We start from the raw sequence: 72,089 nt of genomic DNA on the forward strand, positions 1-72,089 counted from the left end.
CCAGGGTCCAGATTTTCATGCAGCTTGGGGACTCAGGTCAGGGTTGCACGTCTGACAGCATGCAGGGCACTTTTCTGTCCCAACACATTAAATCATCCAAGCCTGAGTGGCTCAAGCAGGATGCTCATGACTGCAACTGAAAACACTGATAGCCCAAATGCAGAACGTAAATTCACCCTTTCCCCACAAACACAATGTCAAAAAGACACTGCTTAGTATGGCCCGTGTGTGGGGAAGCAGTACTTTGAAGTCTCTTGTGCTAAGTCCTTTCAGCAAAGTAAATGTTGGGCATCCTTCACCCAGAGTGATGTGACTGTATCCAAGCTGCATGCATATGGAGGACGTGCTGAGCGGCAGTGTGCAGGCAAGTAAGCATGAGCTCAAACAGGCAATGACTCTTGCTTGCCTACAGGGGCAGCAGCTACCTAGGAACTTCTACTACAACTGTCCCCATGATTTATGGCGTCCGTGCTAGACAATCATGTTACCATGTGGTTAAATGAACCCTGAGGATCGATCAACTCTCATTAAAAAAAATTGCGTATGTAAAACAATTGACATTTTATTTCAAGAACTTGTGAGAAAATATTAGCCACATTTTTTTCTTTTCTACAGTGTATATTGTCTCTCGAAACGTTCCTCAACGAAGACTTGAGGAGTGTCTAGATCCAAGTATCCCCCAATGATCTAAAGAAAATCAAATAGGACACAAATGAAGCAGCACCAAGGAAATATCCGTTTACCAAGACAGCTTCATTTAAATGGCTCTACCCTTGTGCCAGGGGTGTAGTTTGCAGCTGCTCTTAAAATCAATCAATCAATCAATCAAGGACATTTATAGAGCGCACTACCTACCCATAGGGTCTCGGGGCGCTTGAACAGCCAGGTCTTGAGCTTCTTCCTGAAGGAGAGGTGGTCTTGGGTCAGGCGCAGGTCGGCCGGGAGGGAGTTCCAGGTCTTGGCGGCCAGGTAGGAGAAGGACCTTCCTCCTGAGGTGGCTCTGCGGATGCGTGGGACGGCGGCGAGGGCGTGGCTGGCGGATCGGAGGTGGCGTTTGGGAGCGTAGAAGTTGATGCGGTTGTTGAGGTAGCTCGGGCCTTGGTCGTGGAGAGCTTTGTGTGCGTGGGTAAGGAGGCGGAAGGTGATTCTCTTGTTGACCGGGAGCCAGTGCAGGTCTCTTAGGTGTCCGGAGATGTGGCTGTGTCGTGGGATGTCGAGGATGAGTCTGGCTGAGGCGTTCTGGATGCGTTGGAGTCTCTTCTGGATCTTGGCGGTGGTTCCGGCGTAGAGTGCGTTGCCGTAGTCCAGTCGGCTGGTGACGAGGGCCTGGGTGACGGTCTTCCTGGTCTCTGTGGGGATCCACCAGAAGATCTTCCGAAGCATGCGCAGGATGTTGAAGCACGACGAGGAGACGGCGTTGACTTGCCTGGTCATGGAGAGGGAGGAGTCCAGGATGAAGCCCAGGATGCGTGCGTGGTCCGTCGGTTTGGGTGCGGTGCCCAGGGCGGGGGGCCACCAGGAGTCGTCCCAGGCGGAGGGCGAGGAGCCCAGGATGAGGACTTCCGTCTTGTCTGAGTTCAGCTTCAGGCGGCTCGTCGTCATCCACTCGGCTACCTCTCTCATCCCTTCGTGCAGGTTGGCTCTGGCGGCGGCGGGGTCGTTGGTCAGGGAAAGGATCAGCTGGGTGTCGTCGGCGTAGGAGATTATGTTGAGGTTGTGTTGGCGTGCGATGGCCGCGAGGGGGCTCATGTAGATGTTGAAGAGAGTCGGGCTCAGTGAGGATCCTTGAGGGACGCCGCAGCTGATTTTGGTGGCATCTGACTTGTACGGTGGTAGGCGGACTCTTTGAGTTCTTCCGTCGAGAAAGGAGACGATCCATTCCAGCGCCTTCTCCTGGATTCCGACGTTGCTGAGGCGTTGCACAAGGGTGCGGTGGCAGACCGTGTCGAAAGCCGCGGAGAGGTCTAGGAGGATGAGGGCCGCTGTTTCCCCGTTGTCCATCAGGGCTCGGATGTCGTCGGTGGCGGCGATGAGGGTGGTCTCGGTGCTGTGGTTGGCACGGAATCCGGACTGCGATGGGTCGAGGGATCCGTTCGTCTTGAGGAAGGCGGCCAGCTGTTTGTTGACGGTCTTCTCGATGACTTTGGCTGGAAACGGGAGTAGAGAGATGGGGCGGTAATTCTTGAGTTCGGTGGGGTCTGCTGTAGGTTTCTTCAGTAGAGCGCTGAGTTCGGCGTGCTTCCAGCTCTCGGGGAAGGTGGCGGTGTCGAATGAGGTGTTGATGATGTCCCGCAGATGGGGTGCGATGACAGCGTCGGCTTTGTTGAAGACGTGGTGGGGGCAGGGGTCGGTCGGAGATCCGGAGTGGACGGAGTTCATCGTGTGGACGGTGTCTTCGGTGTTGACCGGGGTCCAGGCGCGGAGGGTGGTGGTGGGTGGTGTTGCTGCGGTCGTGGCGTGCGTCGGTTGAGTGCTGAAGCTGTTGTGTATGTCCGCGATCTTGTTGTGGAAGTAGGAGGCGAGGGAGTTGCAGAGGTCTTGCGAAGGGGTGATGTTGTTGTTTCCGGCGTTGGGGTTGGAGAGCTCTTTCACGATGTTGAAGAGTTCCTTGCAATTGTGTGCGTTGTTGTCCAGTCAGTTCTTGAAGGCCGATTTCTTGGCGATGCGGATCAGTTGGTGGTGTTTCCGGGTGGCGAGCTTGAGGGTGGTCCTGTTGTCCGGCGTGGGTTCCTTTCTCCAGGCTTTCTCGAGGGCACGGCAATTCTTCTTGGAGCTCTTGAGTTCGTCGGTGAACCATGGGGCTCTCTTATTTCCGGGTCTGCTGGGCGGGGTCTTCAGTGGGGCGAGTTCGTCCGCGCATTTGCTGATCCACTTCGTGAGGTTGTCGGCGGCCTGGCTTGGTTTCGCTGAGCTGGCCGGAGGGTGCTGGCTCAGGGATGCGGTGAGCTGGTCGGCTGTGATCTTGTTCCAGCTTCTTCGGGCAACCTGTTGCTGGTGGTGGTGGGTCGTCGTTCTTTGGAAGGTGAAGTGGATGCATCTGTGATCCGTCCAGTGGAGTTCTGTGGCGTGGCTGAAGGCGATGTCTTTGCTGGATGAGAAGATGGCGTCGAGTGTGTGTCCGGCGAGGTGGGTGGGGGTGGACACCAGCTGCTTGAGTCCAAGATTGGCGAGGTTGTCGAGCAGGGTGCCGGTGTTGCAGTCGTTGTTGTTCTCCAGGTGGAAGTTGAAGTCCCCCAGGAGGATGTAGTCAGCGGAGGGGAGGGCGTGCGGGCTGACGAAGTCGGCGATGTCCTCGCTGAATTGAGTGCGTGGTCCCGGAGGTCGGTAGATCAGGGTGCCTCTGAGGGTGGTCTTCGGGTCGGTGTGGATCTGGAAGTGCAGATGTTCGGCGGAGGGTGGGGTGTTGTCGGTGCTGGTCGTGATGCGGATGGTGTTCTTGTGGATGATGGCGATGCCTCCTCCCACCTGGTTGGCGTTGCGGTCCCTCCGGGTGATCTTGTAGCCCTCTGGGATGGCGATGGCGATGTCAGGAGCTGAAGAGGCGTTCATCCAGGTCTCCGTGAGGAAGGCAACGTCAGGGGCTGTGGTGTCGAGGAGGTTCCAGAGTTCGATGGCGTGTCTGTGGACGGAGCGGGTGTTGAGCAGGATGCACTTGAGGTGGTTGCTGCTGGTGTTCGGCTTGGCGGGTGCTGGTGCGAGGCAGGTCCGGATGCAGGTGAACTTGCAGGTGTTGCAGCTGAAGGGTCCGTGAGAGCGTCGAGGTGTGGCTTGGTAGCATCCTGGGAGTCGACCGGTGTTGAGTGCGATGAGGATGGCGGCGGTGTACGTCAGGCGGGTCGGTCGGGGTCTTCGAAGGCCAGGGGTCCTGGCACTGGGCGCGGTCCAGGCGCGGACGGGCGTAGACGGGCTTACCTTTGGCGCGCCTTCGGCGCACAATTGGCGCGCCCGCTGCGCGTGACCGCTGCGCGTTCGCACGGTCGCCATATAAGGCCAAGTGCGCGGGTGGGCGGGGCAGCTGGGAGGCGGGAGCGGGGAGGGATACAGAAGGCAAAAGGGGCGGGGCTTAGTGACGGTGGCGGGAAGCGGGCAGGGGGAGCGGAGGTCGGCGAGGTAGGCGGGCAGACAGGAAGGAGAACGCAAAAACACGGGCACAAAATACAAAAGAGAGACAGGCAAGGATATAATCACAATATCAGGAAAAAACTAATAAACAAACAATTAGAGCAACCGGCAGGCAAGCACGGACCACGCCGCTCGGAGGAGGGGGCGTGGTCAGTGGCAGCGCGACAGGCAGCGAGGCAGCTAGGCAGGGCAGAGGGGCACACGCAGCAGCTGGTGGCTGTGCGGCGCAGGGGTGTCCCACAAGTGGGTCACACTCACCTGCGTCGCACGGTCGCCATATAAGGCCAAGTGCGCGGGTGGGCGGGGCAGCTGGGAGGCGGGAGCGGGGAGGGATACAGAAGGCAAAAGGGGCGGGGCTTAGCGACGGTGGTGGGAAGCGGGGAGGGGGAGCGGAGGTCGGCGAGGTAGGCGGGCAGACAGGAAGGAGAACGCAAAAACACGGGCACAAAATACAAAAGAGAGACAGGCAAGGATATAATCACAATATCAGGAAAAAACTAATAAACAAACAATTAGAGCAACCGGCAGGCAAGCACGGACCACGCCGCTCGGAGGAGGGGGCGTGGTCAGCGGCAGCGCGACAGGCAGCGAGGCAGCTAGGCAGGGCAGAGGGGCACACGCAGCAGCTGGTGGCCGTGCGGCGCGGGGGTGTTCCACAAGTTTCACAAGGTATCATGCCTGGGATAAGGGTCCAGGAAAGGTTTGTACGGCAGACTATTCATCACTAAAATATTGTACTACTAAAATATTACAGCTAAAATGCTGACTAATATGGCGATGGTGTGTATATATAGGTAAGTAGAGATTTGCTATTCTTAATTCAATATGTAGCTATACCTGTATTTTAAAGATACATTTATGTTGAAGTTAAGTATATTAGATCTATACTTACCTATAAATATTTCCTTCCCGATATTTTTGTAGCTGGTATCCTGGCTACGAAGGTTTTGTAGCACACTGTTTAGGACTCAGTATTCTGGTGGCACACCCAGGGAAACGCCGTCATTCCTTCTTACAACATAAGTAATGAACTCCCAAACTATGTATACCCATGTGAACTTTCATCCTGTCATTCGGAAATAGAATTGCACTTTATCTGTAAAAAGCCCCAAAGTCTAGCAGCGATTTCATTGCCATGGTGTAGAATCATAGAAAAGGGTAATGAGATCAGCTGTTCATCTATTTATTCACATTTGCTAATATTTGGAATGATGGATTAGTATATGGGCAGCAGATTGACCCGGTTACTTTTAATTCACAAATGAAATGCAGTAGAGCGTAAAAGAGAACACATTGCAGTAGGCTCAACAATATTCTCTCTATCCCTTCTCTTTAATAGGTGATGATGCAAATTAAGCGCAAGACATACTAATGTGTTTTTTCGACATAAAATTCAGTGAGGTTAACTCAGCCGGGTTCAGGCGATTGTGCCATGTATCAAAGCTGTTCTGAAAAAAATGAATCCTAATGCATATCCCTTCTGCTTGTTAAAACACGGTGGCAAGGGAAAGAAAATGGAGCATTTCATGCACCAAGCAGTGCCCAGAGGACTTTGGGACCCACTTAATGATCAGAATAAAAATGAGGCAAGAGTTGTGACTTCCACAGCTTAAATCTGCTTCAGGTCCCTTCCATATGAATTGGCATTTATAAAGAGGAAAATGAGCCAGGAAGTAACGGAGTGCTGTACAAGACAATTGTATAAATCAAGAAAAAGTTACATAAAGTAATTTCACACATATAGACACACAGGTAGACCAAGGGCCCGATTACAAGTTTGGCGGTGTGGGAGCTGCCCACCATGCCACCGTCCACTCCCACACCACCAAACAAGCCCGCCGCCCACCCACCAGATTATGAGTAATTTTGTGGTTTGGCAGGCGGGCTGCGTGGCGATCCCGCGGCAGTGCAGTACAAAGGTCCATATATGAGCCTTAGAACTGCACCGCCGTGGAACTGTCAATGCACGTTCCTGCATGGCATGGACTGTGCAGTCCATGCTGTGCAGGACTAGGGGATCATGCACACAGAGGGGGCACAACATGTACACCCATGCATGCACCCCCATGCCCAGGGGCAAGAGGGGGCCCTGTAGGGCCTCGTTGGTTTCCTCACCACCAGCAGATTCATGGTGTGAGCACCGCCATGAGACCACTGGCGGTGAGGAAATGCATACTATGTTTGGCAGTGCTGCAGCGACACCACCAAGCATATTGCACCCTGAAGACTGCAGCACCACTCCAGGGATCATGGATCCCTGGCGCTTGCGGTGATTCTCTGGAGGTCTGACCGCTGCACTCATAATATGCCATTCAGACCGTGGGTGCGGCAGTCACCGACTGCCACCGCACCCCCATTGTGAGTTTGGCGGTCCAAACTCATGATTAGGCCCTTACCGATTTTTCCCGAATGACACAATGTTAAAACAAGGGCAGAGGCAGGGATTTGAAATTTGGTTCCTTCTGTTTCAAATTTGGTATCTGTAGGCGCTAGGCCACATCTCCTCTCCTCCCTCCTACTGGAAAAGGTCACTGCTCAGCAGTGTCTGTTTGCATATTAGCACACTTTTGTTTTCATTCAAAGCTATAGAGAGCCAATGTATGGTGAGGCTATCTCAAGGGACAGTCACAGGAGCATCTTATTTCAATCTCTGTTTATAGTACCAAATGGAACAAGTTGGACTTGGCCCTTTCTGTTGGGTCATCCCCAACCTTTATGTCTTCACCTTCTTGTTTTCTGAACACCTTTTTATCGGCTTTTAAGACTCTGTGCACTTTACCACTGCTAATTAGTGCTTAGGTGCTTGTGCTGTCTCCTTAAAACATGGTAGAATAGCCTTACACCTACATGGCATATATATATATATATATATATATATATATATATATATATATATATATATATATATATATATATATATATATATATATATATATATATATATATTATATATATATATATATATTAAGAAAAATCCTCTGACCTCCACACCAACGGCGCGGCGAAAGAAGGAGACAGACCCCACGGCTTCAGGTGAGATGTTGCTTTATTTAATACCTTCCTATATATATATATATTGACCCGTGACCAAGGCGAGTGCCTCGGCAAAACGCGTTGGGGTTGTTCCTTTGCCCGGTTTTCACATGCAGCAAATGAATTAATAAATATCTTTGAACCGCGCTAATGGAGACTGGAGTGGTCTGTTACCTGTCAGAGGAGACTGCATCTGCGTAGCGGTGGCTACGCGCTGTGAAACTGAATATATATATATATATTACCCAAGACGTCTCCTCCAGCAGAAAGAAACTTAGACAGCACACGGGGCTCATGGAACATCCACCTTTATTTTCTATTTAGACCATGGGCATGACGCGTTTCGGGGGTTTTTCCTTTATCAAATGCCCCCCTGGTCGAGTTGTGTCTCTGTTGCTTGCAGTTCCACAAAGTTTTTCAAATGTCCGTCCCACCTCCTGAATTGGTGTGGTTTGCCTGACATACACGGCATGGAGTCGCCTCTGCCTTTGATAGTAACTGCATTTCCCAGCATGCAGCAGTGTATGCATGCCGGCGGTGATACCAATTCCCGGCTCAATTTTTCTTACTAGGTAAGCAGTCGGTGTGCCATGTCGTCTGGCGGGAGCTGTGGCAATTGTTCTGGGCTCAGGTGATGACTTCCACATGCCTCTCCCCCTTCCTCGCACTTCAGACTGTCCTGGAAAAGGAAACGCCAATAAAGTAGGGGCGTAGCTCCATACAGGTATGGACTGTATTTACAGCATTGTCCATTACAGGCTTGGTACGGGGTAGTCAGAGGGTCTTCCATTTCGCGACCCCCATAGAACACTTGCGGGGGGTGGCACGCCTTGCGTGCGGTTGAGCACGAATGCTGAACACTGGCAACACGCTGAATATTACCCAAGACGTCTCCTCCAGCAGAAAGAAACTTAGGCAGCACATGGGGCTCATGGAACATCCACCTTTATTTTCTATTCAGACCATGGGCATGACGCGTTTCGGGGTTTTTTTCTTTATCAAATGCCCCCCTGGTCGAGTTGTGTCTCTGTTGCTTGCAGTTCCACAAAGTTTTTCAAATGTCCGTCCCACCTCCTGAAGTAGTGTGGGTTGCCTGACAAACACGGCATGGAGTCACCTCTGCCTTTGATAGTAACTGCATTTCCCAGCATGCAGCATATATATATATATATATGTGTTTTTTATTGTCTTTATTGAGTTTCAAAATTAAACAATAAAACAATTAACATTCACAGCCATTCACAGTATTAAACCTCATATAGACGAATAGGTAGCTATTGTAGACTACATTTGCCATCCCTATCAGCCATACAATTAACCCGGTAAGTACTTTGCCACACAAGCCTGCAAATTGTCTATGAAGAGTCACCCAGGGGGGCCTCTCTGATGTGGTGTTTCAGGGAAGAGGATTGTGGGAGGTGCTCAGTGTTGGAGTCTGGAGATATGTGCTGAAGGGTGCCCAAATGCCCATAGGGTGAAATGTATGGGGCTGCTGGCTAGCGTAGTCCTCCCCCATGCTCTCACAGCAGCTCATGCTCTCCATCCAGTCTGATGCAGTGGGTGATCTGACACTGCCTCAGTGCAGGACTATCTCTCTTTTGCCCAGCAGCAGTGCCATAGAGACTAAGCGCTGTATAGCCTGCAGTATGTTTTGGGTGTATCCCAGGAGAGCAGTTAGGGGGTATGGTTTTATAGTATGGGCTGTCATCTCTGAAATGTGGGAGCATATAGCAGTACAGTAGATGGCTATCACTGGGCATATCCAAGTGAGGTGTGCGAAGTCTGCACCAGGGGAGTTGCATTTCTGACATTGGTCAGACCTGAAGGGGGTTAATTTTACCATGTCGACTGGGGAGAGATAGTACCTATGCAAATACTTAAAGTGGAGCAACTTATGTCTCTGATATGTAGATATTTTCTTGATTTGTTGGCAGCAATTGCCCCATATTTGGTCTGTGAGTTGCAGGCCTATTTCCTCCTTCCACCTATCTCATTCTTGTGTAGTGGTGTCTGGTCTCAAGGCCATGCAAGAATGCTATAATTTGGAAGTCATATGGTTGCCGTCTGCGGCTGTGATTAATATATGTAGGGGTGGAAAGTCCTCCGGTGATAGTGGGTATGTTGGCAGCAATTGCCCCATATTTGGTCTGTGAGTTGCAGGCCTATTTCCTCCTTCCACCTATCTCATTTTCGTGTAGTGGTGTCTGGTCTCAAGGCCATGCAAGAATGCTATAATTTGGAAGTCATATGGTTGCCGTCTGCGGCTGTGATTAATATATGTAGGGGTGGAAAGTCCTCCGGTGATAGTGGGTATGTTGGTATAAAAGGAAGCCTAGATTGGTGCGCAGTCTCCTAAAGATAAACAGGTCCATATTGGGAATATCATCTGCTGGCATGGTGTCTGCTCAGCTAATTGGCATATTTAATTTAATTGTAAGTCCCTATTATGGTGGCACTACCTGTGCCTAACGCCTGTAAATTACATGCTACTGGTGGGTATGCAGCACGGGGTGTACCACCCACTTAAGTAACAATGTAAACATGTCTCAGGCCTGCAATTTCAGCCTGCATATGCAGGTTTAATCTGCTATTTCAAAAAACCTTTTATACAAATACACTCATTGGGATGGTGCACTCTCCAAGGCTGCACACCAAAACATTGCCTTCGAGCACAAAAAAATATTTTCCATTGTTCTTCTGCTCACTACGCCAGCCCAGTTTGGATCCAGCCATATACAAATCAGTTTTGATCCTGTTCCTCATGGGAACAGTCAAGCCCGAACTGCAAAGCTGGGTCCTACCTGGACAGGAAACAAGCATCCTGGGACCGGTTTAGGGGTAACACTCCTCTTCAACAAGTATAGTTTGAATCCAGTGGCACAGTGAGAAAGAGACCCTCATCTGAGCATACCCATCTGCTGCCCTGCTGAGCTGACCTGCTGCTCTCCCGTCTGGGTGAAAAGGGCTGGACCTGCAAATGTTAAACCCAGGACCATCAGAGTGACCCCAAGGGCTTGGGCTAACCTCCTGACTTGAGCCTTAGGGACAGAAGGCTCCAACAACCTTGAGCCCAGCACCTGCCCTTGGTCATCTGATAGTCTTCCATGCCATGTGGTGCCATCCCAGTCCTGGATCCATAGTCTACTCTGCCAAGTGGTGCCACCCCAGTGTTGGATCCTTGGGAATCTGGAAGGTGCTCTGCCAGCTTTTGTAAGTCCAATGGAATCGATTCATCTCCTCTGCTGTGTGGACCCAAAGCAAAGACACGCATCACCTCCGCAGCCTGTGGCCACTTCGGAACCACCCTTGTGTGATGCATTCTCGGTGCCTGCCCACACATCTCTTGTTGCCGGCAGCTTTGACGATGAGGGTAGACTTTATTGCAGCCTCACAGCTCCTCAGAAGCGATGCATTGCTCTGCCTGCACGATGCATCTTCAATGCCGAACTTGGCATCGCAAGCCCTCGTCTACGGCATCCTCTGCGACAACGCTGGACCTCGCATCACAACCTCACTGCACGTAGGAACTGACATATCGCTTCGACTGTGTGACACATTTTTTACTCGGATCCTCGCAACACCCCAAAAACCAGGATTTAAGGTACTTTGTTCAGTGGTCCTAACTGGGTCCCTGTAGTTAACCCATGCTCTATCATAGTTGGCTTGAACTTGTGACTTTGTCCAAATCCGGAAAGACCAGATATCCACAGTTGGCGCTTTGTGCTTTTTGGGTGCTATTTTCACAAAACTCTTTAAAATTACATATCTCCCATTCTACTGATTGGATTTTTGTTGTTTTGGTCTTATTTTATTTATTTAAGACATCTCTATATTTTTAACTTGGTTTGGGATCATTTTTGTGTGGCGTTTTTCACTTTATTACTGTTTGAAGTGTTGCACAAATACTTTACACATTGCCTCTAAATTAAGCCTGACTACTCTGTTCCAAGCTACCAGAGGGTTGAGCACAGGTTAATTTAGGGTTGGCTTGTTCCTCACCCTGAAAAAAATTGTGGTTGATGCTTGATCAGGGCTCACACCCCAGTCAACCAACAATCCAACTTCTTACAGAACAATATGATGGGTGAGTGCAGCAAAAAAGAGAAACAGTGCCAACATAAAAGGATCAAGTTGAGAAGCTGATTTCAAGAAAGTGAATATGATTTGACCTGGTAGGCGAACATACTCAAAATGTGGTTGGTTAAAGAAGGTTATGTTTAAATACAGACTGCTAAAAAAGCAGGACCACATGCCCCAATACCAAAGAAAAGGACCAGAATACTCACTTAGGGAATATGAATTTCAGGTAAAGAATTAGAAGCAGTGTTTCATCCCTGGAACTCTAGGAAATGTACTCCTATGACTCTAATAGCTGCTTAATTTTAGATCTAGATGAATCCTGAAGGCCTGTTGCTGCTCTGTCCCTTCGAGGGATAGACCTGTGTGAAGCTGAATAAATAACTGAAGGCAGGGTCTCGCTTCTCACTTGAGGGCCCAGGATGCCTCTGAGGGCACCACCGCCGTGCTTTTGATTATCGAGTGTGGCACACAGATTGTTATCCATGGATTAGACTGCCATGGAGGCCATGCATGTTTCCACTACTAACGATAAGACTCTGTTTTAACCCCGATTGAGTTGCTCGTGCTCTGGTTTTAGTGGCCCCTTACCATCTAGAGACGGGCTGACATGGTTAAACATATAGGGCGTAGATGGGAACTCTAAAATACCATAGAAATATTTGGCCCTGGAAAACCCTCATGCATCCCTCAGAGGAGATTGGTTAAAGATCTTTTTTTTAAATGCAGTAATCATTGAACAAATACACTGAGAGTAGGCTCTATGGTCTAAGAAATAAGTACAAATCAATCCACAGTAATCCAATGGAATTCAGAATAGGAAACAAAACACTTGTTCCTGTGCTAAAATCAAGTTTAAAGCCTTGTGCTATAAACAACTGACTTCTCTATTGCTGTAACAAATACTCAGAATTTGCGACCCTGATAGAAGACCAGTGAGCATGGAGTCACCACTGAGGAGCATAGACATTGAAAATGTCATTACTGAAACTGAGCTACAAAGTAGAATCCACTGAATCACCTTTTTCCACTCAGCCATTTGTGCCCATGCCCTGTTTGCTGTTATCTGGCCCGCGACCACACCGATTTGAGGTGCTCTGGCTGTCTTAGTGATTCTGAAGTCCTTGGAAGACAGAGACAGAACCATAAAGGGCAAGCTTTCACTACTGTCGCCTGTAAGTGAAAAGGTATTTTTTCTCGCCAGGATTTTACCTGCAGAGAAGAGATCACAAGCACCATGCTTGATGGTTTCATTTGGCCCTGGTTCTTTGCCCACTTAGTACCAGTTTTCGAACAAAGAGCAATCACTGGGCAGAGAACACCGTGGTTCCAGTGGGGTTAAATTAAGGAAGCTAAAAAGCACACTCGAGTGCTCTGTTGACAAGTATAACAAACTTTGCTTGACTACTGGTGATTCTTCTGAGCTGTGGGCAATATCTATTGCCCTGAGGCCAAAAGACTTCAACTGGTGATTGGGGCAATATGAAATACTGCCCATAATAATCTTGTACCACATTTGTTGATATAGGTGGACGAACAAAAAAGGGTATCAAAGACCACATATCCCACTCAAGGGCAACTTGAAAATTGTTGTTTTTATCAAGTCAACTGTGCACAACAAACTTATGGTGACAAACGATTTAAAAACAATGTACAAGTCCATGAAAGTAGTCCATGTAATAACAGTCACAGTATACAATTCCAAATGTATCGTCACATACCACCCTTAATTAATTTCATATATAATTGCTTGCAGGCATATAACTGCTAGTAGCCAACATGTTTCATTCAAAAAGAACACCTGCAGCGCTACAATCGTAGAAGTGGTATATGTAAGTATTCTTAGTGTCCAAAAAATCTTTACTTTAAACTCAATTGGGCCTTATAGTTGGCTCCACTCATGACTTTCAGAGAGATATTTCCTTATTCACCAATAATACGGTATCTCCAATGCCCCATAGTCCCCTCAGGTATTGATACTTCCGGTACTCAACATGCATTATGTAGTGGTACTCATTTGGACGCGTGCATTTTTGGTGTTTTCTGTGGCCCTTAGACCATTTGGTGGGCAGCTGTAGAAACTGACCTTTATTAACCCTGATTTTCTCGTGTGAAGATGTGTACCTATGTCACAGCGTTCTAGCAAGAACTCTCTAGTGGTGTTTGAATGCCAGCCTTCTAGAGAGACACTGTAGCTGCCCTTTGAGATGATGGCGGTGTTTACTACTGAGCTGTCTTAGATAAAAGCTTGTTTCTCCTTATAAGCATCTTCACTTCTCTTGTGGCTCTTCTTATCACCGCCCTCAGAGGAAAGCAATCTCAGGACACAAGGACCAGTATGATCCAAGTTTTTTTTTGTTGCTGTTGCATATTTATATAGCGCAAACTCGACCTGAAGGTATAGGAGCGCTTTACATGAGCACCGTATTTACATTACACATTCGGGCACGGGGAGATTAAGTGACTTGCCCAGAATCACATGATGTGGACGTGACCCCGAGGCTCGAACCCTGGTTTCCAGCACCAAAGTCGGCAGTCTAGCCGATGGACCACATCCTCTCCCCAAGAGATTCATTCATCTAGTGACTGATGAATCGAAAGCTAAGTGGAAGAAAGACACTCCACACTAACTGGATGCCTGTGAAAGGCTAGTGGAAGCTTTCTGTTCGAAATGAACAGGATGCACACCCAAATCCCGTGGTATGGAGTCTGTATTATCTCCTTCTCCCAGCACCTATATTGCACCAGCAAAAATCCTGCCTAGGGTGGAAGAGTCCCATAGGATAGATCCATAGTCAGATGATGAGTCCCTGGGTGAAACTGAAGGGGGTTGGGAGAAGGGCAAACTGCAGTAGATCGGAAGATTTGCAGTTGGAGTACTAGCAGGGATATAGGGGACAGATGGAAAAGAAGGATAAGTGATGTTCAATTCCAGCAATATCTACTATCTTAGATCCTCCGACTGGGCATCCTTATACAAGTTGATACAACATTTCTGTGCATGAGTGTGTAAACAGCTCGACAAGCAGGTCAGGGGTCACCTAGGAGTGGATTGCCCCTGTCTCTTACTGGAAGAAAAGTGCCGCATTTTCCAGAGATAGACCTCATGGCGAAATTCATCAGGGACACTAAGAATGGGATTGACTACTCTAGTCGGTCTTCCTAATATAACATCTTGGATGTTTCAGGGCCTCAGTCTAATAGGATTATTTTCCACACATTCTGTCAGGCTGGGTTCAGTGCACAATTTGTCTGCTACCAGATACCAACTGTGTAAATTTGACAGACACTCTTTGTTCAGCATCAAGGTGGACCTCAACCTAGAAGACGTGGAGTTTAAAAAAAATATAGTTGCAGCAGTCTGTCTGTATGGAGGTACAAATTATGGATCGGGTAATATTAATGTACGTCAAAACTGTAGCCAAAATATTGAAGACTAAATAATCAACAAATTAGTATCTAGCTAAGTATAATGGTAAATCGATATTCCCTACTTAGTATTCCGGGCTACAATCGGTGACCTATTTGCAGTTAGGTAAATTTGGTAATATTTTTACCATCTTGGATAAGGCTCCAGTCCTGATCAAAAAGGTCTTTCGTTCCTAGATTTTTGGACAGGCGGGCCATGGCTAAGGATGTGTAGCCAGCCAGTCATTTAACCAAGGCTCCAAAGTCTCTTAGATAGATCAGGGGGTAAACAGTCAAAATATCGAGTTTTTTATTTCGACTTACACTTATATCGAGTTGCTAATATCGATGGGACAGAATATCGATGTCCAGAATATCGATGGCCAGAATATCGACCCTAAGGTAAGTAATATCGAAATTACTTATATCGATAGCATATATATCGATGTAAGTAATTTCGATTTACTAATATGTGTTAGAAATATTAGTTAAGTATTTAAATTAATTGTTATAATATGTGTTTAATATGTTTTTATAAATAAAAAATATATAAAAGTAAATAATATGTTTTACTACCAGAGCGGGTTGTGGGTTTATAGGGGAATAGGGTGGGAAGTAATTTATTTGTAATTAAATAATTATTTTTCAATGATTAATTTATTTTGCAATTAAATATTAATTGGCAATGAATTATTTTAATTGATTAATTAATTGATAATTTATGTATATTTTTAAGTAAATTATATGTTTTACTACTGGAGCGGGTTGTGGGTTTATAGGGGAATAGGGTGGGAAGTAATTTATTTGTAATGAAAAAAATATTTTTTAATGAATAATTTATTTTGCTATGAAATATTAATTGGCAATGATTTATTTTAATTGATTAATAGAATAATTAATTGATAATTTATGTATATTTTTAAGTAAATTATATGTTTTACTACTGGAGCGGGTTGTGGGTTTATAGGGGAATAGGGTGGGAAGTAATTTATTTGTAATGAAAAAAATATTTTTTAATGAATAATTTCTTTTGCTATGAAATATTAATTGGCAATGATTTATTTTAATTGATTAATAGAATAATTAATTGATAATTTATGTATATTTTTAACTAAATTATATGTTTTACTACTGGAGCGGGTTGTGGGTTTATAGGGGAATAGGGTGGGAAGTAATTTAATTGTAATATTAATTAATTTTGGGTAAAGGAGTATTTTAGGGTTCAGGGTCAGTTTTGGGTTTTTGGGTAAAGGGGTACTTTTAGTGTTCTGGGTCAGTTTTAGTTTTTGGGGTAAAGGGGTATTTTTAGGATTCAGGGTCATTTTTCTGTTTTTGGGTAAAGGGGTATTTTTAGGGTTCAGGGTCAGTTTTCAGTTTTTGGGTAAAGGGGTATTTTTAGGGTTCAGGGTCAGTTTTCAGTTTTTGGGTAAAGGGGTATTTTTAGGGTTCAGGGTCAGTTTTCAGTTTTTGGGTAAAGGGGTATTTTTTGGGTTCAGGGTCAGTTTTCAGTTCTTTGGTAAAGGGGTATTTTTAGGGTTCAGGGTCAGTTTTCAGTTTTTGGGTAAAGGGGTATTTTTAGGGTTCAGGGTCAGTTTTCAGTTTTTGGGTAAAGGGGTATTTTTAGGGTTCAGGGTCAGTTTTCAGTTTTTGGGTAAAGGGGTATTTTTAGGGTTCAGGGTCAGTTTTCAGTTTTTGGGTAAAGGGGTATTTTTTGGGTTCAGGGTCAGTTTTCAGTTCTTTGGTAAAGGGGTATTTTTAGGGTTCAGGGTCAGTTTTCAGTTCTTTGGTAAAGGGGTATTTTTAGGGTTCAGGGTCAGTTTTCAGTTTATGGGTAAAGGGGTATTTTTAGGGTTCAGGGTCAGTTTTAGGTTTTTGGGTAAAGGGGTTTTTTTAGGGTTCAGGGTCAGTTTTCCCTACTGTTGCACCCACTGGAGTGGGAATAGTAATTATTGTTAAGTAATTATATATTATATATGATTTTTAATTTTATTTTTTAATTAAATATGTATTATTATTTTTTTAACCATTATTACATATATTTAAATATGTTTAAGTAATTAATAAGTATTATTTACAGTATTTTTTATGTTATTTTAAATTTTAAAAAAATCGATATATTTAACAACGATATTTTTAACATCGATATTATTTTTTCGATATTTTGGTACTTACCATGTTGTACATAGGGCGTCGATATTTTTGCTATCGATATAATTACGCCGATATTTGTGTAGGTCGAAATTCTGTCTGTCGAAATTCTGTCATAGATCCAGATCAGGGCTCCTACAGAAGCAACCACTGTGAATGCGAGAGTTGTTTCCAAGGATTCATTCTCTCTAGAGGCAGACCAGATGAGGGGCACAGCTCTAGCAGCAACTACCACTGATTTTATGGTAACAATGCCATAGGATATTCCAATTAGAACTATCAATTTTTCCTGATTAGGTCTGCAGGGAAGCGGGTCTAGCTTGTCTCCAATTGGTATCTCCTGTTAAGAAAAGCATGAGTATTTCAAACCGTCACAGGGTTTCATATTGAGTTCGGTTGGACTCTGAGGCAGGAGGGGAGATCCCCACCCTTGGTGTTTTCAGAGCAGGAGCCCGTCTTGCAGACAAGGACATGGCAAAGTTAGAGGCCAAAGGGGCAACAATCTGAGATACAGGCCAAAGGGGCAACAGTCTGAATATTATAACAGTCTTGGAGCTTTGTGTTCAATTTGTTCAAGGTGGAAAAGAAGGACATGGGTTATCCGTTTGTGAGCAACCTGTAAGACTTCAACAAGCAGGTGGTCTACATAAATTTCAAGATTGAGGCAACCCGTCATCTTAGAAATACCCTGCTAAAGGGTGACTGGATGGTTCAGCTCGACTTGAAGGATGCGTACTCAATGGTTCATATCTTTCCTTCTCACAACATGTGTTTACAATTAACTTGAAAGGGGACAGGTACTCAAGTTTTCAGTCCTTTTTCAGACTTTTGGGCTTTCCTTGCCTCCTGCCAGTGGTAGTGTTTCTGAGGATTGTGCAAGGTAGGCAGAGAGTTTACATGGATTACTTCTTTTTTATAGGTACAGGAAGAGCATGTATTGTATGAACACTGTTACAGGTAGAAGACCTTCACCATAACAATAGGTTTTTTCTATAAATGCAGACAAATCAGACTTGGGCCCCCAGTGATTCATGAACAGCGATACACATTCTGCAATGTTGAAACTTGCCCTGATGACAAATGTAAGAAAGAGTTGAGGAGGGCTTTTAAAATAAGATTTCCTTATGCCATTTCGGGAGGCTGACGGGCACCGTGGTTATGTAGGTTCAGGCAATCTTTCTGGTCCCCATCCCTTACTGGTTCATCCAGTTGAAGGAGCAGGCATATACAGAGATCAACTTGTGGCTGTATGTCATGAAAGGCAAGTACAATTTTGTGCGACTCAAGACCATGTCATACATTTTGATGCCAGTTGTATAGGTTTGCGGCACACTGCAGGGATGCTGCTAGTAATAGAAAGTGATCAGCAGTGGAGCTGAACGTTGACATCCTAGCCGCCTCCATTGCAGTCAACTGCCCAAAGCTACAAAGTGTGGTGTGTTGTGTATTCCTGATGCTAGGCAACATATTGGTAATTAGGTACATACACAACCTGACAGGCAGGAGATTCACAATGTTGGTAGAGTAAGTGAATAATTTTTATTTCTACTGTCTCAAAACCAAGACCTCTGTCAGGGCGGAATACCTGCCGGGGAGATAGAATGGCTGCCGAATAGAAAATCCACGTCATTTGGAACACCAGCAATTGGAAGCTGGAGAAGACAATGGTTCAGACATTGATGGCCAGGTGGGGCCCATCCAAGCCCAATCTCTTTGCACAAAGATGAAACATGCAGCCTCCAAAATTTTCAGCTGAAGCCTATTGCCAGAGGTGGCTGAAAGAAAACACATTTCTGCAGGTTTGAGCAAGTGCAAACAACATAGGGGGATATTCTCAAGAACGTGTGTTAATCATGGCAAAACTAGCTTAACGCAACGTTTCATATCGCAGTTTATCGCAGGAAAAGAACACTGTGTTAACGTTGTATTCTCAACACAGCGGTACCATGCGATAGACTCTTGATAACGCGTCAAATGAGCACGTTAAAATTAACGCAACGGCTAAAAAATGCAAAACACGAATGCGAAAAAAGCGGCAATGTCCCAAATCAGCGATAACCAGCGACAGGCCTGCAATTCCCACAAGTCATGCGGGAAAATGCACCATAAAAGCAGAGGAAAAAAAACTGTGATACAACAATGTACGAGTACAACCACACATCCGTGATGTAGTACAAATGTCCACTGTCCCACATCAAATAGGCATCTCTTCACAAACAGTCACAATGTACATTGTCATGCTGTCTGTATGTAAACTTCGCCAATGCGTAAACATACATTGAACACACTGTGAAACCGCATCTCCCCTTAACATTGCAGAAGGACAATCAACACCTCTTGCAGAGCAGACAAGACATCACATCAGTGATGATGGAGACAACCCCCAGGACAACGACTAAGACGAACACCAATGGTTCATGGACATCCTCCGTACCCCCCTTCAGAAGAAGGGCAGCCCAGCACCATCGAGGTGAGCCCACCCCTGCACAGACCACATAGAAGGAAGCACGCACCTCCACATCTGGCAACCAGCACCTCACTGAAGAACACATGGCGTTCCAAGGCCGTGTGTTAGACAGCCAGAGGGAGCTGGCTGAACAGATGCAGGTGGGGTTTGACCTCATGGCAGCCAAACTAAATGCCATACGTGGGTGTCTAAGTCCCATCAGGGACCACGTACACACCTTTAACGGACAATCACAATCCGCACCATGCCCTCCAACAATCCATGGCCGCAGTCACTGGAGTCATGACTCAGAGACAACAACAAATGTCTAGTCAGAGTGGCCACAGCGATGCCATCCGTGATTTGGGAAACATAAGGAGGGTCATGGAGAACATCAAGAGGATGCAGGCCCAAAGAATGGCTACCACAGCTGCACACGCGAAAGCTGTAGATGGGATCTTCCATGCTCTGCAGATTCTCATCATGGGAGTGATGCCACAAGACATTGCGTAGATGAATGTAGCTACTACTTCTACATCCACATCTCCAGCCCCTGATGTGTCAGTGTCACACAATGCTGCAGACCAAACACCACCACCCACATGTGAGGCACATCAAATGTCAGAGGATGAAGATGAGGATGAATCTGCCTTAGTGGTAAGAAGGAAGCAGTAGCACTCATCTCCGCCATATGGCTTGTTTCTGCTTGGTTCTGCATCATGTCTTGGAATAACATCTTCCCTCATCCCCCGATACACTCTGCGACAATAACCTTGACCTCGACATGGAATGCCATATTTTGTTTGCTTAACAATGACTCAGCAATCAGCCTGCGGACTGGACTCTTCCCCGCCCGAGTAACTTGTCAATCCCTAAAAGACTCTTGCTGGCCCTCTACGGGGCAACATTGTAAAGTGTTGTCTGCCTGGCCCAGCACTAAGACAGCTTCAACACTCCACTGAACTTGAACAATACATACCAATACACACAGACGTGTCATGTCTATGATCAATCAAGTATGAAAGCATGGTCGTATGTAGGGGCAGTGATTCCCCCTTACGTCCATGTTGCTCATGTTGTGGGTCTTGAGTCCCAAGGTGCATCCCTGCATCATGGAGGTACATATTTGAGCCCAAAAGAAGTCCTGTTGTCAATTGTAGGTCACAAATGAAGCCTATATGTAATGATTTGTGACACATGTGAAACTCTGATGAGTGGGATTCTGTGCTACCTTTGACACACAGAAATGGCATTTCAAATATGTGACACCCTAAACAGCCTCTCTGTACAGAGGTGACACACCCACCATCTATTTTCAAATTATGAGATTGTTAGTAAACATGTTGCACTTACACTTGTCAGAGTGATGTGCTTGTACAGAGGAGTGACATGCACTCAGGGAATGTGTGCTGGAATGAATTTATTTGCACATGCTGTGCCTGTGGTCATGTTTTACTGTCCCATGATGCAAAGGACTGTGACAATGTGACGTGCTCATGTAAATAAACCTCCTGCAGCTACAGTGGGGTGTGGTCCACCTGCCTCATCCTCCTCATCATCGCCCGGTGCATCTGGCACTTGTATCCATGGAGCATTGGTGCGTATATATATGTTGTGCAACATACAATATGCAACGATCATCTTGCACACAATGTCTGGGCTGTACAGGAGCCTTTCACCTGTGATGTCCAGGCACCTGAAACGTGATTTCAACACGCCAAATGTGCATTCCAAATGTGTGACCTACTCAACCGGAATGTAGGTCGGAGGCAGCGGTCAGCAGGGGCCCACAGCCACCACGTGTCATTGGCTTGCGATGCACAGTTAGTGGCACCAGAGCTGAAAGGGGATGCAGTCTGTGATGAGGCCTGTACAATGATATAAAGTCTGCCATAAATAAATCAAGACTCAGTTTCAAATGGACAACCTACTCGACCCAATGTAAGCTGGAGGCAGTGGTCAGCAGGGGCCCACAGCCAAGTGTTGTTGGCTTGCAATGCTCAGAGTTAGTGACACCAGAGCAGTTGTTGGTACTGTTCGATCACCTCCATAACGATGATCCTCTTTTCCTCCGGACTGAACCGCGTCTTCCTCTCACTCCTCTCCTTGCATACAATGATATTAACTCTGCCATTGAGAAATCAAGACTCCAAATGTGTGACACACTAGACCGCAGTGTAGGCCGGATGCAGTGGTGGGGTACGTTAACGGGTAAGGAGTGCTGGCAGCCTGTGTCGTGGAAGACAGCGATGGTCTGAGGAGGCTGCCAAGGTCACGGGCCTCCGGCTTGGAGCTTGCACCGGCACGTGGTGGGCCCTCTTTGACACATGCTGGTGTCGGCAGGTGAGCAGTGAGGCCTGGGTGCGCAGGGGCAGGCAAGACGGGTCTGGGAAGCAGCGGCCCGGGGTGCAGCAGGCGCACAGGATCACAGGCAACAGCGCTCATGGCGTCAGTCTCGTGGCGGTGTGAGAGGCGCCGCCCTGGCAGACACATTGGCCATTTTGGAAGAGAACCACACCCAGAGCTAAGTGCTTTTTATTCACACTCCTACGCTAGCCTGGCGTACGCCGGCCCAGCCCACTACGTCCACACATACAGGGGGGACGTAACAAGCTGCATTTCCACAATCTTCCCCACTGGCTGAGGTAGCATTGTTGCATCCACTATCCACTACACACCAAACACCAGCAGTGTATGTCGACATGGATATGTCTGTTGTTTGCATACTGCAGTCTGGCCAGCACATCCACGCCACACTTGGCATTGTGTACATTCTCATTCATGAGTCACTTGCCTCCTTTGCACATCCCTGGTTCCCACCTCTCCCCACAATCTGCTATTGTGTGGCTGCGGTGCCATGCTGTTGATGGCTTGTGTACATGGCTAGCCCAGGTTACCACAGTAAGTTGTGTTGTCAGGTCTGGTAGGTGGGCATGTTGTTTGGCATCATGTTGCATGTGAGTTTGTAACATGTACATCCCCAGAGTTGTGAGTTTCATGATTGTGGAGTTGAGGTGTGTGGTGTGTTCATTTGGTACTTACCAACGAGCAGTACATTGTCGTAGGTGCCATCCTGGAAGCGCTGGTTGATGATGGACTGTCAGAAGATGTAGGAATCATGCACACTGCCTGGGTAGTTGGCGACGACATTGGTGAAGAGTTCCTGTGGTCCACTATTGCCTGCACATTGATGGAATGTGTGTGCTTTCTGTTGCGGTAACTGTGTGCAGTGTTGGCAGGGGGCACAAGTAGGACATGTGTAGAGTCAATTGCCCCCAACACGTGTAGGAAGCCAGCTATGGAGTAGAAGCCTTGCTTGGTCGACAGCTGTTCCTGCGCAGTGTGGGGGAAGTGAAGGTGATGGGGTACCAAGCTGATGCATCTGTTGTTCTTCAGGTGTGGCTCTGGGCTCGGTTCCCTTTTATGGTGCAGGTTGTCGTCCGACTTAACACCAGATAAGAGCAGGTGTTAAATCCCTGCTGCTAATCCACCTTATTCCTGTTTTGGGATCTTATTGCCAATGTGGCTGGTCGTTGAGAATATTTCGGAGTGGTGTTGTCGCTGCTTTTTGCATGGGAACGCCTACTCTGCATATCATTAGCGTTAGTTGCCGGGGTCATCTCTGGCGATGTTTTTTGCATCTGCTATAGCAGGTAAACTGGTGATATCTGCTGTTAGCACCAGCTTGTGAATTGGGGGATAAATGCATCGCCACTTTGGCTGCGATAAATTGCCGATAACTTGGCGATAAGTCCTTGAGAATATGCTCCAAAAATGTTTCCGTGTGTGGTGATGCGTAGGTTTGCATAGGGTAACTACATGGGACAGTGGCAGAGAGCAAACTTGACTCCAAACATGCCAACGTGGAACTACTGGTTTACAGATCTCATTTCTTCTGGCTCACATCATCAGCGTCCAACCCCAAACAGAGGCCGTTAGGCAAGGGCTGACTGGTCACTCAACTTCAAAGTTGTCCCCAATTTTTTAGGTGACCCAATTGTTACAATGTACAGCTTTTTGTAGGTGTTACATCAACTCCATGGTTACCAGATATCAAAATATGCATAGTCACTTTGACCCCCCTAATGGGGCGCTTGGGTAGGCGAAGCACATCATAATATCCACTGCAATGTATCAGGTCCACATAATCTAAATACCATTCAGGGTCTGATGAGATCTTCAGTATCCTAATGTATTTATAAGTATGATTTCTAGAGTGCTCAAATACTGATATGGCGGCCTGGCACTAACAGACTCTGATCATAGATAACAGCGAGTTATATGGTGAAAAGCCAGGTTTTAAGGGTTTTCCTATACTAGAAATATTTGGTCATAGTAAAAATGTGCAATGGGAGGGAGTTTCAAAGCCTGTACGCCTGATAAGAGAAGGAGCATATTCCATTTATTTTAATTTATTTATTTAATTTATAAAGTTTAATATAGCGCCCAAAGAATATCAGAACGCTTTACAGAGGGATGGAACGAAGGTAATAAATGCAATATCAACATCAAAAGTAAGATAAAAAAACAAGAATAATCACATAATTACAAGACAGATGAGTCAAAGGAGAGTAATACAATAATCAGGAACTTGGCGGGCTATGGGGGGGCCCACTATGAGGTAATGAAGAGCATCATCCACTGATGGTCCAATGATTGTAGTATCAATGACTTTGAGCAGTTGAACCTAGCCAAATTAAGGTAGGAATTTGTTCATTAGGAATCTTTTGGCTTCCAGTTTGAGAAAGCAATTGTTGAGGAGATTCTGTGTACTTCCGGTGGAAGAGGGTTCCATATCTTTGGGGCAATTCTGGAGAAGGTTCAGTGGCAAGTTCTCTTTTTGCTAAAGATGTATGGTTTCAAGAGGAAAGTCTTAGCGCATCATGAGGCTCTACTGCCACTAGATAGTTCAAATTTTTGCGCTAGGTACCTGGGAGTTTTTAAATGGAGGGCTCCATGCAGAGTTATTTTAATTATAGGGGCATTTAGGGTGCAAGAGCTGTCTGATTGGAACATCCAAGGAGGTTGGTAGAATTGAAAAAAGTTCGACAGTGGTCTTTCTACCAGAGCATATAATGTTTTACCACGCATAAAGAAGCTTTTAAATGCTTCTCTTCTAATGAGTAACCAATGCATTTTTTATATGAGAGGAAATCCAAATGTTTGAAGGTAATTTAAAGAATTCACACAGCACTGCTCTGAAAATTGTGTAAACCGCGCTTAAGATAGTTAGCACATCCAAGATAGAAGTAATTACAATAATCACGTTTTGTTTTAATTTGACTGTTGATTCTTGAATAGATAAGAGAACATTTTCTTAGGAACGTTAAACACTAGAAAGCACTGAGAAGAGCATATAGCAATATGGTTTGAGAAGGCGAGTGAGATGTTAAAGTTTATCCCACTGTTTCGAGCGATTTCAGTGGTGCTGGGCAGGGTCTCAAATTGTTTGCTCATAATTTATTGAGCAATTTGAAGAATTAGGGCCAAAGATAATCATCTCCATCTTGTGAGAAATTAGATTACGAAGGTTATTTCTCATCCAGCGGGCTACTGTAATCATGCAATTTTTAATTTTTTCCTAAATTCTATATAATATTTATTTTCTCTGTAAAAAGAAATACTTTTAAAATCAAAATGCAAGTTTTAATTTTTGAAAATTTATTTACAATTGTGAAAATTTCTCTAGTAGAGTTCAGGGATTTAGTTATGTGCTTGGAATATACAAAGGATGGCTTTTCTTTATCTGTGCAATGTATTTCTTGAGGGCATAGGAGTGAATTAATTTTGTTTCTAAAGAATACGTGCAGAGCCAATTCCACTCTAATGCTTTAGAATGTTTATTTTGCATCGTGAGAGATTCTGTATACCATGGAGCAGGGGGAGTGGTGTGAAAAGAGACTAAGCGCCAGATTTACAAAAAGATTGCGTTGCCCTAGCTTCACGTAGAAAGATTGTGTTGCAATTACATGGCTCTGCGTGGCTTGGTAAATCTGGAGTAACACAAGGCAGCAACTTCTGCACCAGCAAGACATTACATGGTGGAGAGTGGGTGTTCCCATGCATCTACTCACATATTTTGGTCCATTCCCATATTAACGAAGACAATTAAACGTGGGAATGCGTCACCTTTCCAATAGAGGCTCAACGAAGAGAAATATCTTTATTTCTCTATGTTTTCTTTTCTTTTTACGTGTGCTGCATTCTACAGCACACTTAGAAAGTGGAAAACACCTCTTAGGAAGGTAAACCTCGAAGGTTTACCTTCCTGCACAAAAATAATCCTGCCTGAAATGCAGACACCTTTGCACCATGGTGTACAGGTGCTTGCGTTGACGTTAGGCAGCTCACAGTGCAGCAGTGCAGCAAGAGAGCAGGAATGTGCCTTATGTTAGCAAATACGGGGCCATACTTAACAACATTTGTAATAGCGATTAGCTAATTGTGATTTTCTGCGAATCACAATTAGGTGAGAATTGCATCTGTTAGTATGCATGCCAAAACCACGCATGGCTTCACAACTTCAATAGCACGTCTGTGTCGTTACAAGTTCCATTACAACGCAAGTCATTACAATGACTTGCTTTGGGAAGCGTTTGACTTTTGAATAGCTTAAATTACTATTCCAACTCCAGTTGGTGTATCAGTAGGGAAGGTGTTGGACTTAAAATCCAGCACCAGTCTTACACGGCATTCCCTAAAGCTAGTTGCTGTAATGACTTGCATTGTAATGGAACTTGTTGTAATGTTGCAGTCGTGTTACTGACTGCGTTGCAAAGGCACTATGGACTAATGCCTGCGTTGTAATAGATATTTCCCTTAGGTAATCACTAATACAAATTTATGAAACTGATTGAGTTTAATTTAGCGATTCCAAGGGAGTCACAAATCAACCTGCCTCATTAATATTAATAAGCTAGATTGCAATTAGTGACCGCCTAGGAATCACTAAAATCATGAATCATGGGGAATCATGGGGGCCTGTTGGGATAAACAGACTACCATGTCTGTGATTGCTTTTAAATAAAGCAATCTTTTTTCATAAATGCAGCCCGTTTACCTTAAAGGAAAACGGGTTGCGTTTAAGAAAATGTAATGAAAAGTTTATTTTCATTCTTTAAGAGCAGGCAGTGGTCAGTATTATTATTATTATTATTATTAATAACATTTATTAAGCGCATGGTTGCACAAAGAACAGTGCGTCCCCGCGCTGAGACTCCCAGTAATCCTCCCACAGCCGGCTAGCAGAGGGACAGCCCAAGGCACTGCCGAAAGAAAAACTACACTAATAAGCTTTGGGGAAAAGAAAGGTTTTCAGCTTCTGTCTGAACCTTGCTTCAGATGGTTCCATCCTCCATTCGATGGGCAGGTCATTCCAGTCCTTGCTGGCCAAATATCTAAACGACCGACCCCCCATCCTGGCTCTGTGGATCCGAGGGACCACTAGTAGCATACAACCCATTGACCTGAGATGGCGTGAGGGACGATAGATGGGGAGCAAATCCTGAAGATACAAAGGTGCTTTTTTATGAGCTATGCGATGAGTGATACACATAGTTTTAAATTTGATGCGCTCCCTAACAGGGAGCCAATGTAGGCTGCGCAGGGCATTCTTCCCAGACGCCCTCCTAGGGAGATTCAGAACCAGCCTAGCAGCAGCGTTCTGAACGCGTTGCAGCTGTATAAGGCCTTTTTGACTGAGTCCACAAAGGAGGGAATTCCCATAATCTAAATGGGAGGTAACTAATGCGTGGACCATTGTTTTCCTGGAGTTGGGAGGCAATAAGTCGAGGATCTTCCTCAAGACTTTCAGAATGCCATAACATTTGCCAACAATATTGTTAACATGTTTAGTGTAGTCAAGGTTAGAGTCCAGGTGAATCCCCAAGTTTTTGACTGAGTCTACCGGGGCGGGGACAGTGCCCAATTCAGCCGGCCACCAGGCGGAAGTCCAGATAGATGGGTAGGAACCAACAATAAGGACCTCTGTCTTATTACCATTAAGGCGGAGGTAGTTCTGCTTCATCCACCCATCAAGTGCCACCAAACAGGTCGAAAATTTCTCAGCCTCCACAACTGGATCACGGGACAAATTGATCACCAGTTGTGTATCATCTGCATATGAGACAATATCAATCCCATATGACTCTACCAGTTTGGCAAGGGGTTCCATATAGAGATTGAATAATGTAGGGCTCAAAATTGAGCCCTGAGGAACCCCTTGTTTAAGACATCTTACACTGGACTTACAGGGAGGACAGAGCACTTGAAATCTCCTGTTCGTGAGGAAGGAGACCAGCCACTTATGAGCGGGACCAGTTATTCCCTTCTCGCTTAGGCGGCCTAGTAATACTGGGTGTGACACGGTGTCAAAGGCCGCACTTAGGTCCAATAGGACCAAGGCGGCCGTGTGACCCTCATCCACCCTGCTCCGCAACAGTTCTGTAGAAAAAAGAAGGGCGGTCTCAGTTGAATATTTGGCCCTAAATCCCGATTGAGACACGTGGAGGAGTTTATTTTCCTCAACAAAGCCCACCAACTGTTGGTTAACTAGTTTCTCTACTACCTTCGCGCAAAAGGGAAGGAGAGAGATAGGTCTTAAATTATCCAGTTGTGTCATACTAATATGGGCTTTCTTTTTTATAGGGACAACTTGTGCTAGTTTCCAACTGTCAGGAACCAGGCATTCACGGAAGGATAGTGAGGCCATATTCCCTATGTGCTCCGTTACCTGAGTGAGATGTTTGCGAAGGATCCTCGCAGGGGCCACATCCAGGGGGGAGCCAGAGTGAATATCCAGTAAAATACTGGTTAGCTCCTCCGCTCTGGGGACCACAAATTCCTCAAGAAATTTTTTAGCCTGAGTTACATGACAGGGAACTAACGGGATTGTGGATTGTGAGATAGACAGAAACGACGAGTAGATCTTTTCTACTTTCCCCACAAAGAAGTCCGCTATCTCGTTACATGACTCTGTCGATGAGGGGGCATCTCCTGAATTCACTAGCGGGGCAGACAATTCCTTCAAGATCATGAAAAGCTCTCTGGAGGTATTCTCTGAACCGTCAATCCTCCGATGATAGTAGTCTCTTTTAGATTTCCTAATCTGCCAGTGATAGGACTTTAGTTCCTTTTTGTAGACTTCCCGTAATGAGGGGGCAAATTCCACTCTCCACCTCCGTTCCAGAGTCTTGCATTTAGTTTTAGCGGCACGCAGCTCGGCAGTGAACCATGGGGCGGATTTAGTTCTCCGTGCCATTGCTTTTTGAGTCCAGGGGGCCACTTTATCGAGAGCACTCTCGACCCAATCATCATACCTCCTGCATGCCTCAGCCAAATTATCACTGAGCTTAGGGGGGTCCTGTTCTAGGGTTAGATTGAAAGCCTCATGGCTAAATTTCCTCCAGTCCCTACGTTTAACTGCAGTGAATTTCTGCAACGGCACCCTATTGGGCTGCCTTCTAAATGTGAAGGGGATCACATAGTGATCTGACCACAAGATCTTAATCGGGGCCGATACAATTATATCTTCCCAATTAGCAAAAATAGGGTCCAGCAGGTGCCCAGCTTGATGTGTGGCTCTATTATCAGCCAGACCAAACATCAAAGCTCTGAGAGAATTAATCAGGGACACAGCCTCGCGGCAATTAACATCATCCAAGTGTATATTGAGGTCTCCAACAATCATAAACTTATTATGACGTAAGGCAGAAAGCGTTATAGCCTCGAGGAGACTCTCAATAAATGTGGTAGCCATACCGGGAGGACGATAAATAAGAAAACCCTTAATGGTGCAATTTGGGCCAGCCAAAATAGAGAAGAGCCCGACTTCACAATTGTTAATGGCCGCCGGTTCAAGTGAACATATCAGTTCCGTTTTATGGATGATGGCTAACCCCCCTCCCCTCTGAATCCCCCTATTAATTTGGAGAATGTTATATCCGGCGGGGAGGGCCTCAATAATGTCAGGGAGGGATTGCTCGTCCAACCAGGTTTCCGTCAGGAAAACTAGGTCAGGGGCATCATCCATTAACATATCATAAATGTGCAAGCTGTGACATTTCAACGATCGACAGTTCAATAGAACGGCCGAAATGTTATTGCCATCGCTACCCGACTTAATGTCTCTGTGGATTGTGTAGCCACACCTCTCACACCTCGCGGGCCATACCTCTACATGCAACATGTGCAAGCATTCCGGTGGCGGTGCCATGCGCAGATGTAGAAGTGCTTGCTTCATGTAGGTTATTCTCCCCCTCTGGTCAATGATGTTCTGACCAGGGGTACTAGCCCCGGTCCGCGTAAGGTCGCGGACGGGCGCAGACGGGCTTGCCTTTGGCGCGCCTTCGGCGCGCCGCCGGCGCTCCCGCTGCGCCCGTCCGCTGCGCGGCCGAGATGGCTGACTACTTTTATGCATATTGGTGGGAAGATGTGAGGAGGGTGCAGAGCGTCCAACGACTGGAGCGCGTCCGTTTCCTCCCCTCAAGATGGCGTCCGAGGGGTTTGTGATTCCGGTGACAGCCCCTAGATCGGCTGCACCTAGAATATTGTCAAATGCCTCAGGTCGTTGGCGCGACTTAGATCTCACCCAACGTGCATGCAAGTATGTTAAAAACACACCATTAAAATATTAACAATTTTTAAAACCAACATAAGCAATATATTTGTGATCCGACCAAAGATTGGGACCACTTCCTGCTCTTAAACTTGTTTACAAACATTCACAAAAGGGAAGGGGTCTGTCTGCGGGCCTCCTGTTCTCTTGGGGAACTCAGGGACATCAAATATCTCCTGCAAGGGATCTATACCATTTACCTTACATCTGGAGAGTGGTTCCCTTTCAAGTGGCCACGTCGGCTACTAAATCCCATCAAGTACCGTGGTGTAAGCACAGAAAAGATGTATGCCTAGAGACCAGATTGTCTAGTGCAGAGGCCAGGAATCTTGCCAGCATTGGGGAGAGGATGTAGCCTGACGGCTAGACTGCTGATTTTGGTGCTGGAAACCAAGGTTCGAGCTTTGGGGTTACATCCACATCCTGTGATTCTGGGCAAATCACGTAATCTTCCTGTGCCTGAATGTGTCCTTGTGTAAAGTAACTGGTGCTCATGTAAAGCGCTCCAATACCTTTGGGTTGAGTTTGCACTATATAAATCTGCATTCAAAAAAAATTCCCAAAAACACTGGCACTCTGACACTCATAAGCTTCTGGTTAGTGGCGAGAGGATTCACCAATGGAGGGATCCAAAGTGACTGCTGCTTTGATTGTGTTGCAGTTCCCTCGTGTGACACGTCGACTGCATAATTTCAACAAGAAGAATATGCTGTTCGAATGAATTTGAGAGACAAAGAACACAGGGAATTATAAACCAACCTGACCACTGGGGTTCAAAGTTGGGAATCCATTGTATTGGATTGTAATGCCCTCACACACCCTGTCAGGTGTCATGCTTCATCATCGGGCTGCTCCTCGTTGGGTCGGCGGTGCAATACCCCACGGTCTCTCTATAGTAGGGGCACTTTATCGGAGATCTTTTTCCAATAGCCGTTTGGTGAAGGGCTGGTGGGGGGCCTCGTATGTGTAGATGTGTGTAAATATTGGATGTAACTGTAAATTAGGGTTGGGAGTACCTAAGAAAACAACTTTAATCATGGGGTCTCCTACCCTAAGTAAAAACTGAACTATAAGGCGCAAAACGGAGGTAATGCCTCAGGTTGTATAATCCTTATAATTAATAGGTCAACATGTTTCTCGCCAAAATGAGTATTCTGCAGGCGATTCGTCAGGACCAAAAGGGAAAAAACTATCTACATCTAAAAACTATAGGACTTGTATTGTGTCTGCACACTCACAACAATAATTGGACTAAATAGTCAAATACCTGGTAGAACTGGAACTACCTGTTGAGAGAGAATACATCACATGGGTCAGAGTGATACAGTTGCGAAAGGTGGATTCTCTCAAATTCTCTGTGCATAGCTGTCTCTCTGAAATTGTATTGTGAGCATCAAGCAGTTAAAACCATTAAGAACCAGGGTGCCACACGGTAAAGACAATAGGTGAGCAGGCATTTGGATGTCACCTAGTGTGGCACACGCAAGAGAGTAATGGCGAGAGGGCACTTACCCAGACTAATGTGCTAACCAGGCGTCACAGTACCCGGCATGTTTTTAAACACACAAGGGGCTCCTCATGTACTGGGGAACAAAAATTGAAAAGAGGGAACAAAGAGCGGATGGACACATCACATTTGATGCAAGATCATGTACAGTCACATATTCATTCTTGACCTCTGTTAGAAATGGGGTGACCAGAGTGGTCCAAGGGCAAGATGGCGGCCACTTAGAGTGGATGGTGCGGAGCTGCGGTGAGGTCGCATAGCAGCAGGAGCCCGATGGCGGTCTAGCGCACTACCAGGAACCGGACAAGTTTCTAAACAGGGGGATAGACGAGGGCTTCATTAGGGGAAGCAGAAAGTGATGTTGACGGCACTTACGTGTCGTGGATCGGCGAGGCAGCTTCTCCGGGCATTGATTCAGGCGCTGGAGGCTCTCTCCCCTAGCCGAGGACGCTACGCTGCTACAGGAGGGCGGAGTCAGTCACGGAGACGGCGGAGTGAAGCGAAGTCTGGAGCAGAGTTCCTCAGCGGTGACAACAGGCTTGGAATCCGGCAGAGGAGGTGGTCACAGGGGGGTATGGCTCCAAAACTGAACCAGGGGTCGAAGGCTGGTAATTTGAGAAAGAAAGCCCAGAGGGAAGAAGTTGAAAATGAAGTAATAGGCGGTACATGGAGTGAAGCACCTCCTCCACCTCCGTTGGACCAACAAAGGAAGAGGCATCAAGGTGCCCCCAAGACCCGACTGGCCACTGCTTCCATAATGGACATGCATACTAAAGCGGGTAAGGAGAAGGGGCCCAAGGACTTGGGAGGGAGCAATGTTTGTGATGCAGCTCATGAATCAGACTCTAATTCAGTCCCTCCATTGGGTCAAGTGGTCGCGGAGCCTGAAGTAGTAACCCTGGGCGAAGGCGCTGGTTTAGCGGAGGCTGTAAACCCTGCTGTTGGAACGCTAGGTAGCAAGTCAAACCCTGAGAATACTGTAAACGCCCTGGTGGGGGTACATCCAGTATGCTTCTCGCAATCTTTGGTTCTGGGCACTGGGGAGGCTAATGACTTCATAATAGCTGAGTCCACAGCTACATTGGAGCCTCCAGTAGCAGAAGTGGAAGGGGCAGTAGGCGGGGCAACTGGCGGAGCGGTTATAGAAAAAGAGAATGCGCCGAGTGAAGCCTTCTTTTCAGTATCAGAGGGGGCTGAGTGGTCAGAGGATGATGATGAACACAGCTCATTTTTGGAATCAGATAGTGACCCTGATATCGATCAGCCGGCAACTGCCCTGAAATCCCAAGCGGCTGCCTGGGGTCAAGCGCACATGCAACGGGAATTGAGCTGGGACCATTCATCTGCCCAGCCCCTACAAGGTAGCCCACTGATGGAACAGGCACAAATGTCCTTGTTAGAGACGATACATCAAGAAATATTAGCACATAGAGAGGAAACACGCCAAGACAACCGTAAATCACAGGCTGCTATGAGGAAAAGGCAGGGAGTTGTGCGGAAACTCTCTAAGGCTTGTGCTAACACTGGGGACAGAGTGTCAAACTTGGAAGAGCGGGTGGTGGCTACGGAAGCCGAGATGGCCGATGCTGTGACCAAGGTTGATGCCCACTGCTCCCAGGTGGTAGACATACAGTGAGAGATGGAAAATAGGCTCCGAAGAAATAACCTGCGAGTCCTGGGAATCCCGAAGGGGGTCGAGGGCTCGGATATTAGGGCATATATCATTAAGCTTTTCCAGCAAGCCTTCCCTGAGTTGTCCGGCTGGGACTGGCCAAATGAGCTACAAAGAGTGCACCGTACCCCCTTCAAAGTACGAAGGAATGCCAAAGAAGGAGATAAACCTAGGGCGGTGCTGATATTCCTTGGTAACTTTATTCTGTGACAGGCAATCGCAGAAAGGGCAAGACCAGATGCCAGGAGAAGTAGCGATGGGGTGTCTTTATTCGTCCGCACAGACTTCTGCCACGTGACTGTGGAAAGACGCTGGCGCCTTAGGGGGCTGATCAAGCCCTTCCAGGATAGGAAACTTCAAGCTTATTTGATAAACCCGGCGCAGTTAAAAATTATTAATGAAGGGAAAACTCTGTACTTTTCCTCAGAAATAAAGGCCAAGGAGTATCTAGACAGCTTGGCCAAATAGGCTTATTCTATGGTATAATTTGGTGTTCCTATAGGACTGTGGCCGGGGTGTGGTTCCTGGGTGCGCTGACATAGTTTTTCTTTGTTTTCTATTTTGGGCATAATTGCATATTAAGAGGTTTTTAGTGCTGTCCTCACCGCAAGCACTGCACGTCCGTCACATGCACAGACAAGATCTGTGCGCCTCACTGAGTGGGGGGGGGGGCGAAGGGGATGGGTCGCAGGGGTGTAGGGCGGGGGGTGGGGAGGAGAGGGAGGTGGGTGGTTGTGGTAGGGTGAAAACAGAAAATGGGAGGATAAAGTGCAATACTGTTGTTTTTGTTGTTCAATTCGGACTAAAGGTGTGTTTAACGAAAACTAGAGGGTATCAGGCCAAGTTATTGCGGTTGGTAAAGCTAATTGCCCGGATGGCAGATGTTAGAATATGTACAGTGAATGTGGGAGGATTAGATTGCTGGAGGAAGAGACAAAGATTGGCCTATTTTGTTAAATTTAATAAGATCGATGTTCTGTGCCTCCAGAAGACTCATCTTTCGTGGGCAAAGAGAAATCTTCTGTTTCTAAATGGGTTTGAGCTGGTAGCCTGTTCGTCACAATCCTCGACAATCAGGGGGGTTGCAATATTGGTGAGGAAGTCTCTGGGAGGTGTTAAAAGGGTGAAGGTAGATAGCTGTGGCAGATGGGCTATCGCAGAATTGGAAATGGGCTATACCTTGTGTGTAGTCTATGGTTCTAATGAGGATGACCCAGAGATCTTTGACTTTTTGGAATTTGAATTAGTTAGTTGGCCGATACCTCTAATAGTATGCGGAGATTTAAATATCTCAGCCAACTTTGTTGATAGGGTAAACTACACTGGGCGGAAACCGCGGGTCTTTAGGGCAATCAAGGCACTTATGGGTTCACTTGGATTAGTGGATGTTTTGGGGATTAAGGAGCCCCAAAATCCTGGATTTACCTATTTCTCAAACCCTGCTCAGAAGCATACTAAACTGGAATATTTGTTTATCTCCATGTCAGAAATTAATAATGTAGGGGGAGGAGCTTCGCGGGCAACCAAGATGGCCGCGTAAGCTTGGAGCTCCGCGGACCTTCCGATCCTCCTCATATATCCTGTCTGAAATCCTGATCCACGTGGGTGGATTCTTACTGCTGGTGGTCTACTGAGGCGGGAGCTGCCTTCCGCCTTCGAATCGGTGGTTTCTACGCTGAGCTACGTCGAGTTGAACTCCGTGCCAGGGCTGTGCCATTGTCTCTCCGGTCTCCGCCACTCCGCACGATTGTACTGCGTAGTGACTGCCTGATGTCCCTACTGGCAGTGTGCTAGTGTCTACAGTGCTCACTTCCATCGGCCTGGTCTGTTTGTCTAGCCCGGACTCTCTCCCTGGCTCGCTGGGTTCGGGCTTGGCTGGTGCAGCCCTTTGTCCCCATCGGATCCATCATGGCGGGCAGAGGGGACCCCGACAAGACGTCGAACAAAGGCGTTCGCGGAAAAGCACAGACGCAACAGAACAGGATTGAGCGGTATGTCCAGCCGAAGACGCCGCCTGCCACGGGGTCTTCTGCTAAAAGCCTTCCATCGATGGGCTCGCCTGACGGCACCGAGCCTACCCTAAGCGACATTATGGGGGCCATTACCAGTTTTCGGGCTGACATGCAGCAACAACATGAGATCTTGACCCACAAGGTGGACACTATGGCTGTTGATTTGACTCTCATTAGAGCCGACTTGGGCAAGACTAATGATCGAGTGAAGACACTGGACATTAAGACCTCCAGCCTAACAGCCGACGTCTCGGACCTGCAAACCGAGGTCCGGAACCTGCGGATGACTACGGAACACTTCTCAAGGCGGCTGGAGGACTTTGAGGGGCGCGCCAGGCGGCAGAACGTCTGCATTGTCGGTGTTCCGGAGGGCTCGGAGGAAGCGGCGACGGACCTCTTTGTGGAGGACCTGATAAAGACCCATTTGGCGCCGTCTGGTCTTAGTAACTTTTTCTCTGTGGAGCGTGCCCACCGGGTGCCGGGCGGCCCGCCGAAATCAGGCGTGGCGCCTAGACCCATCGTGGCACGGCTTCTCAACTTCCGAGACCGAGATGCGGTCCTGCAGGCGTCCAGACGGCATGGGCCGCTTAAGTACCAGAATGCTAAAGTACATTTCTATCCAGACTTTACTAGGGCTGTTCAGCGACAGCGTCAGAGCTACGCAGGTGTAAAACGGCGACTGCGAGACATGGGATATAAGTACTCTATGATGTTCCCTGCCAAACTCCGGATTGAATATGAGGGCCGTGCCCTGTTCTTTGACTTCGCCGAGAATGTGAGTGAATGGTTGGACACTCTGTCGCCGCGTCGGGACGCTCAAGATGGACAAGATGGAGGTGCGGCTGGTGGCTCGGATCTATGAGACTTGGCTCTACTGTGTAACTTTGGCGTTTGGTGACCCCGCTTCATGAGACTGTCGGTACTGTTCTTAAGTGACTCTGTCGACTTTCCTGTCGTACCATGGAGGGTGGCGGGAGGTGTTCGTGGAGATTCCTTACTCCTCTGGGGACTTTTCGTAGAGTAGTTTATGGGGCGACAGGCACACTGCTGGTTGGGGGGGCTTTTTAGTCTGATGCAGGGGTGCAGGGTGGGGGGTGCAATTATGCAAGTTTCTTTGTTCGTTCTTTCTCTCTTCTTTCCTCTAGGCAATGGGTCGTGTTTACTGCTGTTCCTCACTTGCTGTTTGGGTTTGTTGGGGTTGGGTGGGGCGGACTACGGGACAATGGGGGGTAGGAAATTGAAAGTGATCAGTTGGAATGTTAATGGGTTGGGTGACCGTGTTAAGAGAGGGGTGGTGATTCAACTGCTTAAAAGACATATGCCCGATGTTGTGCTCTTACAAGAGACGCATTTGATTGGGAACTCGTGCAAAGCTCTTAACCGTAAGGGCTACAAGATGGTGGCCCACCCTGGGTTCTCTTCGGGCTCCCGGGGGGCGGGAATCCTAGTGCGTGCGTCCCTTCCCCTTGAGATAGACGTCACTGTGATTGATGAAAGGGGACGCTTCGCCGCAGTGGCGGGGAGATGGGAGGGGCGTTCCCTCGCGCTACTTTCGGTTTATGTTCCCCCAGGCCTACAATCTGGTACTTTCCAGGACCTTGGTGGCGCCATTTTGTCTTTGCCTGATGGTCTATTGATAATGGGGGGTGACTTTAACTCAGTCTGCTCTGGCTCCCTGGACCGCCATCCGCCGAGAGATCTCCGCAGTTCCCAACTGTGGCTGCCTTCCTTTCTTGACTCCATGGGTTTAGTGGACAGCTGGCGACTTCTGCATCCCGCGCTCTGCCATTTCTCATTCCTCTCGAGTGCTCATGGTAGTCTTTCTCGTATAGACTACGTCTTAACCTTAGCCGCACATGCGCCTGCCGTGTCTGAGGCCCGTTTTTTGGCACGGGGCATTTCCGATCACTCCCCGTTGTGGGTCTCGTTTGATTTTAACGTCGTCCTGTCTGACCGGCCGGTGGCGGTTAACCCGTGGTATTTCCGCAACCTTAAAACTCGTACCTTCCTTGCTAAGGCCATCGACCTCTACTTCTTGGAGAATGTGGGCTCGGTTGGCTCGGCTGTTACCTTGTGGGAGGCATTTAAGACTGTGTTAAGGGGGGAGGCTCTTGCCCTCATAGCGGAGGCCAGAAGAGTCAGAGATGCCGACCTCACATGCATTGAAGAGGAGGTCTTGCGCCTCGAGTCCCGATTGGGGCCTGAGCCCGACCCCTCGCTTTTGCATACCCTTTCCCTTAAACAGGCGGAATACCATGATCTCGCCACGAATGCTGCCCTTACCCTAGCCAAGGAACAGCAAGGTCGTATTTACGACGTTGGTGACAAAGCTGGGAAACTGCTGGCTTGGCTGGACAGGCGCGAGATGGCCAGCCGCGTTGTGCCTGAGATCTTGGGCGTAGACGGGGTTACCGTCACGGACCCGAGTGCTATTGCTGAGTCCTTTGCTGATTACTTCCGGGGTGTCTACACTTCTAACTCAGACCGCTCCGAGGCTGACTCGGCGGCGTTCCTCTCGACGATAGACCTTCCCTGTCTTTCCGAAGAGGACCGTGCCGACTTAGATCGAGACATATCCACTGACGAGATCGCCTTAGCGATCCGTGCACTAAGATCGGGTAAAGCGACTGGTCCCAATGGCATCCCGGTCGAGTTATATAAAATTCGACCGGATGTGGTATCCCCGTACCTACGGACTATGTTTTTGGAGGCATTGAAAGAGGGCCTACTTCCCCCGGACCAGAGGCTGGCCACCATTGTGGTTATCCACAAAGAGGGAAAACCAAGAGACGTGTGTCGATCCTATCGCCCTATCTCTCTCCTCAATGTGGAGCCTAAGATCCTTGCTAAATTACTTGCTAATCGACTGGTTGGAGTCATTGGTGATTTAGTGCACCCGGACCAGTCGGGTTTCATTCCCCGCCGAAACACTGCCCTTAACCTGCGTCGGCTCCATGGTGCTATGGCCAGAGCCCATACCCTCGAGGAACCGGCAGTGCTTGCTTCTCTTGACGCCACAATGGCTTTTGACTCTCTGGAATGGAGCTACCTCTGGGCCGTGCTGGCGAAGCTTGGGTTTGGGCCGGTCTTTGTGAGTTGGGTGAAACTTCTTTACGCTTGTCCGTTGGCTAATGTTACAGTCAATGGCCGCGTGTCGGCGTCCTTTGCCCTTCACCGAGGTACCAGGCAGGGTTGCCCCTGTCTCCTCTCCTGTTTGCCCTGGCTCTCGAGCCGCTTGCGGCCATGCTGTGTACACACCCGGACTTACATGGCATTACCTGGGCCCCGGGCTTTGAAGACAGAGTTTCCCTGTACGCAGACGATATTCTGCTCTATCTCACTTCCCCCTGCAAGTCACTCATTGTGGCCTGCGACGTACTCAGGCTCTTTGGCCGTCACTCTGGCCTGGTCATCAACTGGGCCAAGTCTTCCCTTTACATCCTAAAAGGGGACACACCGTGCCTCGCCAGAGGCTGCAATATCCAGATGGCCGGACAGGGCTTTAAGTACTTGGGAATATACATTTCCGGGAGTCCTAAAGCGCGATACGACCACAACCTGCTCCCCCCTCTCCAGCGGCTGCGGAGAGACGTGGATAGCTGGCGCAGACTCCCGCTCTCTCTCCTTGGCCGGGCAGCATTGTTCAAAATGATGTCCTTGCCCAGGTTCCTGTATGCCTTACAGAACACTCAGGACCCGGTTCGGGCCCGCTATTTTCGGGAGATTGAGAGTCTACAACGGGCCTTGCTTTGGGATGGTCGACCCCGCGTCGCCATCCAGAGGCTTACGTTACCGTGGTACGATGGAGGCATAGCCCTACCGGATGTGCGTCGATACTACTGGTCCTCTCAGCTCACTGCTCTTAATCACGGTTTTTATGGCCCTGTTGATAGTCCCGGCTACGCAATGGACAGGTGGCTCTTCAGCGGTGGCAACTACTATCGGGCCCTGTACTCAAGGTCCTTCGATCGGCGGCTGTCAGGCCCGACCAAGACTGCGGTCCACATTTGGCGGACGATCACTAAAGCACAGGGCTGGCAGGGCAGACTGACCAGGTTTACCCCATTGTATGACTCCGATATCTTGGGCAAGCTGTGGCACACCAAGGGCTTCGACAAATGGGACCTCATAGGCATCTCCAGGGTGGACGATATGATTATCAAGGGCGAAGTCAAGACCTTTCCTCAGTTGCAGGCCGAATATCGTTTGGGCGATTCGGAGTTTTTCCGCTACGCCCAGCTGAAACACGCGTTGCTCTCTGCCAGGCCGACGGAGGGGGAGATCCCCGAAAGCTCCCCCTTAGAGGACAGGATACTGGATGGCCACATGCCTGACAGTGTTATTTCCCTGTCCTATAAAAAACTGATTAATGTTCGCACTGATCTCCTCCTAGGCTTGCGGGACCAATGGGTGGCAGACGGCCTGGAACTTGACGACGAGGATTGGCAAAGTGCAGTGTCCTCCCCTAAGGAGGTCGCTATCTCCTCCCGTCTCCGGCTGGTGCAATTCAAGATTCTGCACCGGGTATATATCACTGGCCCTCGACTCCTGCATATGGGATATTCGCCCGACGGACTTTGTCGTAGAGGTTGTGGTGCCCTCGCAACCTTTTTACACATTCTGTGGGAATGTCCCGTCATTGCCCCCTACTGGGCGAGAGTGCACCGGATTATGGGAGAGGTGACTGGGGTGGTGTTGGCTGCAGAGGCTCGGAGATGTCTCCTCAACGTTTGGGAACCTTCCGATCACAACACGGCGCAGACTCGTTGGGTGAACCTGGGCAATATGGTTGCCAAGCGAGATATTGCTCAAAAGTGGGGTGCTGCTGCAGCCCCCCTGGTGGTACAATGGAAAGCCAATATGGATTGGTGCATGTCCCGGGAAAAGACGGTCTATGTAGCCAGGGGGAGGCCCCAGACATGGAATAAAGTGTGGGGGGCATGGAATGCATACAGGGGCGATGTGTGCCTGCCGCCAGAACCTGTCTCTCTGGATGAACACTTATCACCATAACCTGTGACACCAACTGTTTATGATGTTTGTACTGCTCCTGCTTTTTCCTCCTCCCCCCTCCATCCTATCATTTCTCCTCCTTTATCGATTCTCTTTTTGTCCTCCTCTGCCCTCTACCGACTCCCTGACGGCTCTGATGATTCCATTGCCACTCTCTCGCGCCTCTAGGCGTTTCTTTTCTTGGTTTTAGTTCTCTTTCATAAAAAATAAAAAAACAACCTACAATGCTCTGATGTGAATTACCTTGCACTTTTGTCCTCCTGGTTCTCTATGCTGCCTTGCCTCCGGGATGTTAGGCTGAATAGCTGTGTGCTCTTTTATAATAAAGGTTTTAAAAAATTAAAAAAAAAATAATAATAATAATGTAGCTATATCTAGGCTACCGAGGATACTCTCGGATCATAATCCTTTGGTAATGACATATCAAAGGGTTTTGTTTAAAAGGCAAAGGACCTCTTGGTCATTTGAGAGGAGATTATTGGAAGATGTAAGATTTGTTGCCCATATTACGAGGTGGACTGGTGATTTTTTTGCTGCTAACAGATATAGCTCATCCCGCAAAATTGTATGGGAATCAATTAAAGCGGCCTTTAGAGGCGAAACAATCAGTTTTTCAGCGAATATGAGAAAAGAAGATAGGACTGAGGTAATGCAATAATTGGAGAGGCTAGCGGTTGTGGAAGAAGAACATATTAAGGTAATTGCCCTGGGTAGGGACGGCAGTGATAGTCATAATACGCTCCTGACTATCAAGGCAGAACTACAGAAAGTGATCACCCAGAAAGCGATCGGGGAATTTCATGCTACCTGAGCTAAGAGATATGAAACGGGAGAACATGCAGGCAGAGCCCTGGCACTTCGTTTAAGGCAAGAGAATTCTAAAAACGTAATCAAACAGATAGTAGAGAGTGGTAAGGAGTATACAGAGGCTAAGGAGATTTTATATGTTTTTAGAGACTTCTACCAGAGATTGTACGACGAGGAGGTCAGGGTCGGAGGGCAGTTGGAAGATTGTGGTGATACAGGACCACATCTGGACGACTCTCTTCAAGAAGAATTAGATAAGGATATTACAGAAACGGAGATTAAGTTTGCCTTACAGGAGCTAGCTTCAGGGAAGGCCACCGGACCCGACGGCATTCCTCTGGAGGTGTACAAGCGTATTGAATCAGATAATAATAATAAAACCATTTTTAAAGCGCCTGGTTACACCTATGACGGTGTGTCCCCGCGCTGAAATGCTACTACTCCCCGATGAAACTGAATGTACCAGGATACTATTTACTTGGGAAAGAGATAAGTTTTAAAATATTGTCTGAATCTTGTTTCGGAGGGCTCCATTCGAAGGTTCAGGGGGAGGCTATTCCAGTGTTTGCTAGCCAAGAAACGGAAGGAGCTACCTCCCATTCTGGTCTTGTGAACACGGGGAGGTTGGAATAACATCACTCCGGCGGATCTGAGATTTCGGGTGGGGCGATGGATGGTGAGAAGTCTTTGCAGATAGTTTGGGCCTTTTCCCTGGGCAATACGATGAGCCATACATAGTGCCTTAAATTTTATGCGCTCCACAATAGGGAGCCAATGAAGTTTACGCAATGCCGTCTTACCGGATGCCCTGCGTGGAAGGTTGAGTACCAGGCGGGCAGCGGCATTTTGGACACCCTGTAGCTGTTGAATGCCTTTTTTGCTCAGGCCTAGGAGAAGGGCATTGCCATAATCCAGATGTGGCGTGACCAGGTCGTGGATAAGTTTCTTCCTGGCACCAAAGGGGAGCAGATCGAGAACTTTGCGGAGAGTTTTCAGAATTCCAAAGCATTTTCCTGTGATTTTATTAATCTGTTGCTTGAAGGAAAGCTCCCCATCGATCATAATTCCCAAATTTCTGACAACCTCTGCTGAGCGGGGGATTGGCCCTAATTCCGTTGGCCACCAGTCCTGCGACCAGGTGGAGGGGGACTTACCGACCACCAACAATTCAGTTTCATCGCCATTTAGGCGAAGGCAGTTGCTGTTCATCCATCCTGCCACAGCCCGCATACAATTGGAAAAGTTAGTGGCTTCCTCAGGCTGGTTGTTGGCAAGTTGGATTATTAATTGGGTATCGTCAGCGTATGTGACGATATCCACACCATAGGATTCCACGATATGTGCCAAAATCAGAGATTATCATACTTCTCGTGGACCTTTTTAACGGAATTTTGTGTACGGTGCTGATTCCTGACTCGTGGAGAGAAACGAATATTATAATATTCCACAAAAAGGGGAAACCTAGCGAGAACCCAAGGTCGTACCGACCAATCTCGTTGATCAACGCAGACACCACGCTATATTCTAAGATCTGGGCTTTGAGGTTGGGCAGGGTCATTGGCGGTCTCGTCTCCCCTTGGCAGCATGGGTTTGTCCCGGGTTGCAGCAAGACGGATCATACCAGTAGGGCTATAGCTTTGTTTGACGCCCATGCTGCCATGGGGGGGGGGGGGTGGCCATGATCCTGCTCGATGCAGAGAAAGCTTTCGACCGTGTGGTCTGGAGCTTTCTCTGAGGTGTCTTGGCAGGTAGAGGTTTTCGGCAGAAAACTATTAGAGCTCTCAAGGCAATGTATACAGATCCTGTTGCTAGAGTTACGGTCATGGGTGAGAAATCTGAATTGTTTGCTATAAAGAGAGGAACGCGTCAAGGGTGCCCTTGCTCCCCGATTCTTTTCTCTCTTTATATCGACCCTCTCATCCAGGCTATATTAGGTTGTCCCAGGTTAAGGCCTGTGGTTTTCAATGGTTATGAAAATTAAATTCTAGCTTACGCGGATGATCTCGCAGTTTTTTCAACCGATCCCCAGCAGGCAATGGTCGTTCTGTCTGAACTTACAAAACAATTTGGTGTCCGTTCCGGATATTTATTAAATGAAGCAAAGACGAAGATTATATGTACTAAAAATATAGTCAAATCAGATTCTAGATTTGTGGACGCAGCTATTTATTTAGGTGTGAAAATGAATGCTTCTGTAGACAAACTAGTAGAAGAAAATTATATTCCGCTTATCAGATCGATAGAGACTTACCTAAGAAGAATAGATGTGCTGCATCTCTCATTGATGGGAGGGTGAATGCGGTCAAGATGACGATGTTCCCCAAACTACTATATCTCTTTCGGGCTATACCATTATTTCTGGAAGAGAGAATAATTAAAAATCTGGAATCTGTCTTGATTAGATTTATTTGGCAATTTGGCAAGGTCAGGCGTTCCACTAATTTGATGTCACTTCCAAGGGAAAGGGGTGGACTGGCCTTGCCTAATCTAAGATTATATCATTGGACCTGTCTTTTGACCCAAAAGTCTGTGCTTTTTCAGTCAGAGGCGTGCCCCAGTGTTCTAAGTCTCGAAGTCCAGAGACCTCCATCTATATTTGAGCTGCTGCTAGGAAGAAAGGCTCTGGATTTAATGCTGTGTCAAGTGGACCAGAGATTTTATAAGAAAGATAGATTTAAGATTGTTGATAGTGAATGGCGGATCTGGAAGGCCTGTGAAAAGCTATGTAACATCCCCAAGGTTAATCCATATTTACATATGTGCAATTCTAGCATCTTCTCACGGATGGGTGTGGATAGGACCTTAAAAGTGTGGAGGGGATGGGTATTAAGACACTTCGGGAAATAATGGAAGGAGAAGGGGTTGTTAGTTTTGACGCCCTACAAAACAGATTTGGAATTCCAGCCAATCATTGGTTTGTGTACTGCCAATTGATACTGTCACTGAAGTCACTTAGACCAAAACCGCCGCCTCCTGTAAATGGTCCCCTGTTGGAGGCATTGACTAGGGGCTGTAAGAAGATCAAGACTTTATATAATATCCTTCTAGTGGAACTTCAAGAGGATTTGGATAAGATGGAAGTAGCCTGGACTAGGAAACTTGGAAATCCGGATGTAGATGTTGATTTGGCTATACTATTGAATAAAAGGATTTTCAGAGCCTCAAATTTGCGAGCCCAGCATTATAAAACTGTATTAAATCTGTACTACACCCCGGCGAAATTATTTGCCTGGGGGTCAGGGAAGATGACAGCTGTCCAAGATGTGGGATTGGGCATGCGGACCTGTTGCACATATTTTTTAATTGTAGCCTCCTGACCCCAGTTAAGATTGAGATAGAGAAATTTTGGGAGGGGCTGCTAGGTCACAAGATCGATCTATCCCCTACCCTGATGATACTGGGTATAGATTCTAATCAAAACTTGGGAAAAGAAGAAGAAGCCCTTGTTTTTATCTCTGTGGCTGTGCTCAGGATTTTATTTTCAGCGGGGTGGAAAGATGTTGTGGCCCCGTCCTTTCAAATGTGGCTTTCCAGATTCCTTGGAATTCATAATATTGAGTCTTGCCTTTACGAACAAAAGGGGGTGAAAACACGGGACTTTGGAAGAAGGATCTGGGCTCCCATTACTAAGTGGAGGGAGACTATGTTGTAACTGTTTGAGTTGTGATACTGCGTCTTCTGGTTTTATCTGTTCTCTATATTTAACTACGGGTTTTTTAATTATGTGTCTTTTGACGAAATGCTGATTAAGATGAATTGAGTCCTCCCTATTCGGATTTATGTATTTATATATTTGCTATTGATTGTATTTATGTATTGTGCCTGCTGCCCTAGATTTGTTTTATTGTCCTAATGTTTTTCATTTCTGTAATGCACTGATAAAATCCCAATAAAAAAAAAGAAATGGGTGAACAATTCTACAGGGGTAGCATGGTGCAGAACGGGCTGGCCAAACTCCTGAGGACATGTGTGAAGCATCCATGCAGTACACACAGACAACACACAAGGCACGCCCCAAAAAGAGACACGACACCAGTTCAGATGGAAAAGAATAACTTTTGTATTGTCTCAAATATGCAAAAGTAAACACAGTAATCACTATACTGCGCCAACTGGCGCCAGGGTAATATGTACACAGGGTAAATGAAGAAAAAGAAGTTAAGTCCATCAGTGTTAATATGGCAATTAAAACGTAAGCATTAACATTTGGCATAGAACATCAGTAGGCATATAACAGCAGGCATTCCGCATAAAAATAAAACATTAGGCATAACGCACAGTATGACTTGCATTAGAGTCTCCTGCAAAAAGAACAATAGGCGTACAACATTAACATCAGGCCTAGATAGGCATAATCAGAATAGCCTCAAACCCCCTATGCCCAAAATCAACAGCAGTGAGGCAACAGGAGGTACACCAAAATATCAGGCATGAATCATATGAGCATGGGGCCTAATCGCTAGGCAGGGCACCCCAATGTCACCAGACCACATTAGACAGGGGTAGTAGCCCTCTGCGCATGAAGGGTCAACAATATTCCTGGGGGCACTAACCACGCACATAAATCACCAGGGGGCTACACGCACTAGCATTCCAATAGGCGTCCCATGCATACCAAAAGGCCTAAAGGTGGAGTATCATGACTTTAGCATTTGGTTGAGTTAGCGAGGGGCATAACCATAGGCCTCAGAGCACATTATGCACCAAACCAGGCATGTAATGGAAACCTCATGGCGCAAACATACAGGCATGAAGGGTGAGACACACAGGGCATCACAGGCGCCCCTAAGCGCCCCAATGTCGTAGGTCATCAACAATGCCCCCAGAATGGTGCAGATTGGGCTCAATGTAGCCGCATAGCGGTCAGCTCCACTGTGCAGTCACGCTGAGTCTCTAAATTCGTGAATGCCCCCCACACATGGCAGCTGCCCCTACCTGCGGTGAAAGCTGGGTTCCGCCGATGAGGCAGGGAGGCATGAGTCGCGTGGGAGCCCCTCCCTGGGGCTTGAGAACACCATACAGCACTTCCGATGCAGCTGCCCACTGTCAGACGGGGCAGCTGTGAGGATCTGTCTGGGCAAAGGGGGCGGGCAAAGGGGGCGGGCACCGGTGATGTGCCCCAACACACCCCCTCCTACTCCTTGATGGGCTCCACTCACAGGCTATCCCGTGGGGCCTAGACTCTCCTCAGAAGCTCCGGTCTCTCTCCCGGAAGGCCGCTGGATCTGTGGGGCTCTCCCCTCCTCACGGGAGTCCCACAGGCTCTTCCTGGCACTTCTTCACCGGCGGAGGCGGGGTAGGCTCCCGCCCTCCGTACTCTCCTCACCTCGGCAGCTTCACCCGGGTCCCTCCGGGTCTTCTGATGCCTTCCCGGTTCCTTCTCGGGCCTAGGGCCAATCAGGGCACGGTCCTCGAGGGGCACGCAGCCTCAGCCAATGGGTGCACAGCATGGGTGGGGGAACGGCCGATGACGTGGCCGGCGCCCCAGTCAGGTGACACCGCTCTCTCTGGCTTCCTCCGGCCCAGCGCGACTTCCAGAAATACCGCGGCGGCCCTCTCCAGGCTTCGGGGGGCCGCAGAGGTATGGTGCAGACGGCACAATCCCTTCAGGGGCCGACCCGGGGCACACAGCAGGTCGGGCGATGCCGCACTTCCTTCGTCAGCGACCCCGAGGTCGCGGCGGTGATAACAGTCATGGCGCTTCTTCGTGAACCGCACAGGAGGCTGTGGCGGTGAGTTCTGTAACAGCGCTTCACACGAACTTGTACGTGGGCCGCAGCGGTGATTTAGAGGCGGCAAGTATGCGGGGTGGGCACCCGCTTTGATTCAAATGGCCACCAGGGGGACAGGATCTAGCGCAGTAGTGCTTAGAAGGCACCGCGCTTTCTCAGGTACAGCGATTGGTTCAACAGGAAGTGGGGGCACAAAAGCAGCCCCTTCCAGCCGTGAGGCTGAAACCACACTGGGATCAGCACAGCGCTTTGGAATTATAGCGCTTAGGGGGGGCAGACAGTCCCAACAGCAAGCCTCAGGGGCCCCAGGGTAACGCTCCTCACCTCCCGGGGGGTCCAATCGAAGGTGCTCCTTAACATTCAGGTCCAGCGCTCTTCCCTTCCAGGTGCTAGGGAGCAGTCAGGGCCCAGGGGTAGCGCTCCTTCTCTCTACAGGGGCCAGGTATAGCACTCGCATGGTGCAGGGTCCCAGCAGCCTCCTGGACCTAGGATGGTGCTCCTTCTTCAGGGGCCAAGTGGCAGAGCAGCAGGCACTACTGGGTAAGGTCAGCAGTCAGTGGGTACTCATCAGGACAGGGCGGTAGGCTTTCACCATCTACCACTGTAGCGTTTCACTCCTCCTGTACAGCAGCCTGTACTCCTGCAGTGAGGCTTCCACTAGCCCTGGGGGACAGCAGAGGGGTTTTGGTTGGGTGCAGGGTCCTGCACACAGGCCCAAGTGGGGGGATCCCCAGGCAGCAGATCCCCTCACTTTACGGTCCCTGCTCTGACTCAACACATGGTGGCACAGCCCCCTTATTTATATGCCTCTCATTCCCCCTTCTAACAGTCAGTGCCAGAAGCTTCTGGAATCCACTGGGGAACTGGCTCTAACTGGCTCAGGGGGAGGAGTAGAGCACCCTGGGTGCCAGGCTTTCTCTCCAAATGCTGGGATGGCTGGGTACCAAACAACTAGAACGCTAACCCACTGCAGTCAGGTGGCACAACACACAGCCATGGCATCCATTTAAAAAGCATCATTTCAGTAAGGTGCATGTTTACAATAGGTATATTACAGGTGCGCACACCATTGCGTCACATTGAACATTGAGTCTCACACCACACATGGCCTATACAGTGTTCTTTACCATGGGGGAGACATCCTAAACAGGGGGGTGAAAAGCGAAACGTTTTGGGAAAAGTCCAACAACCTCCTATCTCTTGTCATGCGTGTTCATGGGAAAATAAACTATAGGGACATGTTGCATGGTTAAGTGAAATCTTCTTGTGAGAATAGGCTACAAGTGTAATACACCAGGTCACGTGTGCTCAGGTAGGTGTAATGTACAGTAATCTAGTGCACCCCTAGATACTATCCTTAAAAAGGATTTTTGAGGTGCACAGAATTATCATCAAGTCTTGTGTGCAGAAATTTTAGGAGCACGCAACTATAACAAATCTAAAAGTGAAGAGGTGTGGGGTTTGATGTGCTCAACTGGTGGAACACTGCCTCTCTAGTTAGTTTGTTCAATTGTGATTTATTCAGACAACAGACAATGGAGAGCTTTCCCAAGCAATAATTTACTATCAGCGTGATAGGAAAGACTCTATTGGCGCACACGCGCAGTAGGTCTCCTTAAGTAGGGTTCAGGAGGCTGGCACATGGCTCCACCTGAAAACACTAGAGTGCTGCCTAGAAACTAGTCCTAAATTGGCAAGTGATAAGGAGAATCAGAATCAAAACCATGGTGAGAAGTAGAACCCAAAACAAATTATACATTGATACTTACACCCAATGTGAGAGGAGGTGACACAACCAAACAGCTGTGGGCAAACAACAATCAGAAAATAATAGTAATATCAGCTTAAAAATGTGTTTTCTTTATTTTCTTTGGGCAAGATGTAGGAAGCGAAATAGCGATTGCAAATGCTGAAATTCGCAGAATTTCAGCATTTGCGATCACAATTTGGCTGTGTGCAGAGTAGGTAGGCAAATACCCTCTTGCAAAATAAGGAATCGCAAAAATTGCAATTCCTTATTTTGGTCAAACCTTTAGAGAATCGTTATTTGCGAATCCCTAATTACTATGCTAGTAGGCATCGCAAATTGCGATATTACCTTAAGGCAGGTTTCTTCAAACTGTGGGGCGCGCCCCCCTGGGGGGGCTCGGCGCCATCCCAGGGGGGGCGCGGGCTCCACTTCGTTCTTCCCTTTATGCCCGTTCCTTTGTCTGGGTGATTCTCCCAGGAGGGGGCCAATTCATGGAGTCGACAGCTTCGGCTGCAGTGCAGGCAAGGAGTCTCCTCTGCTAAAAACGAAAGCAAACAAACAGACACGATTTCAGCTTTAGCAGAGGAGACCCCTTGCCTCCCACTGCAGCTGGAGCTGTCGACTCCGTGAATTGGCCCCCTCCATAGCTGCCAAGGTTTCAGATCAGTGCGTGTGACATTTTCACAATATTAGTGGAATTATGAGTGACATTTAAGCCATTAGGAGTGACACTTTCTCAAAAGTAAAATAAAGCATTAAAGATTAAGCATATAATTAATCAGAATATACACTCATTTCGACAACGAGAAACTTTAAAAGGGTCTAACCTGCACAGCACTGGAAATGAAAGTACACCACTAACCTGGTACACTACTCGGGTGAGGGTGGCAACTGGTAACTAGTTTACTTTCAAAATATTTTGGTATTCAGATCTTCGGCCAGGCAGCCGCAGGGCTGCGCGTGACTCTGCACTTAGGATGCGTTGAACCAACCTCCACAGCAATCATTCTTGGTTTAATGCCGCCGGTACTCAGTTAGTTCAGGCAGCTTGTCCCGAGTCCTCTCCAGGCAGCCGCTGCAATGAATCGGATGGCCCTTACCTTTAGTGTGGAGGGTCATGACTCCGACTACGCCCTGCACTGCCCTCTCCCCACTGGGCTCAGTTGCTGCTATATTGAACTGTCGGCCCCTAACTAGACGGATCCCTTTTGGCGATTTCTGTATTGTATGTCCACTGATGATGCTTTCCTAACGTGAAATAACACAAGTAATTAGAACGGCAGTACTGGCGGCGCGCTAGCGCTATTAATAACATTTAAAGCTAATTGTTTAAGAAGAGAGCGATACCTCAGTAAGGCACAACTTACTTAGCAAGGTGACTGAATGTGAGGCAATTGTACAGGCCGCCGCTCCGTGTGTGGCCCAGCAGCAGCTGTACAGGAGGGGCTGGTGTGCTGGGCTGCTGAGGGACAACTCCAGCCGCAACGGGCCATCCAGGATTGAGGTCGGGTCCTTAGTGTCCATGGCATGAGAGAGGTGATGGATGGATTGATGTATTGATGGGTGAATGAATGAATGGATGGATGGATGAGTGAAGGGGTGGATGTGGGGATGGATGGGTGATTGAGGAGTGTGGATGGACGGGGGGATGGATGGAGGAGTGAAGGGGTGGGTGAGAGGTCAATGGATGGATTCATGAGTGGATGCGTGGATGGATGAGCAGGTGGATGGGTGAAGGGTGGATGGAGGGATGGGTGGCTGGGTGAGGGGGAATGGAGAGAGAGGGGGTGGATGGATGAGTGAGGACATGGATGAATGATTGGCAGAGTGGATGGGCAGGTGTGTGCATGGATGGGAGAGGAGCATGGAGATGGATGGGTCAGAGAGTGCATGCATGAGTGGGGGGAGGGTAGAGAGCGGGAGGGATGGATGGGTGGGTGGATGGATGAGGGGGGGTTGAGTGGGTGAACGGATGAGTGACTGGGTGGATGGATGAGTGGGTGGGGGGATGGCTGGATGGGTGAGAGGGTGGGTGGTTGGATGGATGAGTGAGTGGATGGATGGATGGGTGGAGGAGTGGATGGATGGTTGGAAGAGTGGATGGATGAATGGAGGAGTGGATGGATGAGTGGGAGGATAGCTTGGGTGAAGGGGTGAGTGGTTGGATGGATGAGTGGGTGGATGGATGGGTGGAAGAGTGGATGGATTGGGTGAAGGGATGGATGATGGATGATAGATGGATGGGTGAGGGGGTGGATGGAGGGATGGATGGGTGAGATGATGGATGGAGGGATGGATGGTGGATGAGTTTGCAAGTGGTTGAAGGGGTTTGGATGTGGATGGGGCACAGATGGAAGGTGTGTGGCCCAGCGGCAGCTGTACAGGAGGGGCTGGTGTGCTGGGCTGCTGAGGGACAACTCCAGCCGCAACGGGCCATCCAGGATTGAGCTGATACCGCCGGTCGGGTCCTTAGTGTCCATGGCATGAGAGAGGTGATGGCTGTATTGATGTATTGATGGGTGAATGAATGAATGGATGGATGGATGAGTGAAGGGTGGATGTGGGGATGGATGGGTGATTGAGGAGTGTGGATGGACGGGGGGATGGATGGAGGAGTGAAGGGGTGGGTGAGAGGTCAATGGATGGATTCATGAGTGGATGGGTGAAGGGTGGATGGAGGGATGGGTGGGTGGCTGGGTGAGGGGGGAATGGAGAGAGAGGGGGAGGATGGATGGATGAGTGAGGACATGGATGAATGATTGGCAGAGTGGATGGGCAGGTGTGTGCATGGATGGGTGAGGAGAGGAGCATGGAGATGGATGGGTCAGAGAGTGCAAGCATGAGTGGGGGGAGGGTGGAGAGCGGGAGGGATGGATGGGTGGGTGGATGGATGAGTGGGGGGTTGAGTGGGTGGACGGATGAGTGACTGGGTGGATGGATAAGTGGGTGGGGGGATGGCTGGATGGGTGAGAGGGTGGGTGGTTGGATGGATGAGTGAGTGGATGGATGGATGGGTGGAGGAGTGGATGGATGGTTGGAAGAGTGAATGGATGAATGGAGGAGTGGATGGATGAATGGGTGGATGGATGGGTGGAAGAGTGGATGGATTGGGTAAAGGGATGGATGATGGATGGATGGGTGAGGGGGTGGATGGAGGGATGGATGGGTGAGATGATGGATGGAGGGATGGATGGTGGATGGGTTTGCAAGTGGTTGAAGGGGTTTGGATGTGGATGGGGCACAGATGGAGGGACGGAATGAATGGTGGGGGAGTTGGTGGATGACAAGGTGTATATGATGGATGGGGAGGGTTGTGATGACTTCCTTTGCCTTGGAGGATTGTGTTTTGAGCTGTGTGGTACGCCTCTGTCGTTTCGCCACACCCACTCTCAGGCCTGCAGTTTGCTAGGCACTCTTGTTGTGTTGAGCATTGTTTGCCGGATATGGCCCGTGGTGTGCGCGTTGCAGTCGATCATGTGGTGTGCCGGATTCCCGGGGTTTCGGTCGGTTGGTGGGGGGGCCCAACATCTGGGGGAATTCTGCTGGGGGGGCTCAACCTGGAAAAGTTTGAATACCTCTGCCTTAAGGAATCGCAAATTGAAGTTGGTGGTAATGTGCGATTTCCTTTAAAAAAGCACTTTTTCACTTTTCTTAAAGTGCAATGTGGCACACATACATGCCCTTAGGGCATGTATGTGCGCCACATGTGCACACATGCACATTTCAGAGATGCAACCGGGTGTCCTTTTGGAACCCTTGCACCCTTGAAATTGCGCATGCAATTTGCTAGTGCCTCATGGTTACTCACAAATTGCGTGCGCAAATCCCATTCATTCCTATGGGCCTCTTGGCCCATAGGAATGAATGGGAAGGTATTCCTTGATTGCGAATCTCAATTTGCGATTCGCAATTAAGGAATATTAAGGAATCACACTTCTTATTGCGATTCCTACATACATTCCATTTTGCGAGTCCTTAATAGTGATTCGCTAACAATCACTATTAAGAACTCGCAAAACTAACTTTACCTACAGCTGGCCCTTAATTCGGCCATATGTGGCCATACAAGACAAAAACAATACAGACCAATTAAATTATTATAAAATAAATAACTCCATCAACCTCGGCATAATTAATAAGATAAATGATCCAATAACCAAAAGGCATACCAACTAATGCTCAGCAACAAAATAAAACTACAACACATGAATTCTTAGCATATGAATTAGCATATCCACTTATAAAGTGCATAGTGCATCTACAAAATATGACCTAATCAAGTAAAGTAAATCTCTAAAATAAGAATAAGATCATATTTAAGTGAGCGGTACTTAAAATGTTTTAAGTACCGCTCCATCAGTATTCCTGTAGAAGGAATACTGGATGAGTGAAATTGACGACACCTGGGTTACCAATAAAGCACAATAGCACAAAGGCCGCGAGCTCAGCAGAAAGAAACTTGCTGCTGGAATGAGTGCACCTGAGTTCAAAATGTCAACCTCAAAAGATACAATGGTCAACTGGAATGTTCCCAAATATGCAGACTCTCACCAGAGACGAACCTTCACGAGCTCAATGGGGACTCTAAGAATCAGTGCAGTGACTATGGCGAAAAGGGCCTCTCTTAAGAGGGGCCCACGTGCTGGAGCAACATTCCAAGCATCACTGGCATTAAAACCGGCAATATAGCGCTCATTATAAGCTCACTCGTCTCTCTTGGTGCTTTAGAAATACGCACTGTCATTTCCCTTCTAGATGACACTCATTTCATTGATTTTGGGCTCAAAGAGTTAAAAGGCTGAGTCAGCCCAGGTGAGATTCCGAACTGTGACATGTCATAGTGCACAAATGCATCACCGTTTTAATGCATAGCAACAGACAACATATACAGTAGTAGAACGTTTCCTTTTCTCTGAGGAGTTGTGTGCAAAAAGCAATAAACCGAAGATACACAGCTATACCTTCATATTTGAAATACTATGGCTGTGCGATGGTTTTAGCGGCTCTACTACTGCGTTTGAGGTAAACATTGTACACGAGGTTGACAGCCTCCAAATGAAGATCCATTGCCTGGAAACAGAAAATAAACTCTGCGATGAAGCAGCGAAGACGCGGTGGGTCCCTTCAGTAGGCGCTCTGCTCCCCGCCTGCTCGGTCGAGTTCATGCCTGTGAGAGCGGAAGCAGGCAGACACGCTTCGGCCTGGTTCACGCTTTTCCAAATCAGCGGCCTGGAAGGTGCCTTCTTCTCCCTCCCTCGGAGATTCCCCGGGGCTCTGGGCCGTGCTCGTCCATACAAAGCACCCTTGCCATTGGCAAGCCAATAAAACAAAGGAAATAAAAAAACAATAATGACTTTGGCGCCCGCGCCGGCTTGTTCGAGCAATTTGTTCTCGCTGACATGAATGAGTTTAAAGCAATTTCATGTTTCTCTTGGAAGCGCCGCGCGCGCGATTTATCGCTTGCGCCCAGGAAGTAAAGCGCCTTCCGCCTCTCTTCTTCGGAGAGTCGGCGTTTTTAATGCTTCTGGGTTTCAGATGCTTTGTGCACAATTCTAATTATGCAGCAATAGAAGACACAAAGGAGCATATTTACAAGCCCCTCGCGCCACCTGAGCGTCCCTTTTTTTCAGTGATATAATACTTAGTATTAGTTTATTCCAGTATTATTTTATCACAAAGTTGCAAGATTAGTGTATGTGAGTATCTGCATCACAAGTCACTATGAGGGTTTTTTAGAGCTCCATTGAGTGCACCTATAAAGCACGGGTAATTTTCCAAAGTATGTTCACCTAGCAAACCTATCTCTGTCAAATCTGTGTGAAAAGTCCATATAATAGTATGACCGTTGGAGCAATGTTAATATATATATTTAACACATTTATTACAAATCGATTTTAACATTTATTTCGATGTTTTTATGATGTGAAAATAGAAATCGTCCACGAATGCCAGCCACACATACTTCTTCCACACTTCAAACTCTAGGATAGACTACATATTTGTTCCAGGCACATTTGTTCATAGAGTGCCAGCTGCTACGATTCTACCTGGGAGTTTGTTGGATCATTCTCCTGTGGCCATCCATCTTTTGATCGGCCCATGCTGGCGCACTTTCCGGTGGCGGCTTTCACCTTGGAATTTGCAGAACCCAACATACCGTACTCAAGTTTATGGTGCACTCTCAGATTACATATCTCATAATAAAGGGTTGGTGTCTTCGGCATGCACTTTTTGGGAGGTCATGAAACCCATTCTGCAAGGGGTTAACATTAGTTTTTGCACCGCTGAGCATAGACAGTGGAGACAATCGCTAATCCAATTAGAGGTACAAAAGGGGGCTGAAGACGTCTGGAATGCCAGAAACCGGTCCTCGGAAGCTTGTTTCCGGTCCAGGGAAGACATGGCTTGGCAGTTCGGGCTGGACTGTTCCCATGAGGCACAGGGTCAGACTGATTTGCATATGGCCATGTCTGAACTGCTGTGGCAGAGTGGGCTAAAGAACGGTGATGGATTAAACTCAGATCCTTTGACTGGGTGTGAGTGTTTGATTGATTCAGAGGCTCCATCCATCAGCACCTCCTTTTGTACCGCTTTTGGCCGCCATAAGTGTGGCAGGGTATGCTCAGACGTGAGTCCCTTGCTCACTTTGCCACTGGATTCAAGCAAGCTGGGCTGAAGATGGCTGGAATGCCAGAAACCGGTCCTCGGAAGCTTGTTTCCGGTCCAGGGAAGACATGGCTTGGCAGTTCGGACTGGACTGTTCCCATGAGGCACAGGGTCAGACTGATTTGCATATGGCCATGTCTGAACTGGTGTGGCAGAGTGGGCTAAAGAACGGTGATGGATTAAACCCAGATCCTTTGACTGGGTGTGAGTGTTTGATTGATTCAGATGCTCCGTCCATCAGCACCCCCTTTTGTACCGCTTTTGGCCGCCATAAGTGTGGCAGGGTATGCTCAGACATGAGTCCCTTGCTCACTTTGCCACTGGATTCAAGCAAGCCGAGCTGAAGACGGCTGGAATGCCAGAAACCGGTCCTCGGAAGCTTGTTTCCGGTCCAGGGAAGACATGGCATGGCAGTTCGGGCTGGACTGTTCCCATGAGGCACAGCGTCAGACTGATTTGCATATAGCCATGTCTGAACTGGGGTGGCAGAGTGGGCTAAAGAACGGTGATGGATTAAACCCAGATCCTTTGACTGGGTGTGAGTGTTTGATTGAATCAGATGCTCCGTCCATCAGCACCCCCTTTTGTACCGCTTTTGGCCGCCATAAGTGTGGCAGGGTATGCTCAGACATGAGTCCCTTGCTCACTTTGCCACTGGATTCAAGCAAGCCGAGCTGAAGACGGCTGGAATGCCAGAAACCGGTCCTCGGAAGCTTGTTTCCGGTCCAGGGAAGACATGGCTTGGCAGTTCGGGCTGGACTGTTCCCATGAGGCGCAGGGTCAGATTGATTTGCATATAGCCATGTCTGAACTGGGGTGGCAGAGTGGGCTAAAGAACGGTGATGAATTATACCCAGATCCTTTGACTGGGTGTGAGTGTTTGATTGAATCAGATGCTCCGTCCATCAGCACCCCCTTTTGTACCGCTTTTGGCCGCCATAAGTGTGGCAGGGTATGCTCAGACATGAGTCCCTTGCTCACTTTGCCACTGGATTCAAGCAAGCCGGGCTGAAGACGGCTGGAATGCCAGAAACTGGTCCTCGGAAGCTTGTTTCCGGTCCAGGGAAGACATGGCTTGGCAGTTCGGGCTGGACTGTTCCCATGAGGCACAGGGTCAGACTGATTTGCATATAGCCATGTCTGAACTGGGGTGGCAGAGTGGGCTAAAGAACGGTGATGGATTAAACCCAGATCCTTTGACTGGGTGTGAGTGTTTGATTGATTAATATGCTCCGTCCATCAGCACCTATTTTTGTACCGCTAATCCAATTAGAAGCACAAATCATGGCCATGGAACGACCGGTCTGTGGTGAAGATGGGACTGTGGCGCACCGACAGCTGTGCCTTTTTCAACAATAGTATCATAGCGTCGTGATGGATGAGGGCCTGGATGCGTGGTTCGCTACGCAAAGAGTAATATACCAGTGGGGCGACAAATCTGGGAACCTCCTGTTTAGACTAGTCAACCAGCGCAGGCACATATCCCACTTGCGGGACTCTGAGATTCTGTAGATGTGCTTGTAGCGCACCCAGCGTTGCTCGCTGACAGCTTTTCAAGCTACAATCAGTCTTTATACATGGCCTGCGAGGTTCTTGATTGCTCCGAGATTGTGCAGCTCTTTATAGATCTGCCTCTGCATGCCCTCTCAGAGGATGCTCAGAACTCGCTTGAAGCCCCTCTAACCCTAGAGGAACTGACCAAGGCCACTACTGATTTAGATTCTGGAGAAGCACCAGGCCCGAGCGTCCCTTTTTTTGGTACTCCGGTGGTTCTGTGTGCTGGTTCATATTTCCAAGTCCAAGCAAAGCCACCCTGCATGGCTTTTCATGGCTTTGTAAATACGGCCCCTTTTCAGGCATCACTTTGTGTAAAAGGAACGTGCAATGGATGTTGCTATGGACAGTCCCATGAAACACCCATTGCTTTTTGACCTGCCCCAGATTTACAAGTATGAGTAAATCTGAGGCAGCGGCAAAAACTAATGCCATTAAAAAGAAGGCGTTAGAGTGGTGCAGCGAGGAGAAATATTTTTATTTCTCCTCGTTTTTTGCTCTTTCTATGTGTGTTGCATTAGAAGGAGCAAATCGCCTTTAATGATTGTTTATGTGCAGGAAGGTGTTCCTTCTCGCACATAAACAATCATCCCCGCAACACAGCTTGCACCAGGGAGCAAGGGTCCCTGCATTGGCGCCAGGCAGCTTTTTTTAGTGTTGGCACAAGGTAAAACACAGGGGTGCACACTGTTATTGTGAATACAGCACATCCCTGTGTTTTTTAAATGGCGCAGCAAGGTGCTGCTAAATTGCTTGCAGCACTGCGCTGTGTCATTTCTTTGTAAATACGCTCCCCAGTACAGCAGAATTTACTACGTTATGTGTCCCAAAAAGTCAAATTATGTGGCATCATTTGCAAATGCCTGTATGTAGTATCCTATATGTCCCCATTCTGGGTATATCTGAGCTGGTGAAGGAGTGAAGGATGGAATAGGATGTTGATGTGTGTGGTGTGGAGTGGAAGCTTGCAAATCGGGATAGTTGGAGGGACTTTGGCAACGAGTTGTTATAGGACCAGGTGAAAATGAAACACGCCTCTGGTGACAGTTGGGAGCTATTTCTGATGCAGAAGGAGGCCTGTTGTGAAAAGTAAGATGTTCCTGAGACCATTGGTGACTCGTTTGGGCCTGCCTACCCTGAAATCTACCAGCAAGGGCTGTGAGCTTAAAATGCAGGGCAGGAGGAACCCAGTGAGGGTGTGGCCAAGATCTGGCTAGGAAAAGGAGCCAGCTGAGGGGATGTGTAAACTGAGGTAACCTGTATATAGTCCTAAGCTGAAGGACAATGCTAAGGAGACTGTGTTAAAAGTACAACACTGTGGAGACAGTGCCGAGGAGATAGGGGGAAGAAGGCAGAAAATCTTCACTGTAAATATAACTCAGAAGACACATGGAACTTCAAGCTGTAAAACATTCATTGGTAACATTTACATAAGGAGAAGCATTGTAAGTGTGCAGTATGCTCTCTCAATTCAGGTGCCTGTGGCACAGGCTAGCCCACGCCTTTGGAGTGTCAGGCGTGTCCTGTTGGTGTTAGCCTACTGCCACGTTTGCACGAGACTCCTTATGAATTCAAGGATCACAAGTGCTGGGATCACATGTCACTCACAAGCCTGTCACCGCTCTGTTGGGAGGCACACACTCTGCCTGCGTTGCTAGCGGGGCATGGGTTGTAACAAGCAATAACCCTGGTGAGCGCATGAGGCTTGACCAAGATTGAGGCGGCCAGCATGCGTCTCTAAGAGCAATGATTAGAGGTATTCCTCAGATTTTATGGCACCCAGGGCAGAGTCACCACAGGAGATAACACTGCTCCTGCCAGCTGTGTGGTTAAGGAAATTGAGAGATGTCTTGTGACGGATGTACGTTGTTACAACGCATGCTTTTACCACGCATGCCTTTACAACGCAGGTTTTTCAACGCAAGTCGTTACAACGACTTGCGTTAGGGGGTGCTGGATAGTGAATAGTTTAATTTACTATTCCAACTCCAGTCCCCGTGGATAGTATGGAAGGTGTTGGATAGTAAATTAAACTATTACCTATCCTACAGCGCCCCCAGCGCAATTCGTTGTGATGACTTACGTTGAAAAACCTGCGTTGTAAAGGCACTGCGTAGTAAAAGTTCCGTCGTAAAGGATGTTTCCCCTTGTGACAATGAACAGCACCAGGTAAAAAGGGGATTTTCCTCTTCTGAGCGAGTCAGCGCTGGAAGAAGAGGCTGTGTTGTTCTGGGACAAAACAGAGCAACTTGTTCATGAGAAAGCTTCACCAGTGTCTTAGATTCCTGACCTTGGTGTGTGAGAGAAGGCGCTGGGCACGTAAACTTTGACAACATGAAGCAAGGTGGTAAGGTGATGTATGATTGTCACATGTCCAGAGAGAGTTTGAAGAATGAGTACTTAAGGCGCCTCCTGGTTAATTTAGAAAGAGAGTACGACTTTCTCTAAGGCCACTGGAGATAGAAATTAGGCTATGTTGCTCGAGGGTATACTATCTCCTGAAATCATGGGAAGTCGAAACATCACCTGCCTGGCATTTGTTTAATTGCAATGTCAAAATATGATATTCAGCTAATTAATCAGTGGGGTCATTTGGCAGTCATTAAGTTTATATTATTATATGCGCCTATGTTAGAAAATGTGGCTTGTTTTCCACTAACTGTGAGGTTTTTTAGGTTGGGGAACAGTTTGGGTGGTGATTCTTGTGTAATGGCGTGCCATATACATATTACTGGTAATGCATGTCAGGCTAGTAAGTTTCTGTGTAAGGTGACTTCTCTTGTTTGGGTGTTGCAGATTATGTTAATGGTTGTAGTGCGCTTAATGCTTGGTACTGCAACAGAGGTTGGGAAGCTTTAATTATCCAACTGTAGGTGTTCTGGGAGTTCTGTGTGAGTATTTACGTTGGTCCCCGTAAAGAGATAACGCAAGCTTCCTTGGTACTGGAGCAGGTAAGACTGACATGCTGCCCGCATACTGTTTTGCGCTTGGCTGTAAACAACAAATCAGGACCGCATCCCTAAATCCCCTTTGAGCCAAGCGGTTATTCAACATAGTAATATTTAACTATTTGACAGCACCGGATGCTATAGTGCTCAAACTTCCTCCCTGAATCCACTTATCCTCGTGAGGATTTTTATCAAGCTCTGCACAGCTATTCATTATCTGTTAAGCAGAAACTCAGAATTAATAATAAGTATGCAGCTACTTCACACTAAATAAGGTCATTACATTTCAAACTCTCATGTTTAACTTACATGCAACAATAAGGCTCTTAACTGTCGGTATAGTATTTACTGAGATGGAACCCTCAAGAAGGCTTCGCAGACACGCGTGTCATTTTTTAATTATACCCCCAGTTCTCTCAATATATATTGTATTGTATCATGCATGAAAAGAGTAATTAGATGTGTTCCTGAAATAATCATATGTCCATAATTCGAATTCTAATAATTTTTGAAATAACACATGCACCTTTCATTTGTACTGTATATGTACTGTATATTTACTGATGAATAGATTTTCCTTGAATGAATCAGTAATATCAATCTGGATTTGTGAAGTATTCACAACTCTACATTACCAGTAGTCATCCCAAATCAATTTCATCTTTTTAAAAAAAATGATCATAAAAACATTTAAAAAATTTTTTCTATATAATGAACTATGCAAAAAGTTGACAGTATTTGTGCATGTCTGTATACAGAACCATTGTTAAACGTTGCCTTTTGCCAATTGCAGCACTAAGCTCCATTGCCCTGTCTAGGCCTTGTTTTCCCATCAGCAGGTAAGACTGGTTACATGCCTATCGGGCACGGGGGACTCACTACTGAGGGAGCGCAATTTGAATAAAAAATATGTATGTACCATATTCACAAGCATATCGCATAAACGTAGAAGTTGTAACATGAAGGAACACTTGTAGCGTAAAATTAGCCGATGTAACCAATGTAATAGGAAATGTATCTGTATCTATTCTATAAAGTGTATTAGAATTAGAAAGGCCCGTATACATAGTGGGCTAATATAGAAGTGTATAGAAATGCTTAAGAACAGTAGAACGTGCAAAACTGAAAATACGTGTGTAATTATTAAACGGAGAAAAGAAGACGAAAATGTAAAGCGAAGAAATGTGCAGAGCATGTATAACACGGTGTAAGCACGAGAATATAAATGTTGTATTCTATGTAGAATGCATTCGCGTATAATCATTGCTTTGCTAAATTCGATTATATATAAATGTGTGTTAAAGGTTATACTGTGTAGAAGGGTTTGTAGGAATGTTAAAAAGGTTTGGTCATGTGTGATTTTAACCTAACTGACCAAGAGTTCGCAGGAGTGTAGTCCGCTGTATGTAATTTAGTGGGCTCACAGGAACAGTGGATAGCCTTGATCTGAATGTGCGAGACAAGAGTCAAAGGTCTTGCTAGATTTAAGGTGACAATGCTGGACGAAGTTTATGGCCTAAGTGAGATAAGAGACGCTTGGAATTTGGGTCTTGTTTAGAAATGACCTTTCACAGGACCAAAGGAGGTTAAGAACATAGTCGTAAAGAATAAAGGTCTGTTGAGGTGATAGACTTTGCTCTGAAAGTGTCAATTGGAATGTCAATGAAGTCACCAGAAAGAAGACGAAGATGGTGCCTACGAAGCAAGGTCAACTTAATGGACGACGCGAAGAGATGAAGCTATGGAAAGAGCTAGAAATGACATCATGTGAATGTGTACGTGGTGGGCGTCAAGGGGCGTTCCGCCCATACTGTGATTGTGTATTTAGAGACAGCACCCCGGGGAGAAGTTAGCACAGATGGCCTGAGAGAAGATAGCGAAGAGCTCAGAGCGCAGAGAGAGAGAACAGAGCGCAAGAGAGCAGTAGGCTGAGGACCCTTAGAGAGCGGATGGGTAGGCAGAGAGGGTACTGCTTCTCGACATAAGTTACCATTAGAGGCTAAGAGAGTTTGAACTTCTTTGGAAGTCAAACTGCTGACACCTTTTTTAGGTAAGGAACTTGCGAAGTAGGGATGTCACCTAGTACAGAGTAGGGACAGAATTAACTTGGTTATTCTTTTTATAGATGACGCAACGGAACCACTTTGTGTCTATGCTTTTTAATCTGCTGATTTTGGAATTGATTTTAATTGTATTCTTTTGTAGACTGAGGTTCTTTAGGGAATTTATGTTCCTTTTAGTTCCTGTATACTTGTTGAATCTTATCCTGAGAGGATTGTATATGCAACTTATTCTGATTTTATATTAAACTTTTAAAACTTCATCAGTCGTAAGTGGTTCTTCAGAGTTGCGTCAGTTTATGGGGTTAATTTAACCTATGCGGGGTTTGTCTTTTACTCAATGACAGAAAATAATCGATCCAAATAGATGAATGAGATAGGTATCTAAGTGATCAGAAAAGGTATCAAAATCTCATTCCCCGCAGTTGGTAGCAGAGGATGGTTTTCTTCTTGAGGAAGACAACCTAGGTCAGGTCTAGATTACCCCAAGGTCCCTAGTCATCGGCGACCAGAAGAAGAATCCCTGCCGAAGACGGTGCTGACGGTGCGAGAGAAAAGCAGCAGAGTCGGTCGAGAGTGAGTATAAGGGTCATGCGTTGCCAGATTGCGGTGTTTTGTGTTGTACCTGTGTTGTAATGTCAAGCGGAGTTGAATGCCTGTAGTGTGATTGAGGAAAGGTTGTGAGCGCGCGCAACTGGATAAAATCTTAAGATCCAGTGAAGGGCTTAAGTGGTTCGGGTGTATCGAACACCCAGAGTAATTGTCTACCATTGTAAAGGGGGTCATGAGGTACCATTGATCGCCCGACGGACCGATGATAGGGGGAGTGACAGAGTGAGTGTATGAGTAACGGACGCTGGTCGGACGTTTACTGTGTGTAAGTAACCTATCAGTTAAGGCGATCGTCTGACCGTGAGAGGAAAGACGTCTCGTCAGTTGAGGTGACAATTACAGTTAGACTGTGGACGTACAGTCAGAGAAAAGTGATCGCTTGGACGGAAGTAGTCATTTTTCGGCGTATGAATGAAAACGCATGCAAGATCGTGAGACGAGCTGAGAAAGGAGGGGAACTGCTGCAGAGGGGACGAGTGACGTCAGCGTAGAGCCGTGCTGAGATTGGTCGGTCAGCGTAGAACCGCGCTGGGATAGGCTGGTCAGCGAGAGCCGCGTAGGGATTGGTTGGTTTGTCATCAGGACGTAAACAAGGAAGAGAAAAGGAAAATCGTAGATTATCGAAAATGAAGTGTTTTAAGCGTTTAAGGGCGATCTTTAAGAGAGATAGAGGAAATTTGTATGCAGGAGAAGAAGCTCCACCAGAAGGCACACCAGCTTACCATATGGCAGTGAATGTAGGCTTACACTCAATACTATGGATCTCTGAGTGGAATAAGCTAACAGAAGGGAATAAGGAACTGACGTTCCCGAGATACGGGGACGTTTAAGCTAGAAGTATTGAACCAACTGAAAGCGGTAATGCTTGCAACGAGACCTCTACCGAGGCCAACACAATTCGAAGCCCTTAGTGCATGGTTTAGAACGGCACACGAAAAGAGCTTGAATAGGCGCCAAGAAAGAGTGAGACGATCGGTAAAAGCAGTGCAGGATGCTAAATGGGATGATGAAGCTAAAAAGTGGAGGGTGCAGAAGATAGAAGCAGACAAACAGTTCACAATGCTAGAGACTACGGGAGAAAAGAAACCTCTAGAAGAAGATGAGGATAGCGAGCCAGATGAGGATCTGATAGATAGGCTACTATTAGATAGACCACCTCCGTACAACAGAGAAGCCGAAAGTCCCGAACTACAGCAAGGGGACGGAGCTAGATGGGGGGAATATAAACCGCTCCCAGTAACAGAGTGGGATCCCAAGAAAGGTGAGGAAGTACCTCAATCTAGTCCCGTACAGAAGGTAGTAGGAAGATTCGTGGTCCAGAAGGTGCCAGAAACACAGCATGCAAGGCCGTATCAATTGCCGGATGCTCTACAAGTACCTGTTACCATAGGTCCTATAGTGTCAATCTACAACCCAGAGGGAGTCCAGCAGGAGGAACAGGCACGATGGGACGGGGAAAGGGCAGAGATGGAGAGTAGGAATAATACGATCAATTCCCAAAGGCAGTTGCTAGGACCAAAGAGTCGGAGTACCCCATTGGATTCAGCAACGGGTCCCTGGATAGAACAGAGAGAGAGAGGACAGATGGATCTGAGGGGACTGAAACCGAAATCCTTTAAGGAATTAAGGGAGTATTTGAGAGAATGGGATGCTGCCGAAGAGACTCAGAATAAAAAGTTAGAAACAGAAGCAGAATGGAGATATCAGGATAACAGGATCCTCTCTCACTGCGGAGCTGGCGAAAGCAGCCCAGAGTGGGAGAGAGGGAGTCAAGGAAGCAAGGGAGATACTTGCCATACCATCAGTGGCAATAGACAAATGTGCGACGACAGGAGTGCAGGGTGTGGGGGAGTGCCTCGTCTCATTCTTAGTGAGGGAGAACGAAAGACGCAGGAGTACCGAGATAGCTTCAGGTGCACTCACCATGCCCCGGGAGAAAACGCGCGACACTGGAGTCACGAGAATATAGAGAGTCGCGAAAGGTCTCGCCATACATCCAGTGATCACGGACGGGATCGCGGGAACATGGAGGACCGTGAAGGACCTTTCCATTTATTAAGTGACACCAGACAGCAAGGAAGTTGCAGTGATGTGGAACAGAACGGAAGATCATATCTCGCATCTAGAGAGACCGAGCCGAAAAGACAGAATGTAGTAATGGGGAATAGATCAATGTTCCACCATACCCCAAGGGAGGATGGGAGAGCTTGGGATCTAGAGAGGTGGGAACAAAGAGAAACAAGAAGGACGCCTCATAACTCACCTGCACCGAGACGTAGGGCTCGTAGTGGGGGTGAGAGGGATGTAAGCGAACCACCTAGGACTGAGGTACTGAAAGCGGAGATAAAGGCAAAACGGCTCGATGTAATGAGTTTAAAATCAGACTTGGATGAAATAATAGACGGCACATTGCCAATGGAAAGGATAGAGCTGTATGATCATGATGAAATACTGTTTATGTCTAAGGACGTTACTCGAAAAGCGAGGTCAGTTCATGAAAAATTATCTGAGTTGGCAGACAGGTATATGATAGACATGTCACGAACTAAAGCGTTACAGGGTAACCATAGGCTAAATTGCACGGATCAAGATCTGGATGATCGCAGGACGATTGGGCTGAAAGTACACATAAAGGAACTGATCTTGAGTATCAGAGTATGGAGGGATTCGGATAAATGGGAGGAAAGATGGTCTAAGAGGGGATCCGTCAGAAGGAGTACACTTGCGAGGTCCCAAGATGGAGAGCTAATGCGCATGGAAGCTTTTCCTTTGCGAGAAATCGCGAACGGAAGCTACGTGCATGTACCCTGGAGTAGGGGAGATTTAGCGGCATTTACCAATTCCTTTCCAAAGCTCAGGGAGAATCCCGTTGAGTGGTATAAGCAGGTAGAGAGGTTTGTGAAGATCTCTAAGGTACTGTGGATCAATTTGAACACTCTGTTTGATATCGTAGTACCCGGAGATTTGTGGACGGCATGCAAACTTAGTATTGAATGGCCCGCTTGTGAACCCCCGAGGGATGCCCAGACAAACGGTCCATCAGAGAGAGTAATGGAAAAGTACGAGAGGGTAATTGCATGGTTAAAAGAGAAAGTACCGGTGCAAGACATAGACTGGGTTAAGATAGATCGAACAACTCAGGAGCCTAAAGAGACCGTTCACGAGTTCTATGAGAGATTGCTGAAAGCATTCAAACAGTACAGTGGGTTGGATGTAATGGACCCCAAAGACATAGGACAGTTTGTGTCGAAGTTTGTCCTAGGATTAAGGCCAGACATAAGCTTAATGATTCAACAGCATTTGATTTGTTGGCAGAACAAACCTTTAGACGAGATTCTGAGGTATGCAAGGTACTGTAGCGATGAAATAGACTCAAAAGCAAAGAAACTTAAGGAAAAGCTGATGTTGGTGCAGATGCAGTCAGCTGGAAAGGGTGGACAGCGGCAACAGGGAACAGGAACCCCAGGAAAGAAACAGAATAATCAGAGAAGAGATGAGGAAGAAAGACCGAGACCGAGGGTAGATATCGCAACACTGAAAAAGACAACGAGGTGCCATCAGTGTTATGAGGTAGGACACTGGAGACGCGAGTGTCCCTATAATGTCGAGACGGGGGAATTAGAACAGGAGGAGGATGAGGTTCAAACCAGCATGGTAAAGGGAACAGCAGTCCCGAAGGGAAAGTTTATCAAAGGGGGGACTCAGACTCCTCGAGCCCCGTTCCCTCAACCGCCTCGCATTGCAAATGGAGGGAAAACCTATAGACAACTGCCACTGTTCGTAGGAGGAGAAGAATGCTACTACGTTGATCCTCTTATGGGGCAACGAGTGAATAGAGAAGAAGACTGTACTCTAGGAGCAGCCCTGGAGGTAGACCAGAGAGGACCATACGTAGAAGCTGAGGTGGCTGGATGTCCTACGACCTTTTTGGTAGATACGGGGGCAACTCGATCCACTTTGAGATCGGCGGTAGTCCCAGGTTTGCCAATGTCGGGAGAGACGATTCAGGTGGTAGGAGTCGCAAACAGGAGAATGACGAATCCTCTAACTGAACCAGTGTCAGTGAAGATAGGGAATTACAGTGATGAACATCAGTTTGTGATTTGTGATTCTAGCCCTGTGTGTCTGTTAGGAAGAGATCTGTTGTGTAAATTAAATTGCACCATATATTGCACACCTGAAGGAGTAGAAGTGCAGACTAACGATGATGATGCTGATTTTAAGGTTGTAAACTCACAAGGATGCGTGGAACTATATCCTACCCTAACGGTGGAGGAGCTTCCACAGGACTTGAAGGAGACAGTGTCAGCTGAAGTGTGGGATTTTACTGGAGAAGAAATAGGACTGATAAAAGGGGTAGAACCGGTAAAGATCATGGTAAAACCCAATGCTGAGTATCCAAGAACACCTCAATATAAGTTGACACCGGAGACGATTGCAGGAATAAAGCCTGTGATCGAATCCATGATTAAACAGGGAATACTGAAGGAGATCGTGGGAAGTCCATGTAACTCCCCAATTATGGGTTTGCAGAAGCCTAGTGGAAAATACAGAATAGTGCAGGATCTTCGAAAGATTAATAATATCGTTGTTTCATGTTGTCCAGTGGTACCGAATCCATCAGTGATATTGTTTCAGATACCGTTCCAAGCTGAATGGTTCACAGTGATAGACTTGTGCCAGGCTTTCTTTTCGATTCCTTTAGATGAGGAGAGCCAGTATCTTTTCGCTTTTAAGCTGGAAAATCGCGTTTTAACATGGTGTCGTATTCCCCAGGGGTATACAGAAAGCCCATCGATTTTTAACCAGCTGTTGAAGAAAAATCTTGAAAGTCTAGTACTGCCCAAGAACTCGGTTCTTCTAGTCCAGTACATAGACGACCTCCTAGTTGCTTCAGAAACTGAGGAAGCTTGCAAGGTAGACACCATTACCTTATTAAATCACTTGGCCGAGAACGGACACAAGGTTTCTCCAAGTAAATTGCAGTATTGTCTCACCGAAGTGCAATACTTGGGCCACAGGATTGAAAAGGGAAAACGGAAGGTGTCTCCAGACAGAATAGAGGCGATCATGAAAATGAACGCGCCTAAAACACAAAGAGAAGTCAGGATGTTTCTAGGCATGGTCGGTTATTGTCGGCAGTGGATAGCCAACTTTTCACTGAAGGCAAAACCTTTATTACAACTGACGCACAAAGGAGTGAGTGATCCGGTACCATGGGACAAAGATTGTTTGATGGCATTTTTGCAGCTGAGGGAGGACTTGTGTCGTGCCCCGGCTTTGGGAATGCCTGATTACGAAAAACCATTCTTGCTTTACTGCTGCGAAAGAGAAGGTTGCGCTTTAGCAGTTTTGGCCCAGATACACGGCAATGCGCGTAGGCCAGTTGCTTACTTTTCGGCTACATTAGATCCAGTAGCCGCAGCGTTGCCCGGATGTCTCAAATCCGTAGCTGCAACGGGTGTCAGCATTGAAAGATGTGAAAATGTGGTAATGGGACATCAGTTAGTGGTGTACGTACCGCATTCTGTGGAATTGTTAATGACCAGGACTAAGACTCAGCATCTGACGAATAGCAGGCTCACACGCTACGAGCAAGTCATATTGGCTGCCGAGAATGTGACCCTAAAAAGATGTTCCGTCTTGAATCCTGCTACTTTGATGCCACTTCCAAATGATATTGATGATGAAATTTGTACAGATCATGACTGCCTTGATGTGACTGAACTATGCACCAAACCGAGACTAGATATCGTAGATGAGCCATTGACTGACCCCGATGAAATATTCTTTGTTGATGGTTCATGCGTAAGAGACGATATCGGTCAGCTGAGAGCAGCATATGCAGTTTGTACAATTACCAGAGTTGTGGAAGCCGCCTGCCTGGAAGGAGTACATTCCGCTCAGGTAGCTGAGATTATTGCTTTGACCCGTGCCTGTTTAGCAGGAAACAAAATTCGAGTCACCATATACACCAATAGCCAGTATGGTTTCGGGGTAGTTCACGACTATGGGCAGTTATGGTCTCAAAGAGGTTACATGACCTCCTCGGGTTCTCCTATTAGGAATGGAGAATTCGTGAGATTATTGTTAGAGGCATTACAAGGTCCGACAGCCATAGCGGTTGTCAAATGCGCCGCGCACACGAAGAATACCGACTTTGTGTCGCAAGGCAACCGTTATGCCGACGAAGTTGCACGCTATTGTGCAGAACAGGGATATTCTCACACCAATGTAGAAGTGGGGGGAATACAGGAAAGAACTGAGTTGACTATGTTGTTAGACACTGTAGATACGTGGGACGAGTTAAAATGTGTTCAGGAAATTGCTCCAGACGATGAGAAAAAGAGCTGGGAAACAGCTGGATGTACTAAAAGTGAAATGAATTTTTGGATTTCTGCAGATGGGAGAGCAGTTTTACCAAACGAACTTGTTAGTCCAATGGCAAGGAAATTGCATGGATCAGCACACATAGGTAGAGATGCTATGGTGAGAGTATTCAGACAAACGTGGTTTAATCCGAAGTTTAGAGTAGCAGCAGAAGCAGTATGTCAGCGTTGTGCGATCTGTCAACAACTAAACGTAGGAAAGAGAACACCAGTCACGTTGAGTCACATAGGGAGGTCTGGGGGGCCTTTCAATAGAATGCAGCTGGATTTCATCGAAATGCCCAAGTGCAATCGACTCAGATATGTCTTAGTGATTGTCTGTATATTTTCTAGATGAGTTGAAGCTTACCCGACACGTAGGTGCGATACACTTACAGTAGCAAAATTGTTGCTTAGAGAGTTGATACCGAGGTTCGGGGTGCCATCCTCTTTGGAATCGGACAGAGGAACTCATTTCAACAGCGAAATAGTGAAGATGCTATGTTCAGCCTTGAGTATTGACCAGAAGCTCCATTGCAGTTATCGACCAGAAGCTTCAGGGATCGTAGAGCAAATTAACAGTATGATAAAATCCAGACTTGCTAAAGTTTGTTCATCGACATCCCTGAGTTGGCCAGATGCACTTCCATTGGTTCTTATGAGCATACGTAGCACACCAGATAGAAGAACAGGTCTCTCTCCACACGAGGTGCTAATGGGAAGAGCTATGAGATTGCCATCGGTTCCGACTGCAGCATTGTTGAACATCACAGACGATTTGATCTTGGACTACTGCAAGGGACTATCTGATGCCATTCATTCTGTGTCCCTCCAGGTCCAGGCTGCAGAGGTTCCATCAGCACAAGACTTGTGCCATGACTTGTGTCCGGGGGACTGGGTCCTGGTGAAGAAGCATGTCAGGAAGAATTGTCTAGACGTGCGTTGGCGAGGACCGTTCCAAGTCATACTAGTTACGAACACTGCAGTAAAGTGTGGAGGCTTGCCCAACTGGATACACGCCTCACACACCCGAAGAGTGCCAACACCTCTGGAAGAAACAGCTCCTCTCTCGGATGAGAATCCAGCGGAAAGCGGAGAAGCCACAGAGGGGGAAAGCCAAGCTGTAGAGGTGATTGAAGAGGCTGAGCCTGTATCGGAACAGGCCGACGACGGTCAGGACACCAGTGAGACCGAAGTCGTCTCAGAAGAAGAGAGTACCTGGGAGTTCGAATCAGATACCGAACAAGCTGTGAGTGATCAAGAAACAAGTCCAAGGACAAGGAGCAGGAGGACAAGGAGTGACGAAGCTAGTTGGCCGGAGAGAAGGAGAAGGCCAAGCTTAAAAGCAAATCAAGAGAGAACCCTTGTCCCGATTTCTGAAGAGTCGGATCAAGAAGAAGAAACTACAGATTCAGGATCTGAGAGTCCAAGAAGATCAAGAAGGGTACGTGTGCCCTGCAGAAGGTACGCCACCCCAGAGTGGACTTATCTAGCAGATGTCTTGGGGACAGAAATCTGGGAGAGTGAAAGAAGTGAAAGTGATCAATCTCGATCCATTTGTGGCAGTGGAGATATGGATGTTGACGCCTGGAATCGAGACTGAGGGGTTACTGACTTTCACACTTCCCATACCCCCTTACCTGAGTCGGATCAAAGATCTAGTGCTAAATCGATTAGAGTTTCCGACTTTTGGTCATCAAATACCAGAACAAGAAGAAAAAGTCATTCGTTTAGAATTATTGGAACATGTTATTAAAGCTGCAGGTACGAGAATAATTGTAGATGTATAAAGACTTTTGTGTTTAAGCTATAAGGAAGAAGATAGCCTAGCGCCGAGTGGAAAGAAGAATAAAATTAGGGATTACATTTAGAGGACGGAGAAGGGTTAGGGTTGTCTGATTGCTGAAGGTAAAAGACATTGTTGTGAAAAGAGACTTTTGTTGCTAAAGAGCACTTTACAGACTGAAAAAGCAAATAAAGCAAACCAAAGACTTGAAAAGAAACTTTTCTTCGTAAAGGAAAGAGCTACGCTGTTTTGATAACATGGAGAATGGCAACCCAAACCGAAAAGCAAAATGCATAATAGGTACACTAATAGCGGTAGTAATTTTTCTTATTATTACAGTAGTTACCACATCGTACATGGTAGGACATGCAAGTGAAAAAGAAACCACAGATGTAAAGCCTGTAACGACTTTGAAACCTGCTCTTGTTGGGAAGAAGGAGGAGAGCAATGTCATCCGTGAAAAGACGTTACTGGCAAATGAAGCTCGTAGGTTACATGTAGATGAGTCACAGGGAAATTTTAGGTCAAACGCATATGCCAAGTTATTGTATGAGTATATTGATGCCATGGAGGCCAAGGATTGTTATGTATGTATGCAATTGCCGGCTTCCGTAGATGAAGGCATCAGATATCATCATCTCCCACTGACTTATGGGATAACATGTAGTTTATTGCTCAGTATATTTTATGGTAGAGAAGGGTTCGAGTACTACTTTTCAAATTATGATTCGGTACTGCCTGAAGTCCTGAATTATAAACAAATGAATAAGTGGGACTATTACAAAAAGGAAGACAGATTAACAAAGTTCTTTCTTCCTTGGGATACATTAGATACTTCATATGCACGCAGAAACAATCTGACTTGCAAAGTGTCAGAAGTTGAGAAAAGGTTCATAGGACAAGTAGATGACCGATACAGAAGGCAGAAGATTCTAAAAATGTCAGGACAGTGGAAAACTGATTGGACCGAAGAAGAAAAAGCGCACAAGAAGAAGGGTAGCAATGGTCCAATAGCTTTGGATAGAACGCAGAAAGGAAAGTTATGTTTAACTCGAAGCAAGACGTATTATGAGAGTGTATTTGTAGGTGAAGTAAATTGCGAACATGCATTTAGGTTAGAGTACTATACGAAAGATTTCATGAAAGGGATGCAAGCGATTCCTAATGTATATTTTGTATGTGGAAGAAATGCCTATGTGAAACTGCCTGACAATTGGTATGGTTCGTGTTACTTGGCAATTGTCTTCCCCAAAATATATCATGCAAAGGATTTAGCGATCATAGAAGGAAAGGCTTCGACAAGAATGAAAAGGGAAATAGGAGATGCTGAAGTAGTTGGAGACATATTTGGAGCGATGTTTCCTATGTTAGGTTTAATACTTAACGATGTTAAGATCAGGAGACTAGCTACAGTTGTAGATAGATTATCTGCAAGTACTGCAAGGTCATTGATGCTAGTAGAAGGAGAGATGCAGTCGATTAGAGCAATGGTTCTTCAGAACCGTCTTGCTTTAGATGTACTGCTAGCAAAAGAGGGCGGAGTCTGCAAGGCTTTGAAGGTCCAAGAATGTTGTACTTACATTCCAGACAATTCAAAACCACTTGAGAAAGTCATACAAAACATTACAGAGATACATCACGAAATCGAAGATTTAACAAAAACAAATGTTTGGGAGAAAGTAGGTCATGGAGTAGGAAAGGTTGGAAATTGGTTTGCCAACCTTGGTAAAAGCATTGTGTGGTATATATTAAA

Source organism: Lissotriton vulgaris, chromosome 5, assembly GCF_964263255.1.
Source record: "Lissotriton vulgaris chromosome 5, aLisVul1.2, whole genome shotgun sequence".
NCBI classification, from domain to species: Eukaryota; Metazoa; Chordata; class Amphibia; order Caudata; family Salamandridae; genus Lissotriton; species Lissotriton vulgaris.